General features: G+C 42.8%; 2 protein-coding genes across 3 annotated transcripts; both read left to right on the forward strand.

Annotated features, from left to right (window-relative positions):
* Nucleotides 1–5,128: 5,128 nt before the first annotated feature.
* LOC115203952 (collagen type IV alpha-3-binding protein) lies at nucleotides 5,129–42,397 on the forward strand. 2 transcript variants are annotated; one of them, XM_029769055.1, is made up of 16 exons: nucleotides 5,129–5,765; nucleotides 9,158–9,292; nucleotides 24,391–24,507; nucleotides 28,531–28,608; nucleotides 33,304–33,411; nucleotides 33,493–33,628; nucleotides 34,601–34,684; nucleotides 34,894–35,144; nucleotides 35,284–35,370; nucleotides 35,493–35,585; nucleotides 36,350–36,445; nucleotides 36,610–36,742; nucleotides 36,874–36,944; nucleotides 37,075–37,203; nucleotides 37,435–37,564; nucleotides 40,176–42,397. In XM_029769055.1, exons 1-16 carry the CDS (start codon nucleotides 5,649–5,651, stop codon nucleotides 40,301–40,303), a joined length of 1,893 nt encoding a protein of 630 aa, XP_029624915.1. In that variant the 5' UTR covers nucleotides 5,129–5,648; the 3' UTR covers nucleotides 40,304–42,397. The 2 variants fall into 2 exon arrangements, with proteins under 2 accessions (XP_029624915.1, XP_029624916.1); XM_029769056.1 differs by lacking the exon at nucleotides 28,531–28,608.
* A 4,829-nt stretch (nucleotides 42,398–47,226) lies between these two features.
* Nucleotides 47,227–60,163, forward strand: atp6v1g1 (ATPase H+ transporting V1 subunit G1). Its single transcript, XM_029769065.1, has 3 exons — nucleotides 47,227–47,427; nucleotides 58,447–58,547; nucleotides 59,394–60,163. The coding sequence occupies exons 1-3, from the start codon at nucleotides 47,346–47,348 to the stop codon at nucleotides 59,565–59,567; spliced, it is 357 nt and encodes a 118-aa protein (XP_029624925.1). The 5' UTR covers nucleotides 47,227–47,345; the 3' UTR covers nucleotides 59,568–60,163.
* The last annotated feature ends 1,177 nt before the right edge of the window (nucleotides 60,164–61,340 follow it).

Genomic DNA, 61,340 nt, shown 5'->3' on the forward strand with positions numbered 1-61,340 from the left:
AGAAATGGTGGGGGCTTTGGCGGGTGGCTGTGGAGGGTACTGGGCAGTTGACCGGGGTAGGGGTAGCCAGGTGGAAAGCATGGCCAGCCGTAGAGAAATGCTTATTGAAATGCTCAATTATAATGGATTTATCGGTGGTAACAGTGTTTCCTAGCCTCAGAGCAGTGGGCAGCTGGGAGGAGGTGCTCTTATTCTCCATGGACTTTACAGTGTCCCAGAACTTTTTTGAGTTAGTACTACAGGATGCAAATTTCTGTTTGAAATAGCTAGCCTTAGCTTTTCTAACTGCCTGTGTATATTGGTTCCTAACTTCCCTGAAAAGTTGCATATCACGGGGGCTATTCGATGCTAATGCAGAACGCCACAGGATGTTTTTGTGCTGGTCAAAGGCAGACAGGTCTGGAGTGAACCAAGGACTATATCTATTCCTAGTTCTACATTTTTTGAGTGGGGCATGCTTATTTAAGATGGTGAGGAAGGCACTTTTAAAGAATAGCCAGGAATCATCTACTGACGGGATGAGGTCAATGTCATTCCAGGATACCCCGGCCAGGTCGATTAGAAAGGCCTGCTCGCAGAAGTGTTTTAGGGAGTGTTTGACAGTGATGAGGGGTGGTCGTTTGGTCGCAGACCCATTACGGATGTAGGCAATGAGGCAGTGATCGCTGAGATTTTGATTGAAAACAGCAGAGGTGTATTTGGAGGGCGAGTTAGTTAGGAGGACATCAATGAGGGTGCCCGTGTTTACGGATTTGGGGTTGTACCTGGTATGTTCATTGATAAATTGTGTGAAATTGAGGGCATCAAGCTTAGATTGTAGGAAGGCCGGGGTGTTAAGCATGTCCCAGTTTAGGTCACCTAGTAGCACGAGCTCAGAAGATAGATGGGGGGCAATCAATTCACATATGGTATCGAGGGCACAGCTGGGGGCAGAGGGAGGTCTATAGCAAGCGGCAACAGTAAGAGACTTGTTTCTGGAAAGGTGAAGTTTTAGAAGTAGAAGCTCGAATTGTTTGGGTAAAGACTTGGATAGTAATACAGAATTCTGCAGGCTATCTTTGCAACACCGCGATGGAGATTTCAGGGTTTTTGGTGGTTTTCCTAAGCCAGGATTCAGACACGGCTAAGACATCCGGGTTGGCAGAGTGTGCTAAAGCAGTGAGTAAAACAAACTTAGGGAGTAGGCTTCTAATGTTAACATGCATGAAACCAACTCTTTTATGGTTACAGAAGTCAACAAATGAGAGCACCTGGGGAGTGGGAGTGGAGCTAGGCACTGCAGGACCTGGATTAACCTCCACATCACCAGAGGAACAGAGGAGAAGTAGGATAAGGGTACGGCTAAAGGCTATACGAACTGGCCGTCTAGCACGTTCGGAACAGAGAGTAAAAGGAGCAGGTTTCTGGGCACAATAGCATAGATTCAAGGCATAGTGTACAGACAAAGGTAAGGAAAGGATGCGAGTACATTGGAGGTAAACCTAGGCATTGAGTAATGATGAGAGAGATATAGTTTCTAGAGACGTTTAAACCAGGTGATGTCATCGCATATGTAGGAGATGGAACAACATGGTTGGTTAAGGCATATTGAGCAGGGCTAGAGGCTCTACAGTGAAATAAGACAGTAATCACTAACCAGGACAGTAATGGACGAGGCATATTGATTTTAGAGAGAGGCATGCGTAGCCAAGTGAACATATGGGCAGACCGGGGCTAGCAAGTTAGCCTTTGAGGGACTTCACGATGGGGGTAAGTCTGTTTTTTCCTCTTCGTGCGGTGACGTCGATAGACCAGTCATGGAATTAGTAGGGTTCCAAGTAGCTGTGGGTATCTAGTAGGCCGCGGTTAGCAGAATGGGCCTTCAGCGGACGTCGCGCCTGTGGGGCCTGTTTGAATCCTCGGGCAGATTATGTCGGTATTCCAGTCGTAGAGGATCGGCGGGGTTCCGTTCCCCGAACCGGCAGTAGAAGGGGTCCGGATATTGTAGCCCAGGAGTGGGCTTCAGTGGTAGCACTGGAGCCCTGGCCGGGCTAGCTTCAGGCTAATTGGTGCTTGCTCTGGGATGGAAACGCTAGCCAGGAGTAGTCACCCGGGATTGCAGTTAGCTAGTTGCGAAGATCCAGATGAAAATGTTCAGAGTTTGTGGTAGGAATCCGGGGATATGGGGGAAAAAAATAAATAATAATAATAGGTCCGTTATGCTCTGGTTTGAGTCTCGATGTTCGAACTGGCGAGAGCTTTCCGAGCTAAAGGTTAGCTGATGACCGCTAGCAATGATTTGCTGACTGATAGCTGGTAGGTAGTTAGCTGGCTAGCTTCAGTTGAGGGATTCCAGATCCAAAGTAAATAGAAATACTTTAGAAAAAAAAACAGATCCACACCACATTGGGTGAGGCGGGTTGCAGGAGAGTATTTAGAAGTTGAGGTTTAGGAAAATATTTTTAAAAGATATGCGAAGAAAAACATGTAAAAAGATATATACAAGGGACACAACAGGACAAAGACAAAGACGTCTGACTGCTACGCAGTCATTGACATGATGTGCCATGCTATTTAGGCCATATCTATTGATTGCTGCAGCTGTACATAGCCCATTGAGTGGCTGCTGCCAACATACTGACTCAACTCTAGCCACTTTAATAATGGAAAAATTGATGTAATAAATGTATCACTAGCCACTTTAAACAATGCCACTTTATATAATGTTTACATACCCTACATTACTCATCTCATATGTACAGTATCTCACAAAAGTGAGTACACCCGTCACATTTTTGTAAATATTTGAGTATATCTTTTCATGTGACAACACTGAAGAAATGACACTTTGCTACAATGTAAAGTAGTGAGTGTAGAGCTTGTATAACAGTGTACATTTGCTGTCCCCCTCAAAATAACTCAACACACAGGCATTAATGTCTAAACCCCTGGCAACAAAGGTGAGTACACCCCTAAGTGAAAATGTCCAAATTGGGCCCAATTAGCCATTTTCCCTCCCCTGTGTCACGTGATTCGTTAGTGTTACAAGGTCTCAGGTGTGAATGGGGAGCAGGTGTGTTAAATTTGGTGTCATCGCTCTCACACTCCCTCATACTGACTGGTCACTGGAAGTTCAACATGGCACCTCATGGCAAAGAACTCTCTGATGATCTGAAAAAAATAATTGTTGCTCTACATAAAGATGGCCTGAGCTATAAGAAGATTGCCAAGACCCTGAAACTGAGCTGCAGCACGGTGGCCAAGACCATACAGCAGTTTAACAAGACAGGTTCGACTTAGAACAGGCCTCGCCATGGTCAACCAAAGAAGTTGAGTGCACGTGCTCAGCATCATATCCAGAGGTTGTCTTTGGGAAATAGACGTATGAGTGCTGCCAGCATTGCTGCAGAGGTTGAAGGGGTGGGGGGTCAGCCTGTCAGTGCTCAGACCATACGCCGCATCTGCATCAAATTGGTCTGCATGGCTGTTGTCCCAGAAGGAAGCCTCTTCTAAAGATGATGCACAAGAAAGCCCATAAACAGTTTGCTGAAGACAAGCAGACTAAGGACATGGATTACTGGAACCATGTCCTGTGGTCTGATGAGACCAAGATACACTTATTTGGTTCAGATGGTGTCAAGCGTGTGTGGCGGCAACCAGGTGAGGAGTACAAAGACAAGTGTGTCTTGCCTACAGTCAAGCGTGGTGGGAGTGTCATGGTCTGGGGCTGCATGAGTGCTGCCGGCACTGGGGAGCTACAGTTCATTGAGGGAACCATGAATGCCAACATGTACTGTGACATACTGAAGCAGAGCATGATCCCCTCCCTTCGGAGACTGGGCCGCAGGGCAGTATTCCAACATGATAACGACCCCAAACACGCCTCCAAGACGACCACTGCCTTGCTAAAGAAGCTGAGGGTAAAGGTGATGGACTGGCCAAGCATGTCTCCAGACCTAAACCCTATTCAGCATCTGTGGGGCATCCTCAAACGGAAGGTGGAGGAGTGCAAGGTCTCTAACATCCACCAGCTCCGTGATGTCATCATGGAGGAGTGGAAGAGGACTCCAGTGGCAACCTGTGAAGCTCTGGTGAACTCCATGCCCAAGAGGGTTAAGGCAGTGCTGGAAAATGATGGTGGCCACACAAAATATTGACACTTTGGGCCCAATTTGGATATTTTCACTTAGGGGTGTACTCACTTTTGTTGCCAGCGGTTTAGACATTAATGGCTGTGTGAGTTATTTTGAGGGGACAGCAAATTTACACTGTTATACAAGCTGCACACTCACTACTTTACATTGTAGCAAAGTGTCATTTCTTCAGTGTTGTCACATGAAAAGATATACTCAAATATTTACAAAAATGTGAGGGGTATACTCACTTTTGTGAGATACTGTATATACTGTACTCTATACCATCTACTGCATCTTGCCTATGCCGTTCGACCATCACTCATTCATATATTTTTATGCACATATTCTTATTCATTCCTTTACACTTGTGTGTATAAGGTAGTAGTTGTGAAATTGTTAGGTTACATTACTTGTTAGATATTACTGCATGGTCGGAACTAGAAGCACAAGCATTTCGCTACACCCGCATTAACATCTGCTAACCATGTGTATGTAACAAATAAAATGTGATTTGATTTGTAAATAGTCCTTCCAACTACCTACCTCATCTCCATATTGTTTTTATTTACTTTGTTGCTTTTTTGCACACCAGTATTTCTACTTGCACATCATCTGCACTTCTATCACTCCAGTGTTAATTTGCTAAATTGTAATTACTTCGCTACTATGACCTATTTATTGCCTTACCTCCTTACTCCATTTGCACACACTGCATATAGATTTTTCTATAGTGTTATTGACTGTACTTTTGTTAAGCCCATGTGTAACTCTGCGTTATTGTTTTTTTGTCGCACTGCTTTGCTTTATCTTGGCCAGGTCGCAGTTGTAAATGAGAACTTGTTCTCAACTGGCCTACCTGGTTAAATAAAGGTGAAAAATAAAAATAAACTATGTAGTATACAAATAAATGACTGTATGTAGTACACGAAGGAGGTACTTGCTTTATTTTTCGGGAATAGTTTAAGTGACGTCACCCCAGCAGCCAGCGCCCCTTCCACACAAGCCCTAACACGCTCTCCACTCGAATTCTACAGGCGTGTACATGGTGTTTGGTAGAGCTGTCAGCCGCAATATAAATACATATCTACTGGTATAGAGCGGGTTTTGTCGTAGTAAAGTAGGGATTACATTACCAAATCAGTTCGAAGAGCGACATTCTTTATTAAAACGAGCTACTCGTGTTTTGAGTATTTCAAACTGGACCGTTTGCCGCTAGAAGTAACATAAAGGGGCGGGTGCGAGTCATTGCTGGCTCCAGTCCTGTGCAACACCTTAGCTAATCTGACGTTACAGTCTGGTGAGAAATACTGTCACTGAGCCTGCCAGGTGAAGAGCCAATTTGGACGAACACTAGCGGTGAAATAATTATCTAGGACATTTTTCTAGCTATATGTGTCTTTCCTAACACCGAGGTGTCACGCGGATGATATTGCGCTGTCATTATTTGACTTTCATTTTTTGATATCTGTATTTATTCCATTGGCAGTCAGATAACGTTAGCTTGTTAGCAAGATAGCTAGTTAAACAACAACAATGTCGGATAACCAGAGCTGGAATTCTTCGGGTTCCGATGAAGATGTGGAGACGTCGGAATCGGGAGTCGGGCAGCCAGTTGTTGGTATCGCCGAGCTCGGTGGAATCATCAGCAAGGTAACTTTAACGTCTAAGCTGGTTTTAGGCTCACTCCCCCTCTTCATAAGATACAAAAATTATACAGGTTGATGATTTGAGGGTACTTCGCCTGTACGGATGTGGGCTCGTTCAACGAAACAGTGTTGGTTTCCCCCTCGGCTCACGTAGAGCCAACTGTGGGCAAATGTAACCGCTGAAAGATGTTACATGAAATATTTTCAATAGCTAACTAAGCCTTATAGAATCAGTTATTGCCTGATTGATTTTATTTTATTTCACCTTTATTTAACCAGGTAGGCAAGTTGAGAACAAGTTCTCATTTACAACTGCGACCTGGCCAAGATAAAGCAAAGCAGTTCGACAACATACAACAACACAGAGTTACACATGGAGTAAAACAAACATACAGTCAATAATACAGTAGAACAATAAGTCTATATACAATGTGAGCAACTGAGGTGAAGGCAATAAATAGGGCATGGTGGTGAAGTAAATACAATATAGCAATTAAAACACTGGAATGGTTGATTTGACAGTAGATGAGTGTGCAAAGTAGAAATACGGGCTGCAAAGGAGCAAAATAAATAAATACAGTAGGGGGAGATACAATATAGCAATTAAAACACTGGAATGGTAGATTTGACAGTAGATGAGTGTGCAAAGTAGAAATACGGGGGTGCAAAGGAGCAAAATAAATAAATACAGTAGGGGAAGAGGTAGTTGTTTGGGCTATTTATAGATGGGCTAATCTAATTGAAAGGTGTGTGGGGTTGTCATTCTAAAGACATTGTATGCCTGACCTGCTAACCCAAGCATGTTGAGAGCATAAAAATGTAATTAATAAAACGGAGTTGGAATCTCTAACCCTGACAATTTGACTGGTAAACTCATGGGTACACTTGCAATGGCTGCCTGGTATTTCCATGGTAATGTAGAATGTTAATTCAAATTATGCTAACTAATGTGGCTCATGCAATGGAATGTATACTGAACCAAAATATAAACGCGGCATGTAAAGTGTTGGTCCCATGTTTCATGAGTTGAAATAAAAGATCCCAGAAATGTTCCATAAGCACAAAAGCTTATTTCTCTGAAATGTTTTGCACACATTTGTTTATATCCCTGTTAGTGGATATACCTTGCCAAGATAATCCATTCACCTGACAGGTGTGGTATGTCAATAAGCTGATTTAATGGCATGATCATTACACAGGTGCACCTTGTGCTGGGGACAATAAAAGGCCACTCTAAAATGTACAGTCTTGTCACACAACACAATTCCACAAGATGTCTCATGTTTTCAGGGAGTGTACAATTGGTATGCTGACTGCAGGAATGTCCACCGGATCTGTTGCCAGAGAATTGAATGTTAATTTCTCAACCATAAGCCGCATCCAACGTCGTTTTTAAGAATTTGGCAGTACGTCCAACCGGCCTCACTACCGCAGACCACGTGTAACGACGCCAGCCCAAGACCTCCACATCCAGCTTCTTCACCTGCGGGATGGTCTGAGACCAGCCACCCAGACAGCTGATGAAACTGTGGGTTTGCACAAACAAAGAATTACTGCACAAACTGTCAGAAACCATCTCAGGGAAGTTCATCTGGTTCTCGTCGTCACCAGGGTCTTGACCTGACTGGAGTTCGGCGTCGTAACCGACTTCAGCGGGTAAATGCTCACCCTCGTTGGCCGCTGGAGAAGTGTGCTCTTCACCGATGAATCCCAGTTTCAACTGTACCAGTCAGATGTCAGACAGTGTGTCTGGCGTCGTGTGGGCGAGCGGTTTGCTGATGTCAACATTGTGAACAGAGTGCCCCATGCTGGGGTTATGGTATGGGCAGGCAGGCATAAGCTACGGACAAGGAAAACAATTGCATTTTATTGATGGCAATTTGAATGCACAGAGATACCGTGACGAGATCCTGAGGCCCATTGTTGTGCCATTAATCCGCTGCCATCACCTCATGTTTCAGCATGATAATGCATGGCCCATGTCGCAAGGATCTGTACACAATTCCTGGAAGATGAAAATCGCCACGGTTCTTCCATGGCCTGCATACTCACCAGACATGTCACCCATGGAGCATGTTTGGGATGCTCTGGGTTGACGTGTACGACAGCGAGTTCCAGTTCCCGCCAATATCCAATAGCCATTGAAGAGGAGTGGGACAACATCCCACAGGCCACAATCAAGTCTGATCAACTCTATGCGAAGGAGATGTGTCCTGCAGCATGAGGCAAATGGTGGTCACACTAGATACTGACTGGTTTTCTGATCCACACCCCTAACTTTTTTTTAAAGGTATATATGACTAACAGATGCATATCTGTATTCCCAGTCATCTGAAATCTATAGATTAGGGCCTAATGAATTTATTTCAATTGACTGATTTCCTTATGAACTGTAAAATCTTTGAAATTGTGTTTTTGTATAGTGCATTTTATGTAATTTGAGATGATTCAACAAATTACAGCACAGATTGATGGGTGTACTTTCTGCTTTTACTTCCTGCTTTGCTCCTATGGGCTAGTTGAAAGATGACAATGGGATTCTAATATACCATAACTCTGCAAAAATGGGACCAGCGTTGCTAGTTAGCAGCGTTGCTAGTAGTTATCAATAAAGGTCCAATAAATGTGTTTTATTTTCTAATGCTGCTGCATGGAATTATTACGTTGTCTTAACCTGTATATTTTAGACCTAGCCTAGTATGGGCGCACATAACAATGGCCTCCAGTCTTCCCTTTATGCCGTCATTGACTTGAATGGGGACGCCCGTTCTATTCATTCTATTTCTATGGCTTGGGAGATTATTGCACGTCGTCATGCTAAACTCACCTGCACGGTCATAGTGAGCCCCTTACACATGATACATGAGTTTTAGATGGATGAACATTACATTCCTTATATTCTCTTGTTTTTATACAGCCGTGTGTGTGTGTGTGTGTGTGTGTGTGTGTGAGAGAGAGAGAGAGAAAGAGAGTGTGTGTGTGAGTGCTTGCCACAGATTGTTACCTCAGATTGTTGCCACAGTAGAAGATTGCATCAAAAGCATTTCGTCAAGAATCGGATATGAATGTAGATGTTATAGACTTAGCCAGAGAGCTCAAAGCACAGTAAGTTTACGGTTTGTGTCCCCCACTGGCTATCCTAATCACGACTCTCCCTTCCTAGTGTTTTATCACCTACCCGTTGTGTGATTTGAAATGGTTGTTTTCATCCAATTCAAATGTCTCATTTAGTGGGGGGGGGGTTTCTCAGATTGCTTGAATTGTCAGTGTTTCTGTTGTAGCCAACTAATGTGTCCCAGACGGTCGTGCGCATCCTCATAACATTATCACTTTGTAAATTCCTCCCTCATAGTGAGGTAACTTTTTTTTTTATTTTACGTTCTCCTCTCCCTTCAGTGGACTAACTACATCCACGGCTGGCAGGATCGCTGGGTGGTCCTGAAGAACAACACTCTGAGCTACTACAAGTCTCAGGACGAGAGAGAGTTTGGCTGCAGAGGGTCCCTGTGTCTCAGCAAGGCTGTCATCACTGTGAGTATGCTACCCTGTTCTATAGACCAGTGGTTCCCAAACTGAGGCGGGCCCCCTAGCAGGGTTCTACGCTGACCTTAAAAAAAGAAGGGGGGAAAAAGGAAATTTATTTATTTTTTTTTTACTACAAGGCGCACGTGTGCGTCTAAGTTGAAAAATGTAGGCGCGCATAAATAAATTTAGGAGCACAATAAAAAATATTTGAGGTAATAATTGGGTGCGCCTAAATTAAAAATTCCAGGTCGCACAGCGAAATATTTAGCATATACTAATAAAATGGTCGTACTGTGGCGGGGGGAATGGTAGTGCATCAGTAGCTTTTCTCTTGTCATGTCAGTCATTGCAGAACTTAGAGAGCTATTTATAACTTGTCATAAATGTCCAGATCAATTAGCCCATGTCAGCTAATGTTTTTAATTAAGCTAGGTTTTATTAGCCCATTGCTTTTGTTGTAATGTTTGAGTCACTGATATCACATGAACACACACAAGAAATTCCAAAATGTGTAAAATTGCAGGAAATTAGCTTTGTTGGCTGGCGGGATGTTCCCCAATGATGGAGGGGGGCCTGAGTGGAAAAGTTTGGGAAACACTGCTATATACTTTAGTATGTTACTATACTACTTTATAAATGCTGAAGACGAAGTAAAGAACTGTCCGATGACAGAGAGACAGTTCGGCTGTAGAGGTTCCCTCTGCCTCAACAAGGCTTTTGTCCCTGAGTACATATAATAGGTAATACTGTACCACGTTACTATTCATGGTTTCTGATATACACTGTTACGAAGAGAGCAATAGAGAACAGCTGTAGAGGGTCCCTGTATGTCAGCAAGGCTGTCCTCCTTGTGAGTAGACGTCCGAGCTCAAACCTACAAGACAAATTCTGCCGTTTTACGGCATGACAACAAAATTCTGAGGAACGGTCTGGCTTTGGGACATTGGTCAACAGATCTGGACCTGGCTAGCACAAATGGCAATGTTCCAAGGTGTAGAGATGGATGGATGGAGCCAGCCGAGCAAAGATTAGGTGCACAGTGGTATCTCCTGACTCAAGCTGCCTGCCAAGTCAACACACACAGCGCGGCGTGTGGAAGTGCGTTTGGGTCAGAGAATGACCTGACATGTCTGGCGCTGTGCCAAGATCACAATTCAGCACATACTTCTGAGCTCTTGTTGATTTCTGACTCCAGTTGAATTAGTGGGTATGTGAATGATCTGGACGTGGTATTTTATGGGCAGCATAACGAGCTAGCGAGGGATCAGCTATTGACAACCACAGTACATTTTACATGGACTCTGAGATGTGCATTGGATCCTGAATTTGCCCTCTTAATCAACTGAGGAAAAACTAGCTACCAAAAGCATCTTATGGCTCAAGTTCATCATTAGAATCATATGGTTCTAAAGATTAACTTCAACTTAAGATGCCTTTGGGGAACTGGGCCCAGAGCTATAGCTGAGTGTATGACTGAGCAGAAGAAACTGTTTTCATTTAAAAACAAAAACAACACAAAACTCCTGATTGCAACTTAGTGCTGGAGGGTAAGTAGCTCGTCAGGTGACTGCTGGTTTCAACACAACACTCTGAGCTGGGATAAACTTAAGCCCTACTCAGACCTACTCAGATCCTTTCACAATGCGTCTTTCCTCCCTTCCTTGAAGTAATCACTGATCTAAGGCCTAGATTCAATCAGATCGAGCGTTAACCGGTGATAGCCGACACAAGCATAGCTGATGTTTTGGTAGTGTCGGAGGTTTAACTGCGTTGGAGCTGTCAAATTGATGAGCAGCTGATTGTCACGAAGCTACACCCGTCCCACTCGCCTCAGAAGTTAAAAACGAGAAAGTGACGACTATAGGCCTATAGAAATAATGATGCGAAAATTGAAAATCGTTCAACGAAATAATGAGGATTTTCTATCAGCCTAATTGAGGTGTAGATCACATTCCAGTGTTCGGACTTGTAAACGAGGGGAAATGGGATTTCTCTTAATGCAACCCCGTGCAGCCAATGGCAATGTCTACTTTAGGTATAACACCGGGAGCCACTTGTGGATTTGACAGCTCTAACGCAGTTCCACCTCCGACACCGCCAAAACAACCATTCTGTCGTCTAACGCAGATCTAGCCCTAACACTATTTGAGCAAGGCAAGGGGGAAAGCTATCATAGCTTTTACCAATCCAGTCATGTCATCCACTGACCATAGCAGGATGATGACATGAATGAGAAAAAAAGGATGGGTTCAAAGGTCAGGTTGTCATGGTAACTGATGAATGTTGAAGACTGATTCCTCAGGGCTTTGAACCCTGTGAACCGTCACTGTCCTGTAACTGGCAGCTCAGTGGTTTGCCAAGCACATTATCATATCCCACCAACACACACACACACACACACACACACACACATACACACAGCATGATGAATGAGTGACTGTTCCCAGGCTGGTCAGAGTGGTCAATCTATTCAGTCTGTATTTATTCAGCTTCATCCATTCTCTACCACTGTAAATATTAACTTCCACTGTGTGTGTAAATTAGTCTATGTTCCAGACCTGGGGAGCAAACTTTCCATAACGGAAGCTTCCATTTGATTATAAGAAATCAACAATGGAAACAAACAAAACATAATATTCCCCCTGGCTCAGACACAATATGATTAGAATGTAAAATGTTTGTGTGTGTGAGAGAGAGACACTCGCCAGTAGAGCTGTCCCCCGACAAAAAAAATGTTTAACCTTATTTTTCCCATATAGACAGACACACCCAATGTGTTTGAATAAAATCAACTACATATGTATGCACTGAGCTTGTCTGATGCTTTAAGCATACTGATATATTAAATAACTAAGATGCACAAAGGACTCAAGAGCCCGATAGTCACACTGTTAAAAAAATGACAGCGAGTGCCTGCGAGGTTGGCGCACGTTGTCTCGCTCTCCTCCCTACTGCATCGAAAAAGCACCACAGCAAGTGTTTGTGCTGAAGCTCAACATTTCAGTCATTTAGTTTCTTGCTTGTTTCTGACTGAAAGGTTCTGTTACCAAAATCCGTCATTTGTTTAGGAAAACCATTCCCTCAACCCTTGCTCTCTTCACGTGATATGTATGCATCGCATGCATGTGGCCAATAGGGCCTTGACCTATAGCCTATCATAATCACATTAATAAATTGGTTATAACCAAACTCCGAACACAGTAACAAGTGACAGCAAAATGAATGCAGAGGACGTGAAAAAGAAACAAAAAGCGGGCGAATGTTTACTGGTTGCTCAGGAGGGAAAGGGGAAGTCAGATGTGTGAAAGACATTTGACTTAGTTGTGGAAACTACTGGGGATCCAGATAAAGTAGGGTATAGTGTTGCGTGAGTATTATATACGCCCAACAGTTGCTGTTAGATTACAATATTATACTTTTTTATGACCATTTGTAACAGTGTAAACGGCACTAAATTAATAAGTGTATGAGAGTCTGTTAAACAAAATTATAATGCCTTTATTACAGCAGACTAGAAACGGTTGCATTGCATTCGTGAATGTCTGTTTTATGAATTGTTTAAGATAATTATTCAAAGCTCTCTTTTATTTAATTTTAAAACTAAAATGCTTGATTGCATTTTGAAGCATGAAGGTCTCGTATGCTGTGTGATGGCATGAACAAATAATTGATTGATACAGTAGCCTATATATTGAAATATAGGCCTAAGTAAGTCATGGTATTAAGACTAAACAGGTCTACAGCACGATGGTTACACAAGGATACTATACCAAGCCTACTAATGATAACGACATCACTAACGATTATAATGATGATCATCATAATAATTGGAATAATAACAATAAGGAGATCAAGAAAAAGGAGGGTATAGGAGCGAGAGCTGTGTGCATATTATGTGACAAACAGGTGCTGTTAAATTGTTTTAATCTTTCTTTATGTAATACTGAAATATTGCATTTACATAAGTATTCAGACTAATGCACCGCTGTGACATTTTTGGCCGATATCCGTTATTTTCCTTGCCCAAAAAATATATACCGATATCCCAAAATAAAACATTTCTGCAGCCTTTTAAGCATTCTAGTACAGTTAAATAGTTAACACATGGACGCAGCGGTCTAAGGCACTGCATCTCAGTGCTAGAGGCGTCATTACAGACACCTTGGTTCGAATCCAGGCTGTATCACAACTGGTCGTGATTGGGAGTCCCATAGGGCGGCGCACAATTGGCTCAGCGTCGTCCGGGTTTGACCGGTGTAGGCTGTCATTGTAAATAAGAATTTGTTCTTAACTGACTTGCCTTGTTAATTGTTAAATACATTTTTTTTTTAAATGCAGGAGAAATCAATTTATTGATAAAATATTTGATAATTTCAGTATCACATCTTACATGCTGACCATCGCGAGCATGTTGATTTTGTCCACCCACACCAGACGTGATCAGGACATGCAGGTTTAAATATCAAAACGAACTCTGATCCAACTATATTAATTTGGGGACAGATTGAAAAGCGTTTAAACATTTATGGCAATTTAGCTAGCTTGCTGTTGCTAGCTAATTTGTCTTGGGATATAAACATTGGGTTGTTATTTTACCTGAAATGCACAAGGTCCTCTACTCCGACAATGAATCCACAGATAAAACGGCAATCCAAGTTTGTTTTCTAGTGATCTTTCCTCCTTCAGGCTTCTTCTTTTTTGGACTTTATATGGGGGTTGGAAACCAACTTTAAGATGCATTACCACCACCAACTGGACTGGAGTGTGGACCTCAGTTCATCTTTGAATCACCCACGTGGGTATAGAGTGAGGGAAAAAAGTATTTGATCCCCTGCTGATTTTGTACGTTTGCCCACTGACAAAGAAATGATCAGTCTATAATTTTAATGGTAGGTTTATTTGAACAGTGAGAGACAGAATAACAACAAAAAAATCCAGAAAAACGCGTGTCAAAAATGTTATAAATTGATTTGCATTTTAATGAAGGAAATAAGTATTTGACCCCCTCTCAATCAGAAAGATTTCTGGCAGGTGTCTTTTATACAGGTGTCTTTTATACAGGTAACGAGCTGAGATTAGGAGCACACTCTTAAAGAGAGTGCTCCTAATCTCAGCTTGTTACCTGGATAAAAGACACCTGTCCACAGAAGCAATCAATCAGATTCCAAACTCTCCACCATGGCCAAGACCAAAGAGCTCTTCAAGGATGTCAGGGACAAGATTGTAGAGCTACACATGGCTGGAATGGGCTACAAGACCATCGCCAAGCAGCTTGGTGTGAAGGTGACAGCAGTTGGTGCGATTATTCGCAAATGGAAGAAACGCAAAAGAACTGTCAATCTCCGTAGGCCTGGGGCTCCATGCAAGATCTCACCTTGTGGAGTTGCAATGATCATGAGAACGGTGAGGAATCAGCCCAGAACTACACGGGAGTATCTTGTCAATGATCTCAAGGCAGCTGGGACCATAGTCACCAAGAAAACAATTGGTAACACACTATGCCGTGAAGGACTGAAATCCTGCAGCGCCTGCAAGGTCCCCCTGCTCAAGAAAGTACATATACATGCCCGTCTGAAGTTTGCCAATGAACATCTGAATGATTCAGAGGACAACTGGGTGAAAGTGTTGTGGTCAGATGAGACCAAAATGGAGCTCTTTGGCATCAACTCAACTCGCTGTGTTTGGAGGAGGAGGAATGCTGCCTATGACCCCAAGAACACCATCCCCACCGTCAAACATGGAGGTGGAAACATTATGCTTTGGGGGTGTTTTTCTGCTAAGGGGACAGGACAACTTCACCGCATCAAAGGGACGATGGACGGGGCCATGTACCGTCAAATCTTGGGTGAGAACCTCCTTCCCTCAGCCAGGGCATTGAAAATGGGTCGTGGATGGGTATTCCAGCATGACAATGACCCAAAACACACGGCCAAGGCAACAAAGGAGTGGCTCAAGAAGAAGCACATTAAGGACCTGGAGTGGCCTAGCCAGTCTCCAGACCTTAATCCCATAGAAAATCTGTGGAGGGAGCTGAAGGTTCGAGTTGCCAAACATCAGCCTCGAAACCTTAATGACTTGGAGAAGATCTGCAAAGAGGAGTGGGACAAAATCCCTCCTGAGATGTGTGCAAACCTGGTGGCCAACTACAAGAAACGTCTGACCTCTGATTGCCAACAAGGGTTTTGCCACCAAGTACTAAGTCATGTTTTGCAGAGGGGTCAAATACTTATTTCCCTCATTAAAATGCAAAATTTTTGACATGCGTTTTTCTGGATTTTTTTTGTTATTCTGTTCTATTTTAACGCCTGTTCTATTTTAACGCCTTTAGTTCTATTTTAACGCCTGGCTACGCGGATGCTCGCGAGCATTGTGGGCGCAATGAAAAAAATTGTGCACCATGGAAGAATTTAAAAAAAATATATATAATAATTGCGACTGCTCGACTAAAGAAATCTCGGTCGACCATAACGTTTTTAACCAGTCAACTAAATGGGCCCAGCCCTACTCGCCAGCTAGGCAGTGGAGGACGGTTGGCAGTCAGGACAATTGGGTTCCCAGTTATTGTGACCAGGATCAAATACGATCTACTGCTCTCAGCTCTATTCAATTGAACTGATTCCATTTATTCTGGAATACACCGGGTTTTTCTCGCTCAGTCTCCCTCTATCTGTATATACGTCCCTTTCTATATACGTCTCTCCTTTATGTATATAATATCTGCCCTTGCTACTCTGCATGTGGCTCTGGCGTACTCCCCTTGCCTTGAAATCACTGAGTGACTCCCAAAGAAGGTCCACACTCCCCTGTTACACAAAGTGTGTCTGTGTCTCTGTCACGCTCACTGAAGTGGAAGATGTCTGCTGCTTGCCTGAGGCTGGTTCGGCAGGCAAAATATATATATATTGTCATTCTCCAGTGCTTAGTGATTGTCACCAGTCAGGTTAGGACATGCAGAAATTTGGCTTTACTTCCCTGTCAGTGTTAATAGACATGTTATCATGTCACAGAAAGACACTGAGGTGTGTGTGTGAGAGCGAGCGGTCACAGGGTTCCGCTTCAGATGAAATCGCATCGTGCAGTGTGTGTCCGTTCCCTGAGGGAAGCAGAGAAAACAAAGAAGAAAGAAACGACCCAGGGAAAGAGGGAGAAACTCAGAGGGGGCTGACAATGGGTCTGTCTGCCGTCTCCGCTGCTGCTCTGCACCGATTCAATGAGCCGTGTAGGCCTAGCTTTTTTTTTATCCCCTCTCTCTGGTGTGTGTGTGTGTGTGTGTGTGTGTGTGTGTGTGTGTGTGTGTGTGTGTGTGTGTGTGTGTGTGTGTGTGTGTGTGTGTGTGTGTGGTAAATCAGAGATTTGAGCCAGTATATCCGTTGAGTGGTCAAGCAGCACAGATCCTTGTGGATCTTCAGCATGGGAATTCTCTAATTCTCGCTCGTCATTTTTTTTTTCTCTCCCTCTCTCTCTTTTCACTCCCATTCTCTCTCCTATATTCCTCTCTCTCATTCAGTGGGGACTTAGATGTTCAGTTGAATGCTATTAAAACGTGACTGCTCATTGTCAGGCCACTGCTTAAGATGTCTGCATGTATCATGAAATTTCTTCAAGCTGAAGTCGGTAGCCGAAATCTACGCCCATTTGTCTGTGATTGGTCAACAGTAAGGATTCTTCAGTAAAGTCTTTGTCATTCATTTTCATGCACATTTGTTTTCATTTACTGCACCAAACATCTTGTAAAATTGTCCAACTAACATCTCGGCCCAAAAAAAACGTCAAAACTCAAGAAATCTGAAATCTGTCATTGACTATTATGAGGAAGTTTGTACTGGCTACGACGTCTCACAATAGACAAACCGTACTACTGCCTTTTTTATTTTTTTTTTCAAGTTTTTGAAGCGTATGTCTTTTAAGGGAGTAGGCAAGCACACTTGATCGCATAGCCGAACTGAAGCATGCTGACACCTTTAGCCAGTGCATACAAACGACTGAACAGAGCCAGAGTGTGTTTGTGTGTTGGTCAACCAGTTTCTGTTAGAACTAAAACCGGAGTTGCTCAAGCCCACTTCAGCCTGCTGTCCTGGCACACACACACATTCCATCCGTTAGACATTGAGGACGAATTTCAAGGAAAGCACCTTTTCTGTTGTCTCACTCGCTTTTCATAGCCTTCCTAGAAAAGCAAACGTGAAAATCGTAGGCATGTAAATATTACAGCCATTCAACTAACATTGCATAATAATACCGTAATATGCAGCTACTGGCTGGATGTTTTGGGACTTTGGCCTATTTGTTTTTTTCATTTGAGTGGTTCAGGAATTAATAGGGTCCATTTGTTATTTTTTTCTCAGGACGATGGGGAATAGAATGTGTTTGTGTGTTTTAGGAGTTAGTTTACCCTGCTTAAGACAACAACAACAGGACACTTTAGGTAGCCTTGCTTGTAGGAGCGTTGGGCCAGTAACCGAAAGGTTGCTTAATCGAATCCCCGAGCTGACAAGGTAAAAATGTCATTCTGCCCATGAGCACGGCAGTTAACCCACTGTTCCCCGGGCGCCGTGGACGTCGATTTAAAGGCAGCCCCCCCGCACCTCTCTGATTCAGAGGGGTTGGGTTAAATGCGGAAGACACATTTCAGTTGAAGGAATTCAGTTATCCAACTGACTAGGTATCCCCCTTTCCATTTAAGGATCAATTCCTCCGTTCAAAAGGCTGGAGAGTAGCCTAGAGCCCTAAAGTAGTAGACCTGGCCTTTAGCCTCGCCACTCAAAGCCACTAGCATCCATTATTAGCTCCAGATTTAGCTTCAACTCTCCTCTCTGCTCCCCTCAGGGGCTTGGAGACAGACCACACAACGGGGAGGGTCTGTTGATTGGTTCTCTTTCTCTCTGGTTCTTTCTCTCTGGTTCTTTCTCTCTCGTTCCCTCGCTCGTTCTCCTTCTCTCTCGTTCTTTCAATCTCTCTCGTATGTTCTTTGGTTCTCTCTCTGACATTCTCTTCCTCTCGCGTTCTTTCTTTCCTTCTCTCCCTCTTTCGTCATCTTCTCGTTCTTTCTATCGTGCTCCCACGTTCTTTCGTTCTCTTACTTTATCTTCTCTTTCTTTTTCATTCTTTTTTCTGACATTCTTTTTCTCTCATGTACTTTCTTTCCTTCTCTCTCGTTCTTTCTTTCCTTCTCTCTCGTTCTATCTTCTCCCTCTTTCTACATCCTCTTTTTTCTCTTTTTCTCTCGTTCTCTTTCCTTTTCTTTCTCACTCTTGTTCCGCTTCGCGCTCTACCTTTCTTTCTTTCCTTCCCCCTCTCTCTATACATCCATCTCCCCCTTCTCTGACTCTCTCTGCATATTTGATAAAGCCAAGGCCATTGGCAGTGATACTCTGAGGAAGGATGGCAAAGCAGAGGTCAAGATAATTGACAAATGTCAATTTGTGCAAAATCAGACATCTTCTCTTTGCCCACCTCAAACCCTTCAGCCTATTTATGTTGCTATTGCAGAAGGAAGCTCTTTGATGGGTTAAATCTGTCCAAGGAATGGCTGAATCTGTGGTTTATTCAGTGATATTTCAGTTTGAGGGAGATGGGGCGATGGGGAGGAATAGAAGGGACAGGGGCAATCAGGGTTGATTTTCAAGGGTTTACTAAGAGAGATTGGAGGGTAGGATGGAAGAAAAGAGGGCGAGACAGAGACCAACAGAGAACCGGAGCGACAGACAGGCTATGGGGGGAGGTGTTGAAAGTGTTAGAAAGTGTTAGTTGAAACAGGAAATGGGTCTTTTCATCCGGTCTGGTTCTCATGTCATCCTGTGGGCTGATATCACAGGAGACGAGTCGTCGTCTCTGACCCACTGTCGTATCCTGCTCTCTCCCGTCCTATTTTTATTTATTTCACCTTTATTTAACCAGCTAGGCAAGTTGAGAACAAGTTCTCATTTACAACTGCGACCTGGCCAAGATAAAGCAAAGCAGTGCGACACAAACAACAACCGAGTTGCAGTCAATAATACAATAGAAAGGTCTATATACAGTGTGTGCACTGTATATAGACAGTCCTGTCCTATTCTGCTCTCTCCCGTCCTGTCCTATTCTGCTCTCTCCCGTCCTGTCCTATCCTGCTCTCTCCCGTCCTGTCCTATCCTGCTCTCTCCCGTCCTGTCCTATCCTGCTCTCTCCCGTCCTATCCTGCTCTCTCCCGTCCTATCCTGCTCTCTCCCGTCCTGTCCTATCCTGCTCTCTCCCGTCCTGTCCTATCCTGCTCTCTCCCGTCCTGTCCTATCCTGCTCTCTCCCGTCCTGTCCTATCCTGCTCTCTCCCGTCCTGTCCTATCCTGCTCTCTCCCGTCCTGTCCTGTCCTGCTCTCTCCCGTCCTGTCCTGTCCTGCTCTCTCCCGTCCGGTCCTGTCCTGCTCTCTCCCGTCCAGTCCTGCCCTCTCTCGTCCGATCCTGCCCTCTCCCGTCCGATCCTGCCCTCTCCCGTCCGATCCTGCCCTCTCCCGTCCTATCCTGCTCTCTTCCTGCTCTCTCCCGTCCTATCCTGCTCTCTCCCGTCCCGTCCCGTCCTATCCTGCTCTTTCCCGTCCCGTCCTATCCTGCTCTCTCCCGTCCTATCCTGCTCTCTCCCGTCCTATCCTGCTCTCTCCCGTCCTGTGCTGTCCTATCCTGCTCTCTCTCATTCAGCTAGATCAGTCTCTTCCATTATAGTCTCCTTTCCCCAGTGACCTCACCCATCTACCCTTTTAGGATTTGAGTGTTTGTACCAGAACACAGATTTATACTCAGTGTTGTATACACCGCAGTAATACTGTCTATGAAATGCTGGAAGTCTTGTTTATATATGTAGATTGGTTTCTCTTAGTGATGTTAACGGTTTACTGTTAATCGGTTAGACGGCGAAAATACATTTGAGCGTCATGCTTATTGATCTATAGGATCATTTGCATAATTGAGTGGAATTAAATTGATGGGTGTTTTGTTAGTTTATCATGTAAATGATTTATCACACGCACACAGCATATGTTACAGAACCAAGTAGCCCATGAGCTGAATAATATCACCTGTCGGACAGTGCAGCTCTCGAACAGCTGGATGCTGCTGGAGTGAAAAGTGTTCTAATTCGAAGCCCAGTCATTGTGCAACAATTCTAAATGCAATCGCATGTTAAGAACAGGTTGGGCCGGCCGCTGCAACAGCACAATGGGGAGTTTGTCTTGGGAAAGAGAGGCGTGAAAGAGGCCTCAGCCTTAAACCTGTCCTTTAGAAGTTTCTGGACTCCTCCCTACATGCTTCAGACAGAACTTTAAAGAGAACATTGGAGGAGAGTGTAACTAAGTATTCACTCGCGTGTGTATGTCCGTCAGCTGAGAGATCCACTCTTTGCCTCTTCCAGAGGAATGGGTGTTTATTTTAACCCTGCTTCCCAGTATACCCTCCCAGTTTACCCACGCCCGGCAGACCATTCCAAGTAGCCCTCTCACCATTGTCTCCCATTCCTAGCACCCTAGAGTATCGTCTGTCGGGATATTTGAAAATAGCCACGGGATGTTTTTTTTATACCGTCAATACTGTTGAAACTATTTTGTTGATGTTTTTCAGTACATTTTCATGTTTGTAGCTACTTTTTAAGTAAATACCTGCAGTCAACTTGTGCAATACGTTAGGAGATGAAGCAGATTGCGTCCTTCATTTCACCTGTCACATTATTTTACATTATGAAGCTTACCGTAGTTCCCCAGAACAGTTGAGCCAGTCGTGTTTGTTTTAAAAACAGCACAACGGGAGGAAGCAGGAGCAGATGAGTCCATCTGTGTATTTACAGGGGTTGCGTTTTTATATTAAAAGTCAAGTGTTTTGCTTCGAGTGATCAAGGATGTACAAGTATAGTTTTCCTTCACAGAAAATACATTAGTGCAACACATTTGGCTGGCAGCCACACAAGTAAATGAGCTTACAATTGAAAAAGTACGGTCTTTATTTCCCCAAAAACGATGCATGGCCATCATATTTCTAATGTTTATCGTAGAAATAATGTAGACCAATATACATTTCCTAATGTTTTGCTTAAAGTTAATCTTGCATAAGTCCGAGCGCTGTTTGCTGATATGCCCGTTCGTGAATTCTCATCCGAGTGGAGAAGTGCAACTGAGGCACAAAATCAGTCCAATGCCGAGCAGAAATTACAATAAGAAGCATTTTCGATCTGCGTTTACAGAACGCAGCAAGATATTTCTTATGCGTTTTTTTTAACCTTTTTCTTTCCTGTGTGAAAAAACGAAGAATTCTGCCTTAACGCGACCCCTAAGTTTTACTTGCTAGTTATCTAAGCAAGTATCTGAATGATTAAGGGGACGGGGCATCATAATGTGTTAGCTTTCTGCCATGTTTGAGAAGTCAAAGCCCTTTTGGATGAGTTATCTGTACAGCTGCCACTGCTATATTTTGGATTTCCTTACGCTCCTCCCCCGTCTTCTCCGAGCAGGCGGGCTCCCGAGTGGCGCAGCGGTCTAAGGCACTGCATCGCGGTGCTAGAGGTGTCATTACAGACCCTGGTTCGATCCCGGGCTGTATCACAACCTGGCTGTGATCGGGAGTCCCATAGGGCGGCGCACAATTGGCCCAGCGTCATCCTGGTTAGGGTTTGGCCGGTGCAGGCCGTCATTGTAAAATAAGAATTTATTCTTAACTGACTTGCCTAGCTAAATAGAAGTTGCCCTAGCGAGTCCAGACTCCAAAGCTAGTACTCTTCTTCCTTCAGATAAACACAATGTCTCTCGTTCACGTTCACTTGTAAATGTCCAAACTCACCAAAAATAACATTCGGTAGCTCTTTAATTTATTTATTTATTTATATATTAATATATAATATATATATATATATATATATATATATATATGCATAGTCACTTTAACCATATCTACATGTCTGTATGTAGCCTCGCTACTTTTATAGCCTCGCTACTGTATATAGCCTGTCTTTTTACTGTTGTTTTATTTCTTTACCTACCTATTGTTCACCTAATACCTTTTTTGTACTATTGGTTAGAGCCTTAGCATTTCACTAAGGTCTACACCTGTTGTATTCAGCGCACATGACAAATAAACTTTGATTTGATATATAACTTTATGAGCTGGATTGCCTGTCTTTGCAATTTGTTTATTTTCATTTGTGCTCGTTAGCATATTTAGCTAGCAGCCTCCATGGAAATTCATTATTACTTGTGCTAATTTTGTTAACATTCTGGTAATAGATGGCCAATGGGCTTTTTTGTGTCTTTTGAGGCCCCATGTGTGCTAAACCGGTAATACCATAAATCCCGGGATGAGAGAAAGACGGTATGATGATATGAAAATCTGGATACCACCCCTTCTCCTCTCCCCTCAAACATACAGGCTTTCTTTAAGGCTAATGGTAGATTATTAGTAAAAAATAGAGATCAATAAAGGACCAAGACTGCTGCCTTGCAGAATAGCACACTTTACATGTTTTACATTAGAGAAGCTTCCATTAAAGAAGACCCTCTGTGTTCTAACCTATAGATGGCTCTCAACCCATGATATGGTAGAGAGGATGTAAAGGCCATAACACTTAAGTTTTGCCAATAACAGACTATGGTCAATAATATCAAAGGCTAACATTACAGCTCCCACAATCTTATCAATTTCTTTCAGCCAATCATCAGTCATTTGTGTCAGTGCAGTACACGTTGAGTGCCCTTCTCTATAAGCATGCTGAAAGTTGGATAAATTGTTCACAGACGAGGTTTGGCTAATAGTCAATCAGTCACTGAGTGTCAGTTGGTGTGTTATGTGGAGCTGAGGCTACTGAGCAACACGAAGACTGGAGATTGACGTTCTGCAGACTTCAGAACGTTAACTTCAGTAATGGACAGCAACGTTGAACGTGTGTTTTGTATGCCATTTACTATTACGTTATTTCTCACCCAAACTGAGCATCTGGTCCTATCCTCTTTCCCGTCCAGGTTTCAGCACAGCTAAATTAGACTCTTCCACTGAGCCCCCATTCTATAGAGCTGATGCTGGCTGGCTGGGCTAGAATGACTCTGCCAACTCACTAAAATAGTCCCGTTCTGCTGTGATGCACACGCACTCTCTCATTCCATTAGATCTGCCAGTGTGAGGTGTGGTATTGGAAGTGGGGTGTTGTAAAATAAATGGACCATTTTACGAGGTACTAGTCTGGAGGGGCTTAACATTAGTTCACCCCCAAATAAATGTTTTTTGCCATAGCTCTCCAAGAATGTCTGAGCCTACTGTCAGTGTTTACAATTTATGTGGGATTGAGGCATGTAGATTTCTACTAATGAATGAATTACAGAACAGGATTATAAAACCACTTTTAATTAGCCTAATGTCTGACGTTCAGAATTTGGACAGGTTTTAGGGGTAAATGAAGGAGCCATTTTATGTTGTAGCTTGGGGATGTGGACATTTACCTTACACTCTATCACTCGCTGTCCTAAACTGCCCTTGACCAAACCTAACCCCCCCCCCCCCACACACACACACACACACACACACACACACACACACACACACACACACACACACACACACACACACACACACACACACACACACACACACAGTCCTCTGGCTGTGATTAGCCCTGGTTTGTGATTTAGCGTTTGGCTCCTAGACTCTCACTGCAGATGCGTCCTTCAGAGGGCCTGAAACGGCTCATAAACGCCACAGAGAGAGAGAGAGAGAGAGGCAGTGCCAGCACATCAGTTTCTCAGATTTGAGCAATAGGGAGAGGAAGGCCACTGGAGAGACATTAGGGGTCTGTTCACTTCTGCTGATCGGCTACTTCAAAAGCCCATTTGTCTCTCGCCTACCTCATAAAATGGAGGATGTTCTGATTTTGAACTCTGATTTCTCTCTCTCTGCCTTTTTTCTCTTTCTTTCAATGGCCTGCTATATAAGCTACAAAACCGTACAGCTTCACTGTCCCGTGTGAATCGCAAAGAAGTATTCTTGCTGTCTTATGTTATTCCCAGTACTATGGCTTGTGCAATATTTAAGTGTTTTGTTGCTGTACATTTGACAGTTTTTCCTCCCTTTCTCTTTCCTCCCTTCGTCTCTCTCTCACTCCCTCAGCCCCATGAGTTTGACGAGTGCAGACTGGACGTCAGTGTTAACGACAGCGTGTGGTACCTGAGGGCCACAGACCCAGAACACAGACACCAATGGATCAACTCCATCGAACTACACAGGGTAAGATTTATAATAATAAACACACACACACACACCACTGGAGTGTTCAATATGTCTTTCTGTTTTACCTCGGCTGCATGTTTCTTATCGTCACATCTTATGAGTGCCAGGTCATAAGATATGTAGGTCATGGTTGCACACAGTCCAATCAGGGATGTGGTACATATACTGAACACAAATATAACCGCAACAATATTTCAAAGATTTTACCAAGTTACAGTTCATATAAGGAAATCAGTCAATTGAAAGAAATTCATTAGGTCCTAATCTATGGATTTCACATGACTGGGAATACAGATATGAATCTGTTGGTCACAGATACCTTAAAAATATATTTTTTTAAAGTAGGGGGCGTGGGGAGGGGACGGTCAGTATCTGGTGTGACCACCATTTACCTCATGCGGCGCGACACATCTCCTTCTCATAGAGTTGATTAGGCTGTTGACTGTTACCTGTGGAATGTTGTCCCACTTCTCTTCAATGGCTGCGCAAAGTAGCTGGATATCTGCGGAAACTGGAACACGCTGTCGTACACTTCAATCCAGGGCATCCCACACATTATTAATGGGTGACATGTCTGGTGGTGAGTATGCAGGCTATGGAAGAACTGGGAGATTTTCAGCTTCCAGGAATTGTGTACAGATCCTTATGTTATGGGGCTGCAGACCTGCCAACATGCACGCATTTTGCGTACCAACTACACAATTCTCTGTACATGTACGAGATTTGAGTTAAAATTACGCAGAAATGAATAGCGCCTAATTTGTTTTTATTTAAAACATTTTAATAAAAAATAAATCCACTGAGTAAATCTGACATCCGATTCTCGAGCTGCAACACGCAGATGTAGGAGTTTGTGCCAACCGACATGGAGATTAACCTCTAGGGGACCCCTTCCCGTTCTTATCCCGTTAACGGGATTGATTTTGACAACAGCCAGTGGAAAATCAGAGCGCCAAATTCAAAACAGCTAAAATCTCATAATTCCATTTTCTCAAACAATCAACTATTTTACACCATTTTAAAGATAAGACTCTCGTTAATCCAACCACATTGTCCAATTTCAAAAAGGCTTTACGGCGAAAGCATAAAATTAGATTAGGTTAGGACAGTTCCAACACAAGAAAAACCACACAGCCATTTTCCTAGCAAGGACAGCCGTCACAAATACCAGAAATTCAGCTAAAATTATGCACTAACCTTTGACGATCTTCATCAGATGACACTCCTAGGACATTGTTACACAATACATGTATGTTTTGCTCGATAAAGTTCATATTTATATCCAAAAACAGCATTTTACATTAGCGCGTAGTGTTGAGAAATGTTTTCCCTCCAACCCCCTGGTGAATGAGCACACATATTACAGAAATACTCATCATAAACTTTAATCAATATAGAAGTGTTATGCACAGAATTATAGATACACTTCGCCTAAATGTAACCGCTTTGTCAGATTTCAAAAGTTCACGGCGAAAGCACAATTTGCAATAATCTGAGTACAGTTTAGAAGACACCAACAACAAGCAAACAGAAACCCGCCATCTTGGAGTCAATAAAACTAAGAAATTACATTATAAATATTCACTTACCTTTGATTATCTTCATCAGAAGGCACTCCCAGGAACCCCAGCTCCTCAATGAATGTTCGATAAAGTTCATATTTATGTCCAAATAATCCATTTTGTTCGCGCGTTAGGTTCACTATCCAAATCCACAACGCGCATGCTTACTTAGTCCAGACGAAAAGTCAGTTATACTACAGTTTGTAGAAACATGTCAAACGATGTATAGAATCAATCTTTAGGTTGTTTTTATCATATATCTTGAATAAAATTCCAACCGGACCTATCCGTTCTCTTTAGGAGTGAATATGAACTCAGCTCGCTCCCAAGTCCTTGCGCGTGACTGAGCCCATGCCTTATAATGGGACACCTACTTCCTTGTGCTGTTATTCCCATCAAATTCACCATAGAATTTTCAAACACCGTTCTAAAGACTGTTGACATCTAGTGGAAGCTTTAGGAAGTGCAAAATGAGCCCTAAGTCACTGTATACAGTCAAGGCAATCACTTGAAAAAACTACAACCTCAGATTTTTTACTTCCTGCTTGACTTTCTCTCAGGTTTTTGCCTGCCATATGAGTTCTGTTATACTCACAGACACATTATTCAAACAGTTTCAGAAACTTCAGAGTGTTTTCTATCCAAATCTACTAATAATATGCATATTCTAGTTTCTGGGCCAGAGTAGTAACCTGTTCAAATTGGGTATGTTTTTCATACGGCCCCCAAGCCCCAACAGGTTTTAATACATAATTATTCAACGTAGTTACCCAATGTCTGCCCTTCCTCCTGTTTGTTGTGTTGCTGAGTTTGCCGACTGTCATCTGTACGTAAACACATGGACAAATCCCTTATCGGCTCCGTGTGTTGTGGAAAGGTAAACGTTAGAGAAGCTAACGTAAGATGGACATTCAGTGGGCTCTAAAGTGCCAGCAGTTCACTCACGTTTGGTAGTAAAATAAATTAAATGCAAATACGAAAAAGAACTGGTCGCATTTGTGCGAGTGTGATACATTTCATTCTGCGTCCCGTTAGTTGTATTTTCCACGTAACATTACGAGGATCACCCAACCTGATAGACTAACTAATTATGATCCACGTCACAAAAAGCATTATAAAAGTATAATCAAAAATAAATCTAAACGTCTTGGTATTAAATGGGGTCTGGAGTTTAGAAGACTGTGCGATGAAGAGTGAATGAGTGTCCAGTATTAACTATAGAGGCAATGCTTTTAAAATGCCTTTGCGCCAGATTTGAGATTTTTCAAATTTCGAAAATCTGAAATGATGTATGCGCTGCAAAGAAATCCAATAGGTACCTTTTACATAGGCTGAAACAGCGGACTTTTCAAGCGATCAGCGGTCAGATTCCCTTTGCGCTAGCCTACTTAAGCTTTGTGTAGCCAGTTTGCGGTCTGTGTCGACGCAATCATTTGTTTTTATGTTTTCAAAATGATTTGCTTTTATTTGTTGATTAGGAACCGTGTCTAAAAAGCCAATACTTGTGATTGGCCCTGTTTGAGAGGTGACAAGCTTTCTTCTACTATAGAGACTAAACTTGGGGGCATGTGCTAAGAAAAACGTTATAGATACTTATCTCCATTCTACACTGTACATGTAATGGAATAAACATAGACAATCTGTGCTAATTCCACAAAACATATAAAATAAATATATGTCCTGTACTTAGCAGGGTTGGCAGGTCTGGGGCTGTGCATTATCATGCTAAAACATGAGATGGCAGCAGATGAATGGCACGACAATGGGCCTCAGGATCTCGTCACGGTATTTCTGTGCATTCAAATTGCCATCGATAAAATGCAATTGTGTTCGTTGTCCGTAGCTTATGCCTGCCTACACCATAACCCCACTGCCACCATGGGCACTATGTTCACAACGTTGACATCAGCGGACCGCTCACCCACACGTCTCCATATACGTAGTCTGCGGATGTGAGGCCGGTTGAAAACGACGTTGGTAGAGAAATTAACATTATATTATCTGGCAACCGCTCTGGTGGACATTCCTGCATTCAGCATGCCAATTGCATGCCCCTTCAAAACATGAGACATCTTTGGCAATGTTGTGTGGCAAAACGGATATTTTTTGTGGCCTTTTATTGTCCCCAGCACAAGGTGCACCTGTGTAATGATCATGCTATTTAATCTGCTTCTTGATATGCCACACCTGTCAGGTGGATGGATTATCTTGGCAAAGGAGAAATGCTCACTAACAGGGATGTAAACAAATTTGTGCATACAATTTGAGAGAAATAAGCATTTTGTGCATATGGAAAACTTTTTATTTCAGCTCATGAAACATGAGACCAACACTTTACATGTTGCGTTTATATTTTGGTTCAGTGTAGATGGTTGAGAGTTGTTTCATTCATTTCGTATCAACCTAGCACTCACTCCCTGTTACAGTTGTGTGTGTTTTACCTGTGTGTTTCTATCAGAGTCTAAGAGAGGGGAGGATAGACAGTGGAGTCATCCAGAGGACATCACTAGTCCCTCCAGCAGCAGTGTGTTTAATGGCAAGTCTACCTATACTAAACCAGCTACTGTGTGTTCTACTACCATTTAGCACAGTGCCCTCAATCTAGTGTGTGTGTGTGTGTGCACGCGCTTTATCCAGACTTGTCATTTTCTGTTCTCACCATTGAAGCAGGTCAGGTAATGAGTGGCACCTATTGTTTACACTCCGGTGTTAAAGGATAAAGTTCCAAGGGAGGGGTTCTCACTGACACATGCACATACGCAGTAATAGCTTGTACAGGGCTCTGCATCACTGATCCAGTTTATAATTGTTTCTACAGACGCTCTGATCCTTCTGGAATTAGGTCCTGTTACTCATCAGGGAGGGGGGAGAGCGAGGGAGGGAGGGAGGGAGGAGGAAGAGAGGGAGGGTGAAAGAGGGAGTTGTGGATGGATTAGCGTAGAGTGTAGGATAGAGAGGAAGGGTGGGGGAGAGGCAAGATGTGGAGGAGGAAGAGTGTATGAGTGGGAGAACAATAATAGACGGAAGGGATTCCTCACTGACAGTCTGAGGCTATCTTCTAGGGAAGGGATATGCTTACGCAATGGTAATGGGTTGTGAGAAGGCTTTGGTGGGATTTACGGTATTACTGGCATAGCAAACAAGGGGGCGCTAAAAATGCAATAAAAGCCCATTGGGCCTCGATTACCAGAATGCTAACAAAATGAGCACAAACTAATAGTGAAATCACATACACTGTTAGCTAAATGCTAACAAGTGAAAACAAACAAATTCCAAAGACAGGCAAATTCAGCTCAAAGTTATACAAGCTTAGCTAGTAGCTACCAAATGTCATTTTCGGCGAGTGTGGACATTTACAAGCGGAAGTGAACGAGAGAAATTGTGCTAGTGAACAAAGTTGTGATGCTTTTCTGAAGGGCGAGCAGCATGTGTACATGAAGCGGAGGGGAGAAGAACGAAGGAGGGGAAAAAAACGCTAGTAGGAAGCACAGGGAAAAATGGCAACTGTACAGACAACTCATCCAGAGCTCTTTGGCAAAAAAACAATCTAAGATATCTGATGGCAAACATTTTACTAGTGAATTGCATACAAGCGTAACTTCATCACCTCGTGTGCGCCGCTCAACAGAGACTCGCCGATAGATAGAACACTACGGACTCACCAGCACCCGCAGTCTCAAGTTGTGCTATTTACAAACAAACACGTGACTGGCTCAACTGTTCTGGGGAACTACGGCAAGCTTCATAATGTGACCAGTGAAATGAAGAAAGCAATATGTTTTTATCTCTTAACGTATTGCGCAAGTTGACTGCAGGTGTTTAAAAAAATTGCTACATATATTCACATTTTATTGAAAAACATCAAATAGTTTGGACGGTTTTGAAAAACCATCCTGTGGCTTTTTCTAAATACCCCGATATTCGGTATACTGCCCAAGCCTAGTTGTGAGGTCGCAGATAGTTTGAAGGAAAGGGTGTTTCTGAGAGCCCGGAACACAGCAGAACAAATGGTAGACCTTGTCCTATGAGCATGTAATGAACATATTTAAATAGTGAACATTGTGTTTGTATGTGGTGTCGGACACTAATGCTTCAGAACATAATGCTGAATTTGTCCTTGAAGGCAGAGTTGCCACCCCACCCTTAAATGGATACTTGGGGATTTTGACAATGAGTCCAGTATGAAGGAAGTTTCGCCAGCCAAAGGCCGCACAATGACTGGAAGTCTATGGGTATCTGCTAGCGCGCTAACGCTAGTTAGCAGTTGCACTAGTGCCGGCTTCCTTCCAGCTGCACGCAGAGACATACAAATGGTATCCGCCGAGTTCGTCTGACTCTGGGGAAGAAGGAAAAAAAAAAATCCCGAAGTATCCCTTTAAGGTTTTTTTCCCGGCTGTTCGTGCACACATTTTGTCTCGAGGCATGCCAAAGTCTATGCCCCTTCGTCGGTGATTGGTCAACCGTAGGGATTCTTCAATAAGTGTTTGTCATTCAATTAGAGACGAATGTTTTCATGCACATTTTTCCCCTTGAGAAATACTGCACCAAACATCTTCATGTAAAATTGCGCAAAAATGTATGACAGATTTCTTGGGTTATCTTAGATGAATTCAGACTATTTTGAGGAAGTGTATAATGGCTACAACATCTGAAGATGGAAAAACGAAACTTTTGCAGCTTTTTTTTCTCGTTTTTCAAGCGAAGGTCTTTTCAGGGAGTATGCGAGCACGTTGGGTTCGCCTAGGATGGGTGCCAGCTGAACCGAAGCATGCGGAAGGCTTTCTCCTCTCCCTCCCTCCTTTCCTCGCTCTCTCCTCTCCTCCTGACACATGCTAGTCATTCCTGGCAGTGGGTTTTGGGAAACCCCTCTGTGTCACACTCTCCCCCTTCCTCTTGTTCCTCCCAGCCCCAGGGTGACCCTCTGACTCAGCCAGAGCAGGAAGGAATGAGTCACACACACACACACACACTACACCACACCTTCTCCCCACAGTGAGTCACCAGTCAGAAACTCTCGGCCTGTGAGGAGGCCCTTCTGTCCCCCTCTCTCTCCCTCGCAATCTCTGTCTCCCTCTGATCACTCTTCAGACTCACAGCAAAGTGTCAACTCTCACTAGAGAAAAACAATCTAGTGAGGGTTAAATGTTTAAAAAAATAAAATAATTATATAGTAAATAATATTATGTATTGCTCTTTGCTTCATGAGTCAACATGGTCTGGGTGTGATTGTATGGAAAGTTCCACATCTGTCCTGTAAAATATTCTTATCTGTTAGTATTCCTTGAGAGACAGCTAGTTTCAAATAATCAGTCCACATCTCTCTCTCACACACACACATCGACACAGACGTTTTAGTACTGTAGCAATGTGTGTGTTTAAGTTATATTCAGACTCGGGGCATTGCATATTTACTCTTTCTCCCTCTCTGTCCTTTTCTCCCTCTCTCCTCTCTCTCCGTCTCTCCCTTCACCATTTTTCTTGGTTCTTGAGTGGCACAGCAGTCTAAGGCACTGTATCGCTACAAACCCGGGTTCGATCCCGGGCTGTATCACAACCGGGAGTCCCATAGGGCGGCGCACAATCGGCCCAGCGTCATCCGGGTTAGGGGAGGGTTTGGCCGGGGTAGGCGGTCATTGTAAAATAAGAACTGACTTGTCTAGTTAAAAAAATGAAAATACAATTTCTGTTGAATGTGTTTGTGTAGACTGATATCAAACACACCGCTTCTTTGATCCTGTGGGCGATTGTCTTTATCAACCAACCAGATAAGAAACGGCATTATATTCAATAGCAGCTCTGTGATTTGGCAGATGGCGGCTGTATTGAACGGTCATTGTTGAAATGGGTACAGCTGAGAGGGCGACAGTAGTATTGAAAGCCCTGGTGGAGGCAGGAAAATGGTTACTCCTGGTCATTGACCGATAGTAAGCTCTGGGTGGGTGATGCAGGGCTAGGCAGCAGCCATGGGAACAGTCTCCCACCTGGTGGTGAGGAATGGAAGCACATGCCGTCTTCATCTTCGTTGGAAATACTTAACTAGGCTACAGGCTTGGTTCCAGTTGAACCCTTAACCCTGTGTTATGGCCCCACGCAGTGTCTGTACTCTTTTCTGAGTGCTAATTCACACAGGGTGAATCACTATGTCCTCTCCAGACAGATCTTCCCTCTTTTCCCACCTCGCTCGCTCTCTCTATTTTAAGTATCGGGGTTAGGTAAGAAGTCAGAGCTGTAGAGACCAGAGAGCTTCTATCCCAATACTCCATTCTGTGACAGTGTTCCATGGTCGCCGTGGTCACTGTTGCCACGGTCCCACTGTGTTGCTGTGTCAGGGTCATAGAGAGAAGTCTCTGTGTGGTCAGGGTGATGTCGTTGCGCACACACTCCTGAAACACAGGGGTGGTAGAGGATTTTACATTTTTTACATTTACATTTTTAGTCATTTAGCAGACGCTCTTATCCAGAGCGACTTACAGTAGTGAATGCATACATTTAATTTAATGCACTTTTTTTGTTTTGTTTTTTGTACTGGCCCCCCGTGGGAATCGAACCCACAACCCTAGCGTTGCACACACCATGCTGGCATTGCAAACACCATGCTCTACCAACTGAGCCACAGGGAAGACTGGATGTGTTCCTCATTTAACTTAAGACGTTGTTTTCAAGTGAGATATAGCGGCGTTATAACACATCCTCTTGTACAAGATGTATTAGCTAAACCTTGTTTACCACACCCATAGAACCGTGGACATATGAAAAGACACGTGAATAACATGCACACAGACGAAAGAGTCAATGGAAAATGTGTCCGTTACCATATCACAGAGGAAGTTACATTTGATTCATGACTTGTCAGAAACACAGGAAGTGATTGGGAGGGAAGGATAGAGGGAGGGATGGGACAAACGGAGAACAGAAATGGGGACGGAGAGTGTTTAACTCTGTCCCAGTGTGACAAGTAGCGGGGAAGGTGCTTGGGGATCAGGAAGTTTACTGTCGGGAGTGTTTGACTGAATACACCATGGGTCCGTCTGACTGTGTGATGGGTGAGTTTAGGTGTGTTACATGTGGTGGTAGATATAGTGGCGTGATACGGTGACTTGTATGTCACCTCCCCATGCTGCTGCTGACGAAACGCTTAGGACACTTCATGTTTGGCTAATGTGTTAAGTTGATAACAGATAAGTATATATCCACATCGTTAACGTCTCACTCTCTCCCTCCCTGTGTCTAGGCAGAGTCTGGGTATGGGTCAGAACCCAGTCTGAGGAGACATGGCTCCATGCTGTCTCTCACGTCTGCTACCAGCGGCTACTCTGCCACATCCACATCCTCCTTCAAGGTGAGACTTGACCTAACACACAAACACACACACGCGCAGAGTGTTTGCTGACCGTGCCGTTCCTCTGTTTGGATCCGAAAGGGTCACAGCCTGAGAGAGAAGCTGGCAGAGATGGAGACGTTCAGAGACATCCTGTGCAGACAGGTGGACACGCTGCAGAAATACTTTGACGGCTGCTCCGACGCTGTCTCCAAGGACGAGCTGCAGAGAGACAAAGGTCAGACGATTTAATTAATCAATCAATCAATCAGATGCTTATGTCAGACGATAAAACCTTAAGTGCTGGACAGCCACAGGTCTACGATCCTTTGTGTAACCGTGGCGGAAGATACTTCCACATGCACTCTGTGACAGCAAAACCAATACGTTCCTTCCTACATATTGCTTGACTTGCAAATGAACAGAAAACACTTCAACAGCTACCTCAAAAAAAAAAATGGCAAAGTGCCACAAAATGCCTCTAAACGTTATTTGGTGTTCCCAGCAGAAATGCTAAGCATGTGCTTTGGGGAAACATTTGCAGAATCTTCAACGGAATGTTTTCCGTCAGCCCCCTCATTGAGATGCAGTCATTTCACTTTCCCTCTCTCTCCCTTCCTCACTCTCTCTTTCTGTCTCTCACCCTCCCTCTCATTCTCTTCCTCCACTCCCCCTCTCTCCCCCTCTCTCTCTCTCCCCCTTTCTTTCTCCCCCTCTCAACCTCTCCCCCCCTCTCTCTGTCTGCAGCCAGAACATTTGCTCATGGTGGAGTTTGCGCTTTGTCACCGTGCCGAACGACGGCTCTGGATGACCACGAACAATCAAACCGTTCCTTTGTTACCCATCAAATCCCTTCCTCGTTCCCTCCTCTCATGCCCCCTCCCTCAGTCCGTCCATCCCTTACTCCTGAATAAGAGGCCAGGCCATTGTTGTTGTTCTGAGGACAGTAGAGTTCTGTTAGCGTGCCGTGCTGGGTGGCTGCATAGGCGACTCTTGGCACTACTCGGGCTCTATTGATGACTCTTTGCAGGGGCTTTGTCGGGACTGGTGTACTACTGTTTGACGATTGCCGATCTCTCTCTCTCTCTCTCTCTCTCTCTCTCTCTCTCTCTCTCTCTCTCTCTCTCTCTCTCTCTCTCTCTCTCTCTCTCTCTCTCTCTCTTTCGCGCTCTCGTTCCCTCTTTTTCTCTCTCCCTCCTTCTCTCTTTAGTTGTTGAGGATGATGAGGATGATTTCCCCAACACTCGATCAGACGGAGAGTTCATCCACAACAACAACGGCAGCAAGGAGAAGCGTGAGTACAGTAGAATCACTTCTATGGAAAGGTTACATAGCTTGCCAGGTTCAACCTTTTTGAGGCTATTTGTGCTTTTGAAAACCATTGTTAAAAATGAAAAACAATTTCTAGTCCATGTGTGTATGTACGTAGTAAGCATGAAATAAATGTTTCAAAACACCTAGCTATGTTAAAACGTGTTTTTACACACACATTCCTCTGTGCAGTGTTCCGATCTCTGAGCCCTAAGGGCATCAATGGAATAGACTTTAAGGGCGAGGCGATCACATTTAAGGCCACCACAGCTGGGATCCTGTCCACCCTGTCCCACTGCATCGACCTGATGGTGAAGAGAGAGGACAGCTGGCAGAAGAGACTGGACAAGGAGGCGGAGAAGAGGAGGAGGATAGAGGAGGGCTACCATTCCGCTCTCTCTGAGCTCAAGAAGAAGTCTCACTTTGGAGGGCCTGATTACGAGGTGAGACGACTGGGTCGGTTCTGATGGTTTTGAGCTAGGTGGGAAAAAGACACCTGTCATTCCCGTTCTCAGTAGGTAATGAGCGCTGTGTTGCTCTTCCCTTTTCTTATCCTTCTTTTCCTCCTCCCTCTTCCTCCAGGAGGGGCCTAACAGCCTGATCAATGAGGATGAGTTTTTCGATGCCGTTGAAGCAGCTCTTGACAGGCAAGACAAGATGGAGGAACAGGTACAGGAGCCAGGGCAAAACCCCTCCGCTTCTATTGATAGAGATGAAATCCAATTCTATGATAATAATGATCAATCTTCATATTACATTGAGTGTTTCATCCTGGCCGTGTGTGTCTCTAGTCTCACACCGAGAAGTCGAGGATACAGAGATCCAGTCCAGTTCCCCCGGGAGATGTCTACTCCACCATAGGATCACACAGATTCGCTGACAAGGTAATTCACCTCATTTAGTCCATGAACACGTTACTTTAACAGTCACCATCACGCTATGCTCTCTCTCACTCTTCCTTTCCCCCTCTCTCATCTTTTTCTCCTTCCTTATCTCACACTTTTTTTTTTTTTTTTTGGTTGTGTGTTCTCTTGTTTTCCTTCCTCATCCCTCTCTCTTCTCATCCTCCCTGTAGCCCCATAGTCACTGTCCTCTGATACTCACTGCCCCCCACTGCGCTTTGTGGCAGAGCAATAGCGCCCCCTCCACTACTGGCTGACTTACTGCCCCCCCCCCCCCCCCCCCCCCCGCATCTGTCTAGCTGCTTTTTTACCTGGGTGGGCAACTCCAGTCCTCGAGGGCCTGATTGGTGTGTCACTTTTTCTCCATCCCTAGCAAACACAGCTGATTAATCAAATTGCATTCTAAACTGAAGATCGTGATTATTGGAGTCAGGTGTGTTAGCTGGGGCAAAAGTGTGACACCAATCAGGCCCTCGAGGACTGGAATTGCCCACCCCTACATGATATTATTGGTTGCCACCCTGAGTCACTACACTATATTTAGCTAGCATGCTTTTGTCTTTGTCTGTTAGTACAGAGATTGACTGGCCTTTGCAGTTTGCATGTCGTAGCTGTTACCTCACCACAGTACAATTGGTGGTTTGTCTTTCCTTTAACACGTTTGTGTTTGTCAGTGAGCTGTTATTTCCATCTGACATTTAACCCCATCTGTCCCTCCTGTTCCTCTTCCTGGTTGCTTTTAATAGGTGGAGGAGATGGTGCAGAATCACATGACCTACTCGCTGCAGGATATGGGCGGGGACGCCAACTGGCAGCTGGTGGTTGAGGAGGGGGAGATGAAGGTAGGAGGGAGGAGAGAGAGGGAGAGGAGTGATTTGATTTATGCATGTGCCTTATGTGAATGAAAGAACCTTTGTGTTGCCAGCACTTCAACTAAGCCATTCTGTCTTCAATCCCATAGTTGAAGTAAAGTAGTAACCACGGTACCCCTCTCTGTTTTGTGTAGGTGTACAGGAGGGAGGTAGAGGAGAATGGTATTGTCCTGGACCCCCTGAAGGCCACCCACTCTGTGAAGGGAGTCACGGGACATGAGTTGTGTCACTACTTCTGGGACACGAACGTACGCAACGACTGGGAGAGTAAGTCTCATCTGAACAATGTAATATAGTGGAGCAGTATTTTAAATTCTGTCATTTCTTGCTATGTTCCTTATTTTTAGTGGACATGTTCTAATTTGTTTCTCTGTTCGTCTCTCTTTTCATTCATTCAGCCACCATTGAGAACTTCAACGTTGTGGAGATGTTATCGGACAACGCTGTAATCGTCTATCAGACACACAAAGTAAGAGGGAACGTGTAAAACACACACACAATCTATGGGCTCTGAGAAACGATTGGGTTTTTAAAGGAAGGAGACAAAGCCAAAACCTGAAGACTTGTGATGTAAAGCATACATGTGAACTGTATTGCAGAGGGTGTGGCCAGCATCCCAGAGAGACGTGCTGTACTTGTCTGCTATGAGGAAGATCCTGGCTAACAACGAGAACGACCCAGACACCTGGCTGGTCTGCAACTTCTCTGTGGACCACGACAACGCCCAGGTCATTTGACCCATCCTACCACTTATGAGCTCAAAGATTTTTGGATGTTGTATTGATTTATTCAACTCTTATTCATGTCTGTCTTTGGCCAGGTCTCTCTGGCAATAAATATTTTTGTCTCAATGGGACAACCCAAATAATGACAAAATTATGCTTAATTAAAATATTAAACTTGGTAAGAATCTCCTATGCTTGTAATTGATCTTCCTCCATGTCATTGTCGCCCTGCAGCCCACCAACAGGTGTGTTCGTGCCAAAATCAACATTGCCATGATATGCCAGACCCTGGTTAGCCCACCAGAGGGCGACAGAGAGATCAGCAGAGACAACCTTACCTGTAAAATCACCTACGTCGCAAATGGTGAGCTCACCTCTTTAACCGCTCTAATAGGCACTAGAGATGGCCATGCTGGAACGGACAAAATAAGCAGTATTACAATAGCCATGTAGTACATTGCCAGTAACTACATATTCTTCAATTAGGATTTGAGTGACTTCCTTTTCGGAATAATAAGGTTAGGGTCCGGGTTAATGTTATAGGGTTAGTGAGTCAGCCGGGCTTCATGCAGGCTACACAGTCTCACGGAAGCACAACGTGTTTTGGAATTTGTCCATGTTTAATTACCCTCTGGCACCCTGCATTCCATGATGTTCACAGGGTTCATCAATCTCCCCAGCGTGGAAGTAATAAATTGGGCAATTTGCTCTGTGTCCACAAGGAGGCATCCTACCCCATGGGTGATTCATCACTGGGATTTATTGTGAATTCCTGTCTTTAGCTCACTAGTCCGTATGAGGTGTCCAGGGATGCAGGTTATGGGCCCTGTAGGCGATTGGTGGTTGGTAGCGGAGTCGAGGGAACAAGCAGGGTTGGACACAACGATGCTATTGTCCCACACGGCCTAGGTGGTTCATATGAACCCTGAAATGAGCGGTCTTTAACCAATTTAGCGCTTTTCATTCCTGGGAATTAGATTTGATTATGAATCACCTCTAAAGGTTACCATTCCAAGCTAGGTTACAAGGCGCTTCGTCGCCAGTACCTTTGACTGGTCAGTAGTGTAACCGCCATGATGTTTTTTTCACTGGGTCTATTTTACATTTTTTACCAGAACGCATCTTACCAGTTTAGGCGGTAATCGGGGTACGTCACTGATCGCTGGAGCCCTTGTACCCAGAGTGGGCCGAGCTTTAGGGAAACCTTGGTACATAAACTTATTTTCAACTCCAAGTTCCATAGCGGTCACGTGACAAAAGTGTTCTCTCTCGCATGTGAGTTTGATGAAAAGTGTTCCTTCTCCACGTTGACACACTTTTCGCAAGAGTGGTGAAAATGGAAGAATAAGCAATCTCTCCTAGTCCACAAAGTGGTGTCACACCCTTTCCGATGACACTTCACGGGAGGCTCGCTGTCTGCTCCGACCAATGGCAAGCATGCGCACTGTCGCCCTGGATCATCCGAACAGTGACGTCAGGGTACAGGCTACAATTTGTTGTGGATCCCCCACGCTTCTGCAGCGTCACCACGTCGGCTGTTCCTGAGGCCTCGGTACCCGTTTTGAGGTAGGAAATGACCTCCCGTCTCCAGAAGCAGGCAATCCAAATGGTTTCTCGAAGATCCAGGATGGCTGGTACAGACGGTATTTCCTGGTTCCGAAAAGGGAAGGGACTTTGCGTCCCATTCTAGACCTACGTGCCCTCAGCAAGCACCTCAGTCTACAAACTCAGAAAGCTCACGAGCCGCCGGCTATTACAGCTGATTGGTTGGTGGTGGCAGAGTCGAGAGGGCAAACGGTGTTATACACATCCATGCTACTGCCCCGTATTCAGTCTCTAGGCTTCATAAGAAACCAGAAAATTAGCTGTCTAACTCCATCACAGCACATTCTGTTTCTGGGTCTCGAGCTAGACTCACTTGTGGCTCCCCGTAACCCAGGCAGCCTTGGTTCGCTGAGATCATTCACCTTTTAGGTGAAGACCGTTGTGCAGGGACCTGTTGTCCCAGGAGCACAAGCAGGTTTGGCAAGCGAGGCCGGAGATTTGGTTCCTACGGGCCTGGCCCCTGAGGGCCAATCTGATAGCTAGAGGTTTACCTCCGAATGTTATTGCTACCATTCAGTCTGCAAGGGCGGCCTCCACGAGAGGGCTGTATACGTATAAGTGGCAAGCATTTTGAGCTCTGGTGTCAAGATAAAGGACTTCCATTTCAGTGTTCTCTGAGGTTCATTCTTATGTTCCTACAGGAGCTTTTTGAGCAGGGACGGGCATTCTCCACATTAAGTGTACATGGCTGCTATCTCAGTCCTGGTTGTGCAGTTCCTGAAAGGTGTATGTCGTCTCAACCCGATCTCAACCTACATGGGACTTGGCGCTGGTTTTGGAGGCACTGTGTGAGCCTCTGGAATCTCTCTGCTCATGGCTTTGGCCTCAACTGAACGTTTTGGAGACCTCCTCAGGTACTCAGTTCGCCCGGGGCGACTAAGGGGATGTTGCGTCCAAATGGGCAGGTTTGGCAAGTCATGGATATGTCCTATAGGTCCTTAGCTTTTGAGCTATAATTTTTTCACCTGCACCATTTGCTTCTCAAGAACAGCAGAGGTTACATGGCCTGTGTCCGTTGTGAGCTTTACGCACGTAGATTGAACGGACCCAGAATATCCGGTTATGTGACCTGTTTTACTAATCCAACTCGCAGCATGGCACTCCCTAAGCAGCGTCTCTCCCACTGGATTGTGGAGACGATCTCTCTAGCATATAGCAGCAAGGGTTACCTAGCGGTGTACGCACCCACTCCACCAGGGGTGACTATAGGAGATATTTGTACTGAGGCAAGTAGTTAACCACAGAAAACCATGTGATTAACTTGATTCTTTATCATTTGACAGCCCTAATTAAATATGAAGGTGTTGTGAATTAAACTGTTCTCTGTGATATCCTGTGTAATGTGCATTTCCTCTTCCTGTCTGTCACAGTGAACCCGGGAGGCTGGGCTCCTGCATCAGTTCTGAGGGCTGTGGCCAAGAGGGAGTACCCCAAGTTCCTCAAACGCTTCACCAGCTATGTCCAGGAGAAGACAGCCGGGAAACCTATCCTCTTCTGAGTCTCACAGGACTCACAGCACCCCTGTCCACACAACAGACTGTTCCGAACATTGTGTACCATTGCAACCCAACTCTAGCTAGCCCTCATGCTAAGTGCTAGGGTACAGCTAGGCCTTTTCAGACTAGCTTCCATGCGAGCTCTCTTGCTAGGTCTTCAGCTAGCTTCAATATAAGGCCTCATGTTAGCTTCAATGCTAGTTTCCCATTCTATACCTCATTCTAGTTCTTTATACTAGCTCGCTCCTCATGCTAGTTTCCTATAATAGCTCTCATGCTAGTTTCCTACGCCAGGTCTTATGCTAGGTCCTTTGCTAATTCTCAGTCTAGTTCTTATGCTAGCTCCCATGCTAGTTTCATTAGCTAATGCAGAAAGACCTGTAAGAAAATGTCAATTGCGTTCCCTTTTCTGGTAGAGATACATTAATATAATATATAAATGTATGTATATGTTATAAGAAATTTATAAGAAAGCAGTTTTCAAGACTGGATGACAAAACATTACTCTATTTTAGTCCTGCTTTTTGTAGTCCTTTTTTAAGAGATGGAGTTTGTTCCTATTTTGTGTTGATTTAGCTTTTTATAATAATCAGTGGTGTTACAGCTTATTCTCACGCTGCTAATTTTCTTAGTACAACAAAATCGGATCGCCTTTTTTCCAGAATGATCGTCTTGTTTGTAAGAAACAAAAAACGACAAAATTCCAGAAGGCTGTCATTGAACTATGACCCCTATGACATAAGACTTTTTGTTCTGTCTCTCTGGTGAAAACACTACTTTGCTGGTACTGATGGAGGGACGAGGCTAAAAGTTATTTTATTTTCAAATATTGAAAATGTATTATCTTCACATTTCTTTATTTTGGGGTTGTACTTGGGTTTCAATGTTACACTATAACACAATTTCGATTTTAGATATCTGGATTATGATTGTATATAATGTCAACAACCATTTCTGCTTCACAGCCAGCTGTAAAAATGTTTGCAAATGCTTTTTGTGACTGAATTGACTCTATGCCTTAGACTGGGGGAGATGATACAATACGTTTTGGGTAGGGGAGAGGGTGCTGATAGACAGTACACCCATATGAAATCACTAGAGACGTGCCAGGGGCCTAGTTCCAATACCTGACTATCGTCCCTTTCTCTCCTGCCATCCCTGATATGACTGAGTGGAAACCTGAAACTTGACTCTTATCCAATCAGGATGATGTCAGGGCAGTTATTAGTAGGAAGGGAGGAAGTAAGGAGGTCCTTTTTAAGCAAGGCATGGGTGGCAAACTCATTCCATGGAGGGCCTAGTGTCTGCAGGTTTTTGGTTTTTCCTTTCAATTAAGACCTAGAGGACCAGGTGAGGAGAGTTCTTTACTAATTAGTGACCTTAATTAATCAATCAAGGGAGGAGCGAAAACCCCCAGACACTCGGCCCTCCGTTTAGACAGTTTCTACATTTTACAGCAGACTGAGGCTTTGTCACCTGCTGGGTACTTCAGTGAAAACAATGATGGTCTCCACACAGTGAAGACTTGTCTTTAATTTCAGACTACCTATTTATATGAAACTAAGGGGTTAATACGATATCTAAATTAATTTCATACCCCTTTTAATTCAAACATTGTGATATTGCAATCAGCAGAAACTGATGTTCACTGAAAGGCCAGGTCATTGGAGGAGCTATATGCCACTATATACCAATCAACTTTTCTGCCCAATGGAGAGATTGGTTCAAATAGAGGATGATGGTGTGGCCTGTATGCTGGCTTACATTCCAACTGATCCTTGATTTGGTCAAGTAATTTTACCTTTATGTTCACCCCTTTTGTGAAGAAGTCCAATAAATTATTTCTAGACTAATGTATAAAGCCACGTGGAGAAATACCTGGTTAGAAAGACATTTTAAAGGCTGGTTTCCCAGACTCAGATTGAGCCTACTTCTGGACTAAAAGCATGTTCTACGTACAATTTAGTCCTGGAATCAGCATAATGTGGGTCTCGCAAACTGTCCCAATAAGTTGTCCATCTCCTACGAATGAAGTTACATTTGCACTGAATGTAAAATGTTTGGAAAATTGTGTAAATAAAAGTGTTCACACTAAAGCTGTTGGGATTGACTTAACTGTACTGTGAAATTGTGGCACTTATTTAGTCCTGTTTAGAAAGAAATGTTTGACATTTCTCCAGTTTGGTGTGCTTTGAATCATTGTTTTCCCTCTTCTCTCAGGTTCTAAAAACTCAGGATTTCACTAATTATACAGAAAGCCAATCAGTCAAGGTTTTGATTGGAAACATATTGCATTAGTGTTTGTTTTTGTGACAAAATACATTTGAGTAGAAAACCAGTTGACAGTGACATGGATTCCAACACAAGCCGTAAGGCCAAGTGTCCCAACAATCGATAGGCCACTAGCGAGCTACTTTACTTTGTAAAAAAATTAATTGCAATCATGAAATCTTGTCATTTTCCAATAAATAAAGTAAATGTCTATTGTTGGAGCCAATTTGGGTGTATCTTATAGTCTGGTAATATTCAGGCAATTACACTACAGACCACTAGGTGCAGTTAAATGGTGGTGGTAAACACACATCAGGTGACGTGTGTGTGTGAGCTCATGGTTTTTACCGCCAGGGTGGCACCTCACTGGGGACATGCCCCCCCACCACACACACAAACACACACACACACTCTGAAATTGCATTTTTGTCCCCCCCAGTACTATCATTGGAATGTGATCCAAAACAAGGCAATGGTGTGCTTTAGGACCATGCAGACGCCACCTAGCGGTCGGGTAGGCTGTTCGGAGTGTTTATCCGACTGGATTTAGGACAACGCGGACACCTGAAGGCAAAGCTTCTGGAAAGCTGGCTGGACCAGCACGGGAGAGTTGAGCATTCAGTGTATGCGTTGCACTCTTTCACGAGATGTAAAAAGAACAGAAACGGGCTACTCTGTAGTTAACTGATGTAGCTGGCAAGGTAACTGCTGTTTAACTTAACAAAATAAAAAAACTAAACTAGTGTTTGCAGTGCTGAGCTAATATTGTAACTGACATGTAACTTTAGCTAATGTTTCATCCCCTCTCGACTGAGGTGAATGAATAAGCAACGCTAGTGAGTAGCTACCACAGCCAGGGCAGCTCTAGCCTCTAGTTATCTGTCCGATGGTGATTATTGTTGTCTAACAGCCGTTGTTTGTATGGACGTTTTGTAGCTTCTTTGTCACGTTTCAGAAGTAAATAAACTTGGCAAGCTTTCGCCAGTTGATGTACTGTTAGAGAAAGAGCTGGCCAAAAGTTGGCTTACATTTGCTATTATTTTTGCCTCAATCAAACTAGACCTGAATCAAACGATGAAACCATCAGCCAAACGATTGAAGATTTGATATTCTGATGTTTTTTCAGTGCAATGTGAGTTGTATTACTCAGTATGCCAATGTAACGTTACTGATCTGTCAGTTTCCCTAGCCAATTCCCTACTTTTCACAGTGACACAGTAATAAACAGCTCTAACATTACAGGCTTCACTGTCATGGTGCACAGTAAAAGTCTGCGGGAAGATTTCTTCATCCTGCCCGCACCCGCTAGCTTCTGCAAGAACTGGTCCCAACTGTTGTCCAGCAATGTTATTTTAGGCGTATTTGACACAGCTCACTTGCCAGCCATGGTCCCAGCAATTTTGTGCCCTTTAATAAGCAACATCAAATGTGCAAAAATAGATTCTCACATGGCCCTTACATTGAATTACTGGGCAATATCAGCCAGTATGCTAGATGTAGTTTGAAGAGAGCAGAGTTGGAGAGACTTGCACTTTCTCTTGAGCTATTTTTATAACCTACCTTTTAGGAGTGGGAAGATTTTCAGACTGAGAAATATGGGTGACCAATATTTAGGCCTATTTCTAGGCAATGTAGTAAACTATAGCCTAATCATAGGCCTATTTAGGAAGTACATTTCCGTGGAAAGATGACTGTCCCGTGATTCTCTGCCCATGTACAGTGCATTCGGAAAGTATTCAGACCCCTTGAGTTTTTCCACATTTTATGTTACAACATTCTAAAATTAATTGTTTTCCTCATCAATCTACACATAATACACTATAATGACGAAGCAAAAACAGGTTTTTAGAAATGTTTGCAAATGTATAAAAAAAAATAAAACAGAAACCCTTTATTTACATAAGTATGCAGACCCTTTGCTATGAGACTCAAAATTCAGCTCAGGTGCATCTTGTTTCCATTGATCATCCTTGAGCTGTTTCTACAACTTGATTGGAGTCCACCTTTGGTAAATTCAATTGATTGGACATGATTTGGAAAGGCACACACCTGTCTATATAATAGCCCACAGTTGACAGTGCGTCAGAGCAAAAACCAAGCCATGACTAAAGGAATTGTCCATAGAGCTCCGAGACAGGATTGTGTCGAGATCTGGAGAAGGGTACCAAAACATTTGTGCAGCATTGAAGGTCCCCAAGAACACAGTGACCTCCATCATTCTTAAATGGAAGAAGTTTGGAACCACCAAGACTCTACCTAGAGCTGGCCGCCCGGCCAAACTGTCAGGGAGGTAACCAAGAACCTGATGGTCACTCTGACAGAGCTCTAGAGTTCTTCTGTGGAGATGGGAGAACCTTCCAGAAGGACAACCATCTCTGCAGGACTCCAACAATTAGGCCTTTATGATAGAGTGGTCAGAAGGAAGCCACTCATCAGTAAAAGGCACATGACAGTCCACTTGGAGTTTTTCAAAAGGCACCATGAGAAATAAGATTTTCTAGTCTGATGAAACCAAGATTCAACACTTTGGCCTGAATGCCAAGTGTCACGTCTGGAGGAAACCTGCCACCATCCCTACAGTGAAGCATGGTGGTGGCACCATCATGCTGTGGGGATGTTTTTCAGGGGCAGGGACTAGGAGACTAGTCAGGATCGAGGCAAAGATGAACAGAGCAAAGTGCAGAGATCCTTGATGAAAACCTGCTCCAGAGCGCTCACCTTCCATCAGGACAATGATCCTAAGCACACAAGCCAAGACAATGCAGGAGTAGCTTCGGGACAAGTCGCTGAATGTCCTTGAGTGGCCCAGCCAGAGCCTGGATTTGAACCCGATCGAACATCTCTGGAGAGACCTGAAAATAGCTGTAGTAACGCTCCCCAAAGCTTGAGAGGATCTGCAGAGAAGAATGGGAGAAACTCCCAAAATACAGGTGTGCTAAGCTTGTAGCATCATACCTAAGAAGACTTGAGGCTGTAATCGCTGCCAAAGGTCCTTCAACAAAGTACTGATTAAAGGGTCTGAATACTTATGTAAATGTGATATTTCTGTTTTTTATGTTTTATAAATTAGCAAACATGTCTAAACCTGTTTTTGCTTTGTCATTATGGGGTATTGTGTGTAGATTGATGGGGAGAAAAAAACTATTTAATCAATATTAGAATAAAGCTGTAACCTAACAAAATGTGCAAAAAGTCAAGGGGTCTGAATACTTTACGAAGGCACTGTAGGTCAGATAATATATCTATACTTTAAAGTATTTTAGGTGTGCTTGATATACATTGGTTAAAATTCTTGTTATTAATCAAAGAAATTGAAATTATGTCAATTATGAAATAATTAAGTTAATCCTGTCTCTACCAATGGGAATAGATCCCTTTGTTTCCGGGCTTGAGCACCATTGGTCTGTTTTTTCAGGCTTGTAAAAGGCATTAGCTGGCATGAGCTGACTACCTGAAAGTAAACTGTAGGCTAGAAATAAAAAGTCACACACTATGCTCCCAGAAATGTATTGGGTAAACCACCAACGTTTCAGCATCACATTGCCTGCTTCAGGCTTAGAGTTTTTCACCCTCCCTGAAGAAGAAAATGTGATGCTGAAACATTGGTGGTATACCCAATACATTTCTGGGAACTTATAAATAGTGTGCAACTCTCTTTATTTTTTATTGCCTACTGTTTATTCAGGCTGCAATAAGTTATGCATCCTCCAGGTGAGGCTGTTTCATATAATTTTACAATATTAGTCATTCTTTCAGTCTTTGGCTGTGCATACAATGTTACAGTATAAACTGCATTCTGTTGACAGTTTAGATTACTGTGTACTCTATTTCAGAAATGCTTGTTTGTAGCCTATTCGAATGGATGCTGAATGAATGTACACAATCTGTGAAGAAACCCTATTTATTAAACAAACATTTTATGCTGAAGAAAGTCAAGGGAAACATTGTTGGAACAATGTTTGTTATGAGTGGGGAAGCTACTACTGCTACTCAGGCTAGATTTTTCTGCCCCAAACTGATGTAATATGGCACCTGCACCCACTGAAGGGATAAGTCAACAATATCCAGCTGCAGCCCCTTTCCTAGCTTCCTTTCCTTCCCTATCTTCCTTTCCTTCCTTACCTCCCTTTCGCGCCTCCTTCCCTATCTTCTTTCATCTCCTTTCCTAACTCCCTTTACTTGCTCCTTTTCCTCCTTTCCTTGCGCCCTTTCTTTTCCTCCTTTCCTAAGATTAACCACAGCCAGTAGAGAGGAAAGTAAGAAGGAAAGGAAGTTAAGAAATTAAACTAGAAAGAAGGAAAAGAAAGGGAGCAAGGAAAGGGAGTGAGGAAAGGAATCTAGTAAAGTAAAAGAGTTCACATGTATGTGGTAGGGATTAACCACAGCCAGTAGAAAGGAAAGGAGGAAAGGAAGCTAGGAAAGGAAAGGGAGCGCTGAAAGGAAGCTATGTGAGGAAAGGAAAGGTGGAAAGGAATCAAGGAAAGAAAAGGTGGTGTTCACATGTATGTGGTAGGGTTTAACCACGGTCAGTATATGGTTATAGTATTGGTTTTAGTGACAAGGCTAGATTTAGTCACAGGCTGCTGCGGGGTGCATCTCGGATACGCCAGGGGGCAAATCGACCGCACTCCCAGTCACGTGGTTTGAGCATGACAAAGGTATGATGCGTTGTCAGCTGACTGCAGTAAATTCACCGACCTTCTCTGCAAACACAGACCAGCAGCTGGAACACCATCTTCTTGTCCATCTAGACCTCTCTCTCCGAACCGAATAATGGCTAGCCAGTCCCAAGGTATCCAGCAGCTACTGCAAGCTGAAAAACGAGCTGCAGAAAAGGTAGCAGAAGCCCGTAAACGTAAGTTAAAATCTGATATTCAACGGTTTAGGTAAGCTAGACTAGCTAGATAGCAGTTAACTGACTTTAAATTGATTGGCTAACATTTTGCTGGAAGGTAACCTTAGCAAGCTAATGGCATAACAAACAGTTTATCAATAAATAGCTACTCGAATATACCCCAGATTAGATGGGAATACATTCATTGATTGGGTAACGGCAGAATGTGGCGATGTACAGATGGCCTACAAAGCCTTGCTTCAATCCAAGCTAACTAGCTAGCAACATCGGATAGTATGTTTTTTTTGTTTGTTTTTTTACCTAACTAGCTAACTGTTAAGGTCTCTTTTTTTTTTAGCAAATTATTGCCACCTGTAGTAACTTAGACCTTTACTAGAAATAACAGTAGCCATCTATGCTCAAGGGTGTCGTGCACATGATGGATGCCAACCAAATAGGCCTAGTGCTGTGTTTTTTTTTTACAATTTGCATTGGCTGGCTGTTCCATATCATACACAACTGAGCTAGTAAGATGTGAAATGTTCCATAGTGGTGGCAATTAAGCGACAGCAATTGGTGTGTACGGGTAACTCCCCTATACTGTCCCCTTAGTAAATTATCTTGGAAAAAACACACCTAGCCTACATCTAGTGAAGATACGTAGATCTCATCTGATCTCACACTTACCATAGGCCTAGCTCTCAAGAACCTGGTAAGAGGCCTGTCAGACCTAACGCTTCGATCACACCGACAGCGTCATTGCATTTTGGTACACCAGATCGTGGACCACAGGAAAAGGCAGGGTGAACAGACCATTTTTTTTCACCTTTATTTAACCAGGTAGGCCAGTTGAGAACAAGTTCTCATTTACAACTGCGACCTGGCCAAGATAAAGCAAAGCAGTGTGACAAACAACAACAGAGTTACACATGGAATAAACAAACAGTCAATATCACAATAGACAAGTCTATATACTGTGTGTGCAAATGAGGTAAGATTAGGGAGGTAAGGCAATAAATAGGCCATAGTGGTGAAATAATTACAATTTAGCAATTTAACATAGGAGTGATAGATGTGCAAGCTAACCATTAACATCGACAGGGCTGTAGTGGAGCGGGTCGAGAGTTTCAAGTTCCTTGGTGTCCACATCACCAAAGAACTATAATGGTCCAAACAAACCAAGACCGTCGTGAAGAGGGCACGACAAAACCTTTTTCCCCTCAGGAGACTGAAAAGATTTGGTATGGGTACCCAGAAGGCCAGCATCCTGGAGTTGCCTGTTGATGTTGAGACTGGTGTTTTGCAGGTACTATGTAATGAAGCTGCCAGTTGAGGACTTGTGAGGTGTCTGTTTCTCAAACTAGACACTAATGTACTTGTCCTGTTGCTCAGTTGTGCACCGGGGCCTCCCACTCTTTCTATTCTGGTTAGAGCCCGTCTGCACTGTTCTGTGAAGGGAGTAGTACACAGCGTTGTACGAGATCTTCAGTTTCTTGGCAATTTCTCGCATGGAATAGCCATAATTTCTCAGAACAAGAATAGACTGACGAGTTTCAGAAGAAAGTTCTTTGTTTCTGGCCATTTTGAGCCTGTAATTGAACCCACAAATGCTGATGCTCCAGTTACTCAACTAGTCTAAAGAAGGCCAGTTTTATTGCTTCTTTAATCAGAACAACAGTTTTCAGCTGTGCTAACATAGTTGCAAAAAGGTTTTCTAATGATCAATTAGCCTTTTAAAACGCTAAACTAAGATTAGCTAACACAACGTGCCGTTGGAACACAGGAGTGATGGTTGCTGATAATGCGCCTGTGTAGACATTCCATGAAAAAAAATATATATATATATATATACCCGTTTCCAGTTACAATAGTCATTAACGTCTTCACTGTGTTTCTGATCATTTTGATGTTATTTTAATGGACGAATTTGCTTTTCTTTCAAAGACATTTCTAAATGTCCCCAAACTTTTGAACGGTGGTGTACATTTTTTATTTATCAGAATTGTCTGTGATTACAGTAAAGAGGGTTTTTATTCTCTCTTATTGTAGAGAACACTTGGTTCGGTCAATTTTCTGTTGAGTTGAATTTCAAGAGCTGGATTAAAAACTAGCTCCGTTTATGGTATAAGCTATTGTCACATTAAGTTGACTAAAATGGTGCAGATCTCGATTCCTTAAAGCTTATGTTCACTGTTCCTATGTTTTTGACTCATCCTGCAGTTTATACTTTTTTGTCTTTGTCTATAGTTTCGCTTAATGCTAGGGGGTTACGAAACAATGTGAAGTGCAAGGCCTTTTATTTGCTAAACAACTTCGAACAATTTTTTTTTTTTTTAAGTCTCTCAAAATTTTGGCTGATGCCAACTTCTGGAAGTCACAGTGGGGCAACGATATTTGGCTTTCTCGTGGCTCTGAACGCTCCGCTGGGGTAATTACAATGAAAAATACATTTGGGAATATTCTACACTTGGACTGTGTCACTATTTGTCTTGTAATCAGTTACAATGACATTATGCTCATTACTGTCAACTTCTACGGGTACAACACCAAATATGAGAATGAGTTGCTTGAATCTTTAGAGAAACAATGAAGTTTGTTTATCTAAATGTCCAAATTTGTTATCATTGATAGGACTTTACTATTACTATAGATAATTCAAGTGATAGATGGCCCCCAGGTAGGCCAAACAATCAGAATTTGGGTTTAATACTTTTTATGGGAAAGTTTAATCTTACTGATTATATGGAGAGAGGTTTCTGGCTGACAGATCATTCACTTGGAGTAACAAAACAGGTTCCATACAGTCCAAAATTGATTTGTCTTCTGTCGAAATGGATTGATGGTGAATGTGTTGCTACAAATATTTGTACTACTCCCCTCACAGACCATAGGGCCATGTTTATATTGATGTCAAAAATATTTACCCCTGATACTACCCTTGGTAGAGCATCCTACTGGAAGCTAAATAGCTCCTTATTAAATAATGATATAGTTAAGTTTGAGGTTAAAGGTCTGCTCTCACACTTGAAAGAGCTTGTGACGAGATCTTATTACAAGAACTGGGAGCTCTTTAAATTTGAAATGGCCAAGTACCTTAGAAAATATGGTAGTAATCTTGCTAAGACCAGAAGGGCTGAGGAGGAAAAGGTGATCATTTAACTTCCCTTTTCTCAGAGGTCCCCAGCCAGCCTGTCGGGAAGAGGACATGAAACTAAACTATTTTTTTTTTATATATATATATAAAAAGCAGAAGAAATCTTTTATTAGATCTATAAAGGAAAAAATGGCTTGAGGGAGAACATAATTCATCCTATTTCTTTAGACTTGAGAAATGTCACTTTACAAATAACACTATCCATAATTTAAGCATTTATTACAGATGACCAAAAATTAATCGCTAACTACTGTAGCAATTTTTACAGGAAATTGTATAGCTCTACGTACTGTCAGGAATCCAGATGTTTTTTTGCCTCCCTGAATAATGTTCACTCTATCAGTGATATAAAATCTAAACTGTGAGATTAACCCATCATAGTTGAAGAGATTATCGAGCCTATCAAACATCTAAAGAACAGTAAATCCCCAGATATTGATGGAATTATGGCAGAATTGTACAATTTATTTTCTGAAAAAGTAGCTCCCTTCCTACTTGAAGTCTTTTTACAGTATTAAAACAATGTACTCTCTCCTACAATGAATCAGGGGTTAGTAACACTGATACCTAAGCCTAAAAAAGAACTGCTGCTCATCGATAGCTGGCATCCAATTTGTCTTAGTCATTATTAAAATATTAGCTTTACTACTTGCAAAAATAAAGAAGTCCTAGATGCAATCATTGAAACACAATCTGGCTTTATGAGGAACAGACATATTTCTAACAATATCAGACTAGTATTACGCATACTTGACTACTCAGACCTAATAACTGAGGATAGCTTCATATTTTTATAAAGCATTTGACAGTGGAGCATTAGTTTCTCTTCCACTCCCTTGAGAAATTTGGCTTTGGGGATTTTTCTTCTGTAAGGCTGACTCTATAGTCTATACGAATGGTAAACGCTCAAACTGAAACATGGCACCTCACCTAGATTTAAGTTTAGTAGAGGAATTAGGCAAGGCTGTTATGTCTCACCGTATCTATTTTTATGAATCCCCCAACTTCTTACAAATGCTTAATAATAATCCTGTACAAGGCATTTCCATTTCTGTTAAAGAAATTATTATAAGCCAGTTGGCTGACGATGCTAACCCATTACTAAGGATCAGAAGTCTAGAGGCTTACTAAATTTTAAACCTCATATAACAAAACAGAAGCTAAATCAATGGCTACAGAGGGACTTACCTCCAGCCTTGGTTATTAGGGCTCTTCCTTTTAAAGATATCTCTAGAGAGCGGCATGTTAGTCTTTATATCTTTACGGTAAAATAAGCAAACGGCGAGACCAGATGCTTTTCAACTTTCTGTGGCGAAACCGTACCCATTACATTAGGAAAACTGTTGTAATGAACACTTATGAGTATGGTGGGCTGGATTTTTTAGCTTTACTACCGTAAATAACACTTAAGATCAATTGGATAAAACAATTCCTAAGAAGACCCACTTCTATCTGGGACTTTATTTCTCATGTCTTTACTTTTGGTGGCCTTAACGTCATGTTGGTTTGCAATTTTAATATTGACAAAGTTCCAGTGAAACTCTGCTTTCCATCAGCAGGTGTTCTTGTTATGGTCCTTAATTTATAAGCATAATTTTCTCCACACAGATTATAAACTCAGCAAAAAGAGAAATGTCCCTTTTTCAGGACCCTTTCTTTCAAAGATAATTTGTAAAAATCCAAATAACTTCACAGATCTTCATTGTAAAGGGTTTTAAACACTGTTTCCCATGCTTGTTCAATGAACCATAAACAATTAATGAACATGCACCTGTGGAACGGTTAAGACGCTAACAGCTTACAGATGGTAGGCAATTAAGGTCACAGTTATGAAAACTTAGGACACTAAAGAGGCCTTTCTAAAAAGTAAAAGATGCCCAGGGTCCGTGTTCATCTGCGTTAACGTGCCTTACACGGAACCCAAACCGGCTGCGCTCGTGCGCCATCGTGCATAAATGTATTTTGTCCCCCTACGCCAAACGCGATCATGACACGCAGGTTAAAATATTAAATCCAACTCTGAACCAATGACAGTAATTTGGGGACATGTTGAAAAGCATTAAACATTTATGGCAATTTAGCTAGCAAGTACAAGCTAACTTGTTCTATTTAGCTACCTTGCTGTTGCTTGCTAATTTGTCCTGGGATATAAACATTAGGTTGTTATTTTACCTGAAATACACAAGGTCCTCTACTCCGACAATTAATCCACAGATAAAACGGTCAACCGAATCGTTTCTAGTCATCTCTCCTCCTCCCAGGCTTTTTCATCTTTGAACTTATATGGTGATTGGCATCTAAACTTTCATAGTATTACCACGACAACCGGCAACACAGTTCGTCTTTCAATCACCCATGTGGTTATAACCAATGAGGAGATGGCACGTGGGTGCCTGCTTCTATAAACCAATGAGATGGGAGAGGCAGGACTTGCAGCGCGATCTGCGTCAGAAATAGAACTGACTTCTATTTTAGCCCTTGGCAACGCAGATGCACGCAATAATTGAATAACATAGATTTCAAAAATTATTTTGCAACGCTCACGCACGTGAGCGGTGTAGTCAGGGTATTAGGCATGCTGCAAGGAGGCATGAGGACTGCAGATGTGGCCAGGGCAATAAATTGCAATGTCCGTACTGTGAGACGCCTAAGACAGCGCTACACGGAGACAGGACGGACAGCTGATCGTTCTCGCAGTGACAGACCACGTGTAACAACACCTCCACACGATCGGTACATCCGAACATCACACATGTGGGACAGGTACAGGATGGCAACAACAACTGCCCGAGTTACACTAGGAACGCACAATCCCCTCCATCAGTGCTCAGACTGTCCGCAATAGGCTGAGAGAGTCTGGACTGAGGGCTTGTAAGGCGTGTTGTAAGGCAGGTCCTCACCAGACATCACCGGCAACAACGTCACCTATGGGCACAAACCCACCGTCGCTGGACCAGACAGGACTGTCAAAGTGCTCTTCACTGACGAGTCGTGGTTTTGTCTCACCAGGGGTGACGGTCAGATTTGCATTTACACCGAGGCCTGTACTCTGGAGCAGGATCGATTTGGAGGTGGAGGGTCCGTCATGGTCTGGGGCGGTGTCACAGCATCATTGCCTGCAATGACAAGCTCAGTCCAATCTCAACGCTGTGTGTTACAGGGAAGACCTCCTCCTCCCTCATGTGGTACCCTTCCTGCAGGCTCATCCTAACATGACCCTCCAGCATGACAATGCCACCAGCCATACTGCTCAGTCTGTGCGTGATTTCCTGCAAGACAAGAATGTCAGTGTTCTGCCATGGCCAGTGAAGAGCCCGGATCTCAATCCCATTGAGCATGTCTGGGACCTGTTAGATTGGAGGGTGAGGGCTAGGGCCGTTCACCCCAGAAATGTCTGGGAACTTGCAGGTGCCTTGGTGGAAGAGTGGGGTAACATCACACAGCAAGAACTGGCAAATCTGGTGCAGTGCATGAGGAGGAGATGCACTGCAGTACTTAACCTCTTACATCTAGATGTTCCACTAGCGGAACGTCTGCTCCAATATCAAATGATGGGCGTGGCGCGAAATACAAATTCCTCTAAAATCCGAAAACTTCCATTTTTCAAACATATGACTATTTTACAGCTATTTAAAGACAAGACTCTTGTTAATCTAACCACACTGTCCGATTTCAAAAAGGCTTTACAGCTAAAGCAAAACATTAGATTATGTCAGCAGAGTACCCAGCCAGAAATAATCAGACACCCATTTTTCAAGCTAGCATATAATGTCACAAAAACCCAGAAGACAGCTAAATGCAGCACTAACCTTTGATGATCTTCATCAGATGACAACCCTAGGACATTATGTTATACAATGCATGCATGTTTTGTTCAATCACGTTCATATTTATATCAAAAAACAGCTTTTTACATTAGCATGTGACGTTCAGAACTAGCATACCCCCCCGCAAACTTCCGGGGAATTTACTAACAATTTACTAAATTACTCACGATAAACGTTCACAAAAAGCATAATTATTTTAAGAATTATAGATACAGAACTCCTCTATGCACTCGATATGTCCGATTTTAAAATAGCTTTTCGGATGAAGAATATTGCAAAATGTGCTAAGTACATAGCCCAGCCATCACGGGCTAGCTATTTAGACACCCGGCAAGTTTAGCCTTCACCAAAATCAGATTTACTATAAGAAAAATGGTCTTACCTTTCCTGTTCTTTGTCAGAATGCACTCCCAGGACTTCTACTTCAATAACAAATGTAGGTTTGGTCCCAAATAATCCATCGTTATGTTCCATCAGCGGCGTTTTGTTCGTGAGTTCTAGACACTATCAGAATGGTAAATCACGGTCGCGCGCATGGTGCATAACGTGACAAAAAAAATCTAAATATTCCATTACTGTACTTTGAAGCATGTCAACCGCTGTTTAAAATCAATTTTTATGCAATTTATCTCGTAGAAAAGCGATAATATTCCGACCGGGAACCTGCGTGTCTGTAAACAGAGGGAAAAACAGAAAGGCGGGGGCGGCCTGTGCCCGCGCCTAAGCCCTTTGTCCTCTGATAGACCACTTAGCAAAAGCGCTCGTGTGTTTCAGCCAGGGCTTTGAATTACGTCATTCAGGTTTTTCCCGGGCTCTGAGAGCCCATTGGAGCTGTAGGAAGTGTCACGTAACAGCAGAGATCCTTTGTAATGAATAGAGATGACAAAGAAGGGCAAGAAATGGTCAGACGGGGTACTTCCTGTACAGAATCTTCTCACGTTTTGGCCTGCCAAATGAGTTCTGTTATACTCAGACACCATTCAAACAGTTTTAGAAACTTTGGAGTGTTTTCTATCCAAAGCTAATAATTATATGCATATTCTAGTTTCTGGCCAGGACTAATAATCAGATTAAATCGGGTACGTTTTTTTTATCCAGCCGTGAAAATACTGCCCCCTAGCCATAAGAGGTTAATACAGCTGGTGGCCACACCAGATACTGACTGTTACTTTTGATTTTGACCCCCCCCCCCCCCCCCCCCTTGTTCAGGGACACATTATTCCATTTCTGTTAGTCACATGTCTGTGGAACTTGTTCAGTTTATGTCTCAGTTGTTGAATCTTGTTATGTTCATACAAATATTTACACATGTTAAGTTTGCTGAAAATAAACACAGTTGAGAGCGAGAGGACGTTTCTTTTTTTGATGAGTTTATATGGAATACGCTGGACATATTGTTTAAATACTTCGTTTTTAGAATATTTCTGTCTTTTTACTTAATTATAAGGAATTCTTATCATTTTACAAGATCCCAAAGATCTTGCAATTTATTTGGATGCCATTCCCTCAGGTGTTGCTTTATTGTTCAGGAACGTGTCAAGACCTGACCCTCAGAACCTACCTACAATTAACCATGTTGACTCATCAGATTTAGTTTTTATTTTAGTCCAATCAACAGAGCTATTCGAGCCTCGTTTCAACAGGATGTTGTATTTATACCTTATGTCATGCCTTATTGGAATGGTTTTATTGATAATATCTGTTGGGGGGAGAGAGAAAATGGATGTCGCCACCCACATACCTACTTAATAACAAAATTAAGGAAGTTTCTTTTAGTTATTCATAAATATTATCCTGCCAACCACTAGATGAAGTAGTAAAAAAAACATGACCACCCAGAAACAGTGTTGCATCTTTTTTTTTTTTTTACATTGTATTAATGTAAGGGATCTGTGGCTAGACATCAGATTATAATTGAACACATTTATGAAGAATATACACTATTATGGAGAGATGTGCTGCTTGGATTTTTTACTTATGATAAATAAGTTGGAACAATTTTATGTAATTTCACTATTCTTTAGGCCAAATGTCATATTCACAAATATAAATTAACCAACAGAACACCACATGTTATTACCTTGCAAAAAGAAATTGAACTATTTTAAGAAAAATACTCAATTATAAATGTGTGTATGGTCCTTGTGTAATGTGCTAATGTACCCCCTAGCCCAAATGTCCTTTGTATATTCTTTACATATTATGTTTTCCATGTACTTTTTGTATTGATTTGTTGTTAATGGCCTTCCCTGTGGCTCAGCTGGTAGAGCATGGTGTTTGCAACGCCAGCATGGTGTGTGCAACGCCAGGGTTGTGGGTTCGATTCTCACGGGGGGCCAGTACAAAAAAAAATGTTGATAAGAAAAAAGATGCCAAAAGTTCCCGGATGTTGTACTACATTCTCCAAAATACGAAGTGTACAAGCAGTGGACACTATTTCTGTGCTTTTAGGGTCCTTAATGCAATTCTTCAGAAAATGGCCATGGCTTCGCATCATTTTCAGATTTGAAGAAAATGGCGGAAAATATGCAGCCGATGTCCGAGAGCTGATACCAATTCATTGCTTTAACTAATTATGACAAATGTTGAGCAATGTAATGACTTTTCAAATAAGTTACCTTACACATTATGTTGGCTGACAATTTGTTAGCTACACTATCCTTACGAACCACATAGCATATCATTACAGCAGCATGTGGCGGTAGGTTAGCTCGCTACCTAACGTTAGTTGGCTACTAATACAAACTTGCCAGTATATGAACTATATGCGATCTAACTACCCAACGTTTGACTTGATTATTCATGTCATTCTTAGTTTAGCGAAGTTGTATAGTTGTTGAGTTCTCAATGGACATTTGGGTGCTTTCGTAAATTCGCTCTGGTTATCTGCTCTGATGTCAGAGCAGTCTTGTCTGACTGTACCAGAGCGCAGAATAACTGAATTTACAAACGCTCAACACCCGCTGAATATGGCCGGTGTTGGCAAAAAAGCATAATTAAATTGTTGCCAGCAGCACAGTTAGTCACCAACCCTCTGGATAACATAACAGCCTAACCAGCTCTGATAGGGCAAGTAAAATAGTCAGTGAGGTGTTCTCTCATTTGTGCCTGGAAGTAGCTAGCCAACGTTAGCTTGGGTGCTTGACTGCTGTTGTAAGGTCAGAACGCTCGAATCAACCCTACTCCGCGGCCAGTGCGTCCAGTGTGCGCTCGGAGAGAGAAACGCCTTAAATTTGCAAACAGCCAATCTGACAATGTTCTGAATTTATAAACACCCAGAGCACACTCTGGCACATGCGAAGTTGTAAAATGTCTAGCTAGTAATTTGTTATGCTAGCAAGATATTGCATAGCAACAGCATCAACTTCCGGTAGACAGGCGAAGCGGTAGTATGCTCAACTGAAAGGATACCGTTTGTTTACAGTATACTAAATTGAACTTGTAGTATGGGTATTCAACTACAGCGTACATGCTGACCAGACCTGACCAGTCCTGGTAATACTATGAAAGTTTAGATGCGATCACCATATAAGTTCAAAGATGAAAAAGCCTGGAAGGAGGAGAGATGACTAGAAATGATTTGTTTGGCCATTTTATGTGTGGATTAATTGTTGGTGTAGAGGACCGTGTGCATTTCAGGGAAAATAACAACTCAATGTTTATATCCCAGGACAAATTAGCTAACGACAGCAAGGTAGCTAAATACGACAAATTAGCTAGCAAGTGCAAGCTAACTAGCTAAATTGCCATAAATGTTTAATGCTTTTTGACCTGTCCCCAAATTAATGTCATTGGTTCAGAGTTAGTTTTGATATTTTAACCTGCGTTTGGTGTAGGGGGACAAAATAAATGTATGCACGATGGCGCACACGCGCAGCCGGTTTGGATCCGTGTTAGGTCTCATTTCCCTAACAATAGGATTTCCCACTTCCTCTGTTGCCAGGAAGCACACAACCAACTGCATAGTTATGGTAGACTTCATGGGACTGGGAATTCAGTGTCTGCTCCAATGCATTTGACTTACTAAACCTAAGTGCAGATTTGTTTGTTTTTGATCAGGTAAGAACCGTCGGCTGAAGCAGGCCAAGGAGGAAGCCCAGGCAGAGATTGAGCAGTACCGTATGCAGAGGGAGAAGGAGTTTAAGACCAAGGAGGCTGCGGTGAGTCACTGGGAGGACGGTTTGAATTGGCAAAGGAGAAACGAGGCATATGCTTTCCTAGTCAAGGAACTGTAGTTGGTAGCGATCAGAGTGAGGGAAGCAGCAGATAAGCTAATTGTTTTTGCTACTTTATTAACCAGAGCTATGGAGAAAGGGAGAGGAGGCACAGAGCGAGCAGCTGTAGCTACTAGGGAGCAGGGGAAGAGGTTTGAATGTGTAAGACGCAGGAGGTTCAGATCACCGGAGCCGGCACAGAGGAAGAGAGACAGCAACCACTTAACTTGCTAGTTATTTATCATCCCATCCGATTACATAATACCTGTCTTGACAGGTACTTTCGTTCTCATTTTCCATTGATTAGAAATCTCCTGACTTGCTTGCTACACAAGCATAGCAGCCATGCAATTCTCTGTGGGAAGCGCAACGATCAGAGCGCATGCCCTTTTGCAACTTTTTCAAAATCATCAACATAGAGTAGCATCATGCAGCCCATATGTTCTAAACCATTGTTCTATCACAACTAAAGTTACCAATTAACTCTGATTTAAGTGTAGCCTATAAGACCTGTTTCAAATTCTATATATTTTTTGTGATCGTGTATATTAAATGGATTTGACTGTTTTAAATGGATATGTTCAAAATGTGCGCACCAGCAGCTTGTATACATAGAAGCCTGGAGATGCTAAATGTATGTTAATTTATGGTCAATGAACATTAGACTGCCAGTCATTTGACTGAGTTACCTGTTGACTTTCATGACTGCCACAGCCCTACTTTATACTCACTGTATGTTTTGTGAAGTGGTTTGTCTTGTAAGGTGGCCTTAATTACTCATTTCTCCATTAGGCTCTTGGATCCCATGGTAACTCTGCTGTGGAGGTGGACAAAGAGACGGTAGGCAAGATGGGCAGCATCCAGACTAGCTACCAGCGGAACCGCGAAGGGGTGCTGGGCAATCTGCTGAAGATGGTGTGTGATATCAAGCCAGAGATCCATGCCAATTACCGTTTTGCTGGTTAGAATCCCCCCCCATCCCTTAAACTAAGGAAGCACTGACACCCTCCCATTGCACTGCCATCAGTTTACACGCTTCATTGATACATCTACTATACCCATGGAGCAAACTCCTTTCTCTGCCTACTCACTTGAATGCTCTATTCATAAGTCTATTTTCTCTAGAAATTGAATCATCAGATGGGTATAAGATTCACATAGGTAGGCTATACATTTATCTAGTCTAATATAAAGCATATTGACTCAATTAGTTAATCGAAGCAGGCAGAGGTTGTTTTGGTCTGATGCAGTGCAATGTCTCTGTGGTTCTGTCTTATTGGCTTCCAGTATCAATGTGTTTCTGTGATGGTTAGTGTATATGTGTGACATCTATTTATATGTACTTATTTGTGGATATGAATAAAGTACTAATTCCAATTAATAGAATTTTAGCCCAAAAATAAGCAATTCCATTTTGAAAATCAATCTTGTTTTGTTTTAAGTGTTTTCCTGCTATGAATATAAGATCCTATGTGTGTGTGTATAGTGGACATTCTTCTGATTAGACATTGTGACATTATGAAACTTTAATAAAGTGTTCTGGTGACTTTCATCTCAATTGCTGAAATGACCATATGTGGTTTTCTTAATTTATAGTCAACAAAAATATAAACAACAATTTCAACAACCAAATTCTCAAAAATGAGGGCAAAATGAACATTAAATTCTCAGGCAACAGCTCTGGTGGACATTCCTGCAGTCAGCATGCCAATTGTATGCTCGCCAACTTGTGACAACTGCAGATTTTAGTGGCCTTTTGTACCCAGCACAAGGTGCAATGATTATGCTGTTTCAGCTTCATATGTCACCTGTCAGGTGGATGGATTATCTTGGCAAAGGAGATGCTCACTAATGGATGTAAACAGATTTGATTTGTGCACACAATTTCAGAGAAATAAGCTTTTTGTGCATATGGAAAATTTCTGGGATCTTTTGTTTCATGGAAAAGAAAATGCTGCTGATGCTCCCAGGTGATAACGTTTCCACCCTTATGTCTTCATCAGACACCCATCTTTTATTTCAGCTCATGAAACATGGGACCAACACTTTCCATGTTGTGTTTATATTTTTGTTCAGTAGATTTCCTCAGGCTACCTTACGGGCTATTTGTTTCCTAGGTTACAGCTAATGTAGAATTAGCTAAAGGCTGTGATATTTCTCCCTCCAAGTACCTTGTGGAACCAGCCAGAGGGGTAGCCTATGAAGCAGGTTTGAGGAGTTGGCGAGGTCATTTTCATCAACTCGGGATAACCGGTAATACGAAAGTGGCTCACCTTTTTAGCCTGGTAAATTTCATAGCCTGCCCCGGAACAGGTTAGTTAACTCCACTTGGTCAGTGTTATCCAGAATCCTTGGGACATCTTTACCTTAATCCTTAACCATTTGAAATGTCAACTTCAATCAGGTATAGACCAACTCCACTTACCTTGAATTAAATGACTGAGCCACAAGTTTGACTACTCCCTTCCTCTTGCAAAGATTTTCATAATTCCCTTCATTTGAGGACTACAGATTTAAACATTTTATTAATCAAATGTTTTTTTGGTTAAATAGTAATGTTAATCACATTTAGTAATGACAGAATGCATTTTAAACTTAATGCAATGTAACACTTGTATGATTTAATTTTAAAAATCTATAGGATTGGGAAAATGTGCTTGTGCAAAGGCGGCATTAACGATAAAATAAAGACAGCACTTTTAAAAGCCTATTTCACACCATAGCCTCATTGCATTTGAA

Source organism: Salmo trutta, chromosome 12, assembly GCF_901001165.1.
Source record: "Salmo trutta chromosome 12, fSalTru1.1, whole genome shotgun sequence".
In the NCBI taxonomy this organism is placed as follows: Eukaryota; Metazoa; Chordata; class Actinopteri; order Salmoniformes; family Salmonidae; genus Salmo; species Salmo trutta.

Excerpts from the sequence above, each read along its gene's own strand:
- LOC115203952 (XM_029769055.1), top strand. The coding sequence starts at position 5,649 with ATGTCGGATAACCAGAGCTGGAATTCTTCGGGTTCCGATGAAGATGTG. Across the intron at positions 9,293-24,390 it reads TCAGCAAGGCTGTCATCACT|CCCCATGAGTTTGACGAGTG; the intron begins GTGAGTATGCTA and ends TCACTCCCTCAG. Across the intron at positions 37,204-37,434 it reads TGGACCACGACAACGCCCAG|CCCACCAACAGGTGTGTTCG; the intron begins GTCATTTGACCC and ends GTCGCCCTGCAG.
- atp6v1g1 (XM_029769065.1), top strand. The coding sequence starts at position 47,346 with ATGGCTAGCCAGTCCCAAGGTATCCAGCAGCTACTGCAAGCTGAAAAA. Across the intron at positions 47,428-58,446 it reads GGTAGCAGAAGCCCGTAAAC|GTAAGAACCGTCGGCTGAAG; the intron begins GTAAGTTAAAAT and ends GTTTTTGATCAG. Across the intron at positions 58,548-59,393 it reads TTAAGACCAAGGAGGCTGCG|GCTCTTGGATCCCATGGTAA; the intron begins GTGAGTCACTGG and ends TTTCTCCATTAG.